Consider the following 72,089-nt stretch of genomic DNA (forward strand, 5'->3'; position numbering starts at 1 on the left):
GTCCTCTCCGCTAGGATCTTCTAGAGAAATCTCAAATTCAACATATCCCAAATGAAACTCATGATCTTCCTTCACAGAGCTGGTTTGCCTGCAGAATCTCCTCTCTTTAAGTGGGACCACACTTTATCCATCATGCAAGCTGGGAAGCTTGGAAGCAACTTGTGGTCTGCCTCTCATTGTCCTTATCCAGTCAAACACAAGACCATTCAATATTAAGTTTGAAATAGTTGTTGAATCAGTTCAACTAACTCCTCAACAGTTGCCTCAAACACCTGGCTTTTCTGTACTTCAATTTCTTTTTTTTAAGTTTGTTTATTTATTGTGAGACAGAGGGGGGGGGGAGAGAGAGAGAGAGAGAGAGAGAGCAAGGGAGGGGCAGAGAGAGAGAGAGAGAGAGAGAATCTGAATACACACTGTCAGTGCAGAGCCCAATGCAGGGCTCGATCTCATGAACCATGAGATCATGACCTGAACTGAAACAAAGAGCTGGGAGCTCAACAGACTGAGCCACCTAGGTGCCGCGGTGCTTCAATTTCTGCTAAAGCCTTTTTGCTCTCCTTGTCAGCAGAGTTACCTCCCTAGCATCTGTTCCCCATCCTGGGGACAGTATGGCACCATGCTGCTGCACAGCCTGCCATGGCTTACCAATTGTCCATGGTATGAAACTCCAAGTCCTGATAGGGTTTATGATCTCACTGTCCACAGTCTTTAGCCATACCTCCTGCCATTCTCAGCTCTCACTCTCTATTCTCCAGCCATAAGGAGTCAGGTTCACTCCTCTGAACAGTATGTACCTGTCTCCGGGCACAGAGAAGTCTCTATTTAAAGCTTCTACCTACCCCTGCATGCAAATAGAGGACAATGTCCTGATTTTAATATTTGATCTGCCCCTGTCCTTCCAGACTGTGCTAGTTGACACTTCATTACATAGTCTAGTATAAGAGAAGGAAGTATAGTTTACAGAATATAAACCTGGGTGGGCTTTGGTGACAGACTGCTTAGATTCAAATCCTGTCTCTATCACATGCTAGGGGAATGGTCATTAATTCATAGAATCATGATGAGGATTAGTATATTACCTACAACAAGTAATTAGTATAATGCCTGATCCTTGGTTAGTATTCAATAATTTTTCATTAATGCCATGGATTTGTCAGACAAAGTCAAGAGAGTAACAGTGTAATAGGTATCCTTTGGTATTATGACTTGAAAATAAATGTATTATTTTGGGCTTGGCTTACTGTCTGGATCTATAGAAGCTCACCTATATTTATTAATATAGCAAGTCCCCCAGTTTCTCTCCTCTGACCCCCAAGAGTGCAGCCAAGAAAGACAAAAAGAGAGATATAGGGATGAATAATCCCAGAATTTTATAAAATACCAGCAGGTTCTTTGGTTCGGTTTTAAGTTTTTAAAATATTAGAAGTCTATCACTAAAAATGCTCCCTGATATTTGCTCATTGACATTTGAAACATGTGATCTGGCTACTCCTCCAAATTTGGCCTATTGGGGAAAATGATGAGAACATCATCAGGAAAATTCTGTTATTGGCATCATAGTCATGTGCAGATATGAGAGGTAATCGGGAGTTACATAGTCACACTGAGGGAATCTTTTCTTTCCTTGGGGGAATTTGCCTGTTTGTCGATTTCTTCCATGGGGACATTAATAGGTTGTAAGCAAGACACTATGGGGTCGGAGGGGACCTGTCAGAGCTTTTGATGGTTAATCAGGGCTGGCTTAACAGATTGGCAACTAGAGGCCAACCACAAAGCCTGTTTCTCCTGCAGGAAACTTGCTGAATTCTAGAATGGCTAGTAGTCTGTGAGCTAAATTGGAAAAACAGAACAAAATCCTGGCAGGGGGGAAGCCTGCAACAAACCATAATGAGTTTCTTCCTCAGAGCATCTTCACTGCAACTATATGGATGGGAAGCTAGAAAGCTAAGGTCCATATCCTACATTAAAAATAAAATTATTGGGGCTCCTGGGTGGCTCAGTCGGTTGAGCGTCCAACTTCAGCTCAGGTCACGATCTTGCGGTCCGTGAGTCCGAGACCCGCGTTGGGCTCTGTGCTGATGGCTCAGAGCCTGGAGGCTACTTCCAATTCTGTGTCTCCCTCTCTCTCTGCCCCTCCCCCGTTCATGCTCTGTCTCTCTCTGTCTCAAAAATAAATAAACGTTAAAAAAAAATTTTAAAGTAAAATAAAATTATTAGGCATGCAAAAAAGGTAGGAAAATGTAGCAAAAATTATGATTTTTAAAATAAAAGCTGATGGTGGTACAACAATGTGAATGCACTTAAGTATGCCTTTCAAATGGCAGCTTAAAAGTTGTTAAAATGGGGGGCACCTGGGTGGTTCAGTCAGTCAAGCATCCGACATTCGACTTTGGCTCAGGTCATGATGTCACAGTTCGTGAGTTTGAGCCCCACATCGGGCTTTGTGCTGACAGCTCAGAGCCTGGAGCTTGCTTCTGATTCTGTGTCTCTGTCTCTCTCTGCCCCTCCCCTGCTTGCACTCTGTGTATGTGTGTGTGTCTCTCTCTCAAAAATAAATAAACGTTAAAAAAAATTAATGGTAAATTTTATGTTATACATATTTTGCCATAATGCAAATAAATAAATAAAATAAAAGCTGAACTGCAGCTGTTCAGATTTTGGAGTCAGCAGACAAGAACATTAGAATATCTATGATTAGTTATGTTCAAGAAATCAAAGTAAAAGGTACACAGAAAAAAGAAAATAAGTAAAATTTTAACTGTGAATTGGAATGTATAAAGAGAATCAAATGTGCATTCTGAATTAAAAATGCAGTGTCAGAATCAAAGAACTCGTGATATAGGTTTAACAGCAGACAAGATACAGCAGATGACAGGATTATTAAAGGTCACTAAATAATATCCAAACTAGGGGCGCCTGGGTGGCACAGTCGGTTAAGCGTCCGACTTCAGCCAGGTCACGATCTCGCGGTCCGTGAGTTCGAGCCCCGCGTCAGGCTCTGGGCTGATGGCTCGGAGCCTGGAGCCTGTTTCCGATTCTGTGTCTCCCTCTCTCTCTGCCCCTCCCCCGTTCATGCTCTGTCTCTCTCTGTCCCAAAAATAAATTTTAAAAAATGTTAAAAAAAAAAATAAATAAATAAATAAATAATATCCAAACTAAAGCACAGTAATATATATTAAAAAATATATAAGGTGAGTAATAGTTAAAAAGTTTAATGTATCCATAATTGAAATGGCAGAGAGGAAACTGAAAGACAATATTTGAAAATATTTGAAGGGATAATGGTCAAGATTTTCCAAAACTGCTAAAAATATCAGTTCACAAACTTAAGAAGCCCAGATTCCCCTTCCCTCAATTATATGCAGACATATCATAACCAAAATCCTAAAAAATCTAAGACAAAAGGAAAATCTTAAAAGCAGCCAGGAGACAAAAACACACATTTCCCTCAATAAAGGAACAATAAGATGGAAACAGACAATCTTTTCAGTAAGGAGAGCAGAGTCAGTTGAATAGTCACAGTAATGTAAAAGAAAGATCTCCTTATCCATGAAAAAGCAACCTGAATAAGTCTTTTGGATTTTATGATAAGCAGGGAAAAATCCAGACATGAAAGAGTTCATAACAGGTAATTCAATTTATATGAAATTCAAGAAAAGACAAAACTAATCAATGGTGTTAGAAGTCAGCAGTGGTTACCTAAGTGCAGCAGGATGTCTGTTGACTGGAAGGAGTAAGATAAATCACTGGGAATGTTGGAAATGTTCTGTTTCACCACCTGAGAGGTGGTTTCACACACACACACACACACACACACACACACATGTATGTATGCGTGTATATATATATATATATATATATATATATATAACTGATCCATCAAATTGCACACTTAAAATGTGTATATGTTTCATCTCAATAAAAAAACAGAAATTCTATATATTTGTCTTTTATCTTGCTGATACCCTCCTTGCAGTATTTTTTTTATGTAGAGAATGAGGGCCAAATTCATGCACACAAAGGTAAAGGGCAGAATGAACTGACAACCTAGACACTGAAAAGCACAAACATGCACATTTGCATGCGTATCCTCAGAATTTCAGTTTTACAAACCACTACCATGCTGTCTCTCAATTCCAGACCATCATTTATGCTGTTTTCTCTGCCTGAAATGTGCTTTCTTCTCCCTTGACCTGCTTACTCATCCTCTATGTCTATTTGCTTGCTCTGGAAAATCTTTCCAGAACCCTATGTCTGAATTAGGAGACTCCCTTTAAAAATTTTATAATTGAAGGATAATTGACATACAGTGCTATATTAGTTTCAGGTGTACAACATATTGATATTCAGTTGTACAACTCAGTACATTACTCAGTACTCACCATGACAAGTGTAGTCACCATGTCACCATACATTATTACCATATTATTGACTATATTTCCTAAGCTGTACTTTTCATCTCTGTGACTTACTTACTTTATAACTGGATATTTGTACACCTTAATCCCCTTCCTTTTGAGTTCAGAGCCTCTCTCTGTGCTCCCATGGGCTCTTTTCTCACTATTATACATCCCTGGCACTCCATAGTGCAGTTCCCTTCTTGTTTGTCCCCCCAGGTGATCTGTAAGTTCCTGAAGAGGAAGCTGAGTTACTGAAGGTTGTATCTCTGATACTTGACACAGTGCCTGGTAGGTATTCACTAATCATTTGTTGAATGACTGAATGGATACAGAACAAACTGGACCTGTTAATCATCCATGCAGAGACCATGCCTGGTACCTGATTCCAATAGGATAGCTCAATGGAATTCGAGACAATGCAGAGCACTTGTTCACGCCTACTCCTCATGTCTATGAGTTTCTGACTTCTTGGGTGTTACTGAGCACACCTCCAGCACACAAAATATCACCTTATGGATGTAAAGAAAGGGAATGGGGACCTGGGTTACATCTCAGCTCTAAAAGGCCTTAAATAGGTATCCTAACTATCTAAATTGGATTTACAAACCCAAATGCAGAAAGGAGCTAGGCAGAGAGTATAAATGGATATGGCCAATTATTGTTCACAATTATTTGCTGCTCTTCCTGTGTTTTATATAACTTCACCATTGCCATATGACTTTCAGGACCTCCCTTTAGAGGAAGTATACTTCCTTGCCCCACTGAGGTCAGCTTGGCCTGTGATTCACTTTGGCCAATAAAATGTGAGCAAAAATGGCATGTACCAAGTCTGAGCAGAAGCGTTAAAAGCCATTGCTCCATTTGACCATTTTTCTTGTCCCTCTGCACCAAGAACAGCATATTCGAAATGGGGTTGCTCCTTCAGTCTGGATCCTGGAAGCCCTAGTCCTTCCACAGACAAAATGTAATGGGAGCGGGAAATGAGCCGATGCTGCTGAAGACACTGAGGCCTTGAGGTTTTTCCAGATTATCAGGTAGTCTAAGCTGACTGCTGCAAGCATCAGGTGAAGGACTTGGCTAACTCAAGAAAGCCTATCTGTCCTAAGGGACAGCCAATCCTCTCTCGGCTCCGGTGGATCCTCACCGGGCAGGGATGCAAGCTCACTCTTGGCAAATCTTCCCGACGTTTAAGAGGGGCCAGATTTTTAATTAAATCCTCTCCTAATAAATGCCTAATATGAACAATACATACCTTCTCTTCATTCTAAAAGAAGAAAGAAAAAATAATAAATCCCCTCCTGATTTTAATTAAAATATAACACCTTCTAAATATTGACAACTAAATCAGTATGTTTGGAAAGACAGCGCCAAATCAGATTAAGGAATACATTTGCAATCTCTTCTCTACCCCTCAATTTTCTCATGTGTAGAATAAGAATAATACAGGTATCCCTTGCTTTTTGAAATTTTCTTGTGCCACTTTGCTTTCACGAAAGACCTACCTACATAAGAGCCTGTTTTCAGTAACGAAAGAAATCCGAAGAGGATTCTCGCTTTTAGGGAAAAAGACAAAAAGTGAAAATAGCATCCAGTGTTTGTCGGACAGCTGACAGCAGTGGAGGCAGCCTGAGCAGGGAGAGCAAGGAGAGCGGCCCAGCCCAGCTCCTTCCGCTGGAACTCCTCTCAGCATCTCCCACACACAGCCACCCCAGCCTTGAACTGCACCCGTGAGCACCTGTGCTTTATCTCGATTTATTTTGTGCATCCGTTAACAAGATGTGTCCTAAGGTATTAGAAAAGCCTAAGGGAGGTTTTTGGAGGGGCGCGGTTCTGGAAACGCTCAGGTATGTTTCCATGTAGATAGTAACTGCTTCTTTGCTTAATGCCATTTTCGCCTATGAAAAGTTTCATGAGAACGCTCTACTTTCCGATGGCAGGGAAAACCTGTATCTGTTCTGCCTCCCTAATTGGGTGATTTTGAACATCGGATTGGTCTAAATTTGTATTTGTTTTAATTTTGCAATGGTAAGATAACAAAAGAAGGTCGAGGAAAGAAGTGAAACCACTCTGGCAAAGCAGAGTGGTTTAAGTTTCCTCAAGCCAACAGGCTCCTAAGGAGGCCCGCAGTTGAAGCCACTCTGTCTCAATTTTCCTGTCCCTCCCCTCCTCTTCAGTTCTCCATGAAGAACATAAAAAGTAGAATTCTCCACAGGCAGATCAGACTAGCATGAAATCATTGTGAATCAGGACAGTGTGATCCTGAAATAGTTGGGACATAAGTTATTGGCAAAAAGGGATAATCCCCCATGGTGAATGAAACAAGTTCGAGCTAAGTTGATAGATCCAGATTGACTTTCCTACTTTGCCAAATTATACTTCATCCTTCGTCTGGGCCAGTGACACTCAAGAAAAAAATAGCCTAAAGACATCCAGTAGCAAGAAATTGAGATACGGTTTCTATGTGTGATTAAATGTCTTAAAAGTATTTGTTTTTTTACTTTAGGCATAGACTCAAAATTCTCAAAAGATATGTAAATTTGTCTGACCCTTTTGCATGATGTATCTTACAAGTAGGGTTTCATGGTGATTCTGAATATGTGTTTCAGTAAGAATGTTAAGAAGATTGTGGAAATGCGTGCAAGGGAGAAGTATTAATCTGATGTATATTTTTTCCGTTGCATCTCGAGATCTCACATTTTTCCTTCCATTACATAGACATGCCACTAGAGGTCACTGTACAGTCTTCCGCGCACCCTGCGTGTAGGTAATGCTGGGTCTGACCTCCAGTTTCTACACTGAGACCCTTACAGGTTTTGCCTGTCTTTAATCAAACTAGCTAGTGTCAACATATCTGCCTGAAGGAAGCTACAAACCCATACTTGACCCAAGGTCAATTCCCACTCCCCACATTATTAAGAGCTAACTAGTCCAAGTGACGGAGAGCAAAGCACCCATTTCTTTCCTGTGGCTTCATGTTCATGTAGGTGACTACCTATGTCATCTGGTGTCCAGCACTGATGACAATTTACTGACTGCCCTTCAGCCTCTGTAGGGTATTCTGCCAGATGCTGAAGGTAGAACAAGGGAGATAAGACTTACAAATATAATGAAAAGGACCATGCAGGAAAACAAATGAACTAGCCTAAGTGCTATAGGAGTTCTGAGAGTGGTTAATGAAGTGATCCGCTAGGAAAGCAGGAGGTCACATGAAGAAAAGTGTTCTCAACGGCCAAACAGTCCAGGTGGAAGAAGGTATGAAGGCTGGATTTTAGACTGATTTTCCTTTTCTCCTTCTGCCTTAGAAAGAGACTTCCATGCTGGGAGTAGCCTGAAACTAAGATATAATTTAGGAGACAGATGATAGACAGATAGATAGATGGATAGATAGATAATAGATAGATGATAGATCCACCTCTGTTCCTCAAGATTGCCTGAAAGAAATTTCTTTTCTCTGCAGTGCAATATTTATTTATTGATTGATTTGACAAATCTTTATTGTCAACTGTGCCCCAAGCACTCAGTGGTAAATAAGATAGTCACAGGAAGGGCATGCACACTTAGAATTCATAGTCCAGTGAGGACACAAAGATGACTGCAGTGCAATATGTTAAGTCCTATGATAAGAGAAGAGCAGAGTGCAATATGGGTACAGAACCGGGGCCCCTGATGCAGACAGGAAGTTAGGGAAACCTTCCCGGAGGAAGTACTCTGAAATTGAGATCCTAAGCATAATAGAAGTAGATCATGTAAGAAGACAGTAAGTGTGTTCCAAACAGAGGTAATAAGCACAGAAGAAAAAAAAAAAGAATCAAACAGGATTTTATTTTTGTATATGCAGTTTTGGATCTTGCCATTTTCCACTTACTTTTTTTATCCTGAGTCTCCATATCAACTGTTTTTGAAAATATTATTTGATTTTATTTTTTGAAAACATGATTTTAATAGCTGCATAGTAATCCATTGTGAGGATAGTGACTAATTTATTTACCTATTTTCTTTTTTTTAAATGTTTATTCATTTTTGAGAGATAGAGCATGAGTGTGGGACAGGCAGAGAGAGAGAGAGAGAGAGACAGAATCTGAAGCAGGCTCCAGGCTCTGAGCTGTCAGCACAGAGCCAGATGCAGTGCTCAAACCCATGAACTGTGATATCATGACCTGAGCAGAAGTTGGACGCTCAACCGACTGAGCCCCTTGTTTACCTATTTTCAAAGGGCAATAGCATTTTTAAGGCTCATGATAATTGTTCTCTCCTTAAAAATATGAAATCATGTGACATAATCTTTATTGATCATAATAATATCCAAAATAAATCTCCTTTATTTGAGTATCTGTTGAAAACAATTTCTGCAACCCAATCTGATATCCAGCCATAGCAAATACTAAATTAAGCAAGTTATTCATTTACTGAATATTGGTTACATTTAATGATTTGTGAATTTTGCTGTAATTGTTTTTGCATGAATTGGCACAGGCTTCAGAGGGGCTTCAGTATTCTGGGGCTTTCACATTCTTGAGCTGTCTCTCAGAGACCCTTCTGTGTCCCTCAGTCTTAGTTCCCCCTCAGGTCTGCATCTCAGTGCCTTCTCTATCCCCTCAGAACCCCTCTCTGGGATGTTAGCTAACATTTATCTCCATATTTTCCCCAGTAAATGATTATTTTTTTTGTCTGTGGCGCCATATCCTGAGGCTGCAAACCACTAGTTTCCTAAATAGTTTCTTAACCACATTTTGGGTAAAAATGTACATATAATTTATTTGACAAATTGCTGACATAGCAAATTGATTTTCTGGGTCAAACAGGAAAGATATTCACGGCTCTCACAGGAAGGAGATCACCTTCTTTGAGCTGTTTCAGATTTAACTCATATGATTGTTTTTTTATGCCTCCCTTTAAAATGAATATGCCTCAGCCTTCCATAACCCACATTTTAACCTGCTTTACAACAAGATTTTTGGGTTGTCTATTTTTGGTTTTGAGCGTTTGCATTTATTGCCTTGGCATTCACTCACGCTTACTTAGTGAGGCATATTTTGGAGAGAGATGATTCACTGACCACAGCCATGTGGGCACTAGCTGTTGAATTGAAATGCTGTTTTGAATTCAAATTTTCCTGTGTTTCATGTACTTTCATATCTCTGTGTGGCTTGTTGTGAGTTGGAGAGTTCTTTCAAACCCCAGAGCACTCAGTGGTAAGGCAACCTCTCAAATACATTTATTTCACGTGTAAGAAGTCATTGTCGTCCTGGCCCAGGAGAACACCTACATGAAAACCGAGAAGGTCTCTAGCTCCATGATAGCTACCCCAGCCTTGCTCAGGGCCCCAGTCTCAGGCCATCAAGGTCCAATTCCTCTTCGTTCAAACGGGCAGCTTCTGGAGACCACTGCCTTGCAATGCCCACTTAATTTATGCGAAGTAGACTTAACATGTAACAGCCAGTTCCCTGAAGTGAAGATTTTACTTAACACTTTAATCGGTGAAGCCGCTATCCATGTATCTTTATTGACAGATGTTTCACAAATTTGCATAATTTAAAATGCCTCCCAGGCCTATCAACTGATGCCTCAGAAAGGTGTGTCGGAAAGATAACAGAGTCCCAGCTGGGGCCACAGACTGCACTCCAGATGTCTTTGGTGGTTTTCTGGTACTGACTTTTGAGAGCCAGCTCATGATCTCAGGATGTATGAAAAAACAATAATACTAACTGTATTACTACTCTCAGGTAAGTACATTTCTTTTTGTAGCATGATGCTGTTATAGTAGATATCAGATTCTAGGTTAAAATGTAAACTACCTGATTTTAGTTCTATCTTACTTAAATGAATAAATAAATGAGTAGTATCTCAGAGCCCAGTCTGGTGGATGGATTTCTATTGGGACTCAGCTGGTAAGGTGGAGGGAATTGGGTTAAGGAGTTCTGTAATTGTGGCTGGATCACAATTTTCCAGTAGCATGCTTCAGTTCAAAGCCTCGCCACAGTGAAAAGAATTGTACCAAATATAATGAGAAATGTCTCTGTGTGAATAAATTTATTGCCTTATTTGTGCTTAATGAGGTTAACTTCTAAATTAAACGGTCATTAGTGAAAGTGATGGTGGATATGTGATCCTCAGTTTTCAAAACATTTTGTGAAAAATTATAGTCTCCTTCACCCGCCAAAAAAGTACAAGCTACAAGCATGAAGTCTGCATCCGTGGGGGAGCTGTTTCCCACTCTTTGGTCTTTTACTGAGGTATGATGGAGGAAGAAGAAAAAGCAGCTTATTGGCTTAAGTGTTAGGTGGTTTGGGGAGAAATCAAAATCAATTCATTAAGATAAAGAAATAATGTGAAGTATTACTAAGTTGTATTAAATCAGCAATATCTGGGGCCTTTTTCTGAGAATGTGATGGTTAATGTCTTCTCAAATGCATTGTCTATGTGTTGGAAATACATAGATAAGGAACAGGCAGTTACTTGAAATGTATGGAGCCCTCAGACATGGCTCTAACTCAAATTGGAGCACATACTAAGGATCTACTGGACACTCTCTAGGAGATAGAGAAGGGAGCCAGCATTTTCTAAGATCTATTAGCCAATAAAAAAGTGTAATGGTTAAAGCATAGGGATGAGGAAGAGACAGCACTAAGCTCAAACCTGGTTTGACATCTGAAAGGCTGGGGGACATTAAGGCAAATTATCCTCTTTTCACCTCCCTGTCTTCATCTGTAAAATGCCTACAGTGTTGGTACCTGCCTCCTACTAATGAAATAATAAATTTCAATAGTAAATTAATAAATATTAGTAAATAAATAATATGATAGTAATTACTGACTAGGGAACAAATCTGGGTGTGTGAGGATGATTTCTGAGAAGTCAGGGAAAATGGGACAATTACAGGAAAACAGGAGACTAACAAAATTACTCTCTTTTTAAGTAGCAAAATATGAAAACATTTAGCTTGAAGAAAAGAAAACAAGCAGAAGGGATGTAGTATATTATTTAAATATATTCCAATACTTCTAGAGCTATTACACAGAAAAGAAAAGAGGTACTGTGCTGTTCAGAGGGCAAAGAAGGCCTACTCAATCGAACTAGATACATTACCCAGTTTTTTGTGGCGGGGGGTGGGGGATATTTGGAAAGGGTTCCTGGAGAAGAAATAAATGCTTCATGTCTACAACTGCTCAAGTGGATAGTGTACTAAGGTCTTCAATGACAGTTCATGAGAGGTCATCAAGGCCATGCGACCCCAAAGGCCCCCCCGCAGCCTTCATTGCAAATGCTGCCATCATCTTTGCGTTTTCTGAAACCATCCAAAGACATTCTCTGGAATAATGGAATAATGGAAAGGTGTTTGAGCACCCCCTTACTCATTAGTTTAAGTAGAGAACCTGGAAAGTGGTTTAAACGTCTTTGGCTAGGGGAAAAAATAAAGAAAATATGATATTTCTTTCCCTGGAGATCTTGAGGGTAAAGCCACTATTCCTAATTCTAAATTTATCAGATGACATTCTCCAAATGGAGAGTAAGTTCTCTTGAAATTATTTGATTCCCAATCCCTGAATTCATTTACTCATTTGTTCGTTTGGCGCTTGTGTGTCAGGTGCTGGACACGGAGGCCACGCCAGTAGGAGCAGTGAGCTCCTGTGGAGCACACAGTCAGGGCAGTGAGAGGGAGCACCAGCCCTAAACTGAATAAGTAAATCACTAACATAAGAACCATGATAAAGAACACCAATAAAATTAAGCCGGGAAAGGCGATAAACATAATGCAGAAGGCTGATTTACAAAAGGGTAGCAGGAAATTTTTCTTGGAGTAAGTGACATTTATGAAGGGAGGTGAATGACTGGAAAAAGCTGACCTCACGAAAGCTGGGGGAAGGACAAAGGCAACATTTCTGACACTGGACAAGAGTGTGTTCAATGCTTTTATTTGAAAATCAGATTCGGACACTAAGAAGGAATTTGAGAATGCACTATTGTAACACTTCAACCAGGAAATTCATAAACCAGGACCCTCTAAAGTAAACCCTCAGTTCCTGGTTTTACTTTAAAATTTGTGCAAAATTTGCATTCTAGGCCATAATTTACTGATTTAATTGGAAGATCCCAAGGAACAGGTGTTATCACAGGTTTTATTCGTTAGTGTATCTCCAGAATCTCGCACAGCTCTTGACATGTCGTAGGATATCGGGTGAATCAGCAAGGAAGCAAGTAAAGGGAGGGAGAAAAAGGGGAAGGGAGGGAGGAGAAGGAAGGAGAGAATATTTGTTTTTATTTGTTTAGGCAAAATGAGAGCTCCATGTAGGTAGACCATGATACCCTGGACATCTTATTCCATATGTCAGCAGGTACATCAGTTTGAAAAGCACATGCTTAGAAGGAGTAAGTAAAGAAACAGGCATCTCCATTTTCTCAGCGATCCAAAAAGAGAGCCTTTCTGTCCATGTAAATGTTGTAGGGAAGAGTTCTGAGCTGGGTTTCAGGGACTACTTGAATTTCTTACTAGTAAAACCTGTGTCTTTATTTATGCATCCCACACATTGCTAGGCACATAGTAAGCACTCAATAAATAATAGTTGCAGAAATAAGAAATGACCAGAATTTTGCAGCAGACTAGTTTCACTGTGGAAAATCAATTCATCCTCATGGGCATCAGTTTCCTTGTCCCTATTGAATAAAACACAGAATAGATAGTATCTAAAATCCCTTCCATCGCTTAACTTCTATGAGTTCCCAAAGGTCAGCCTGAGATGACCTGTAGCCTTGTTCCCAAACCTATAAATCTCATGATCTTGGGGTAAAATTGGGTTTTTAGACAGAAATGGACACCTCACTATGAATGCCTGGGGAAGGATCCCTCAAAGAAGGGAAAAAAGAGACAGTACCTCAAGACTGACACCCACTAATTTTAAATTGGTAAACCAGATTTAGCATTCCTGTGATGGACTTCTTTTTACTTTGGTTTCTAGAAGATTATTGAAAACATCTATGAACCTTTCGGGGAAGCACATTTTAAGTAATTTCCTCAACTTGTCTTTATAGGCTATAGTTCCTCTCAACTAGCTACTGAAAGTGTCTCAGTGACTCACGAATCACCAGTAAGGGCCACGACTGTTCAATCACCACGTAAGTTACCAACAAAAGCAGATGGGTAATAGATTTCCAGCCATTATCATCATTTCTGCATATTTAATTAGGAAAAGGTAAAAAAAAACATAATTAGGAAAAGGTAAAAAAAATGTAAAAGGTAAACTGAACAAATAATCTTTGCTTTCTAAGAGGCCTCTGTCATTAAGCAATGCTGACAAATATGAACAGGAAAACCAAGATACTGGCAGATGCATTTCATTGTGGTTACTCAAATAAACTTGGTTAGAATGTCTGCTGACTCTTATTTCAGGAATCTGATAGAGAAAAAAGCAAGAATTGTCGGTAAACAGAGGAGATACACCATCATTACTAATTTTCCCATTTTCAGTTTTTAATAGGGCTTGTTTCTGTTATGATACACAACTTGTCCACATCTGTTACAATACACAGCTCATACATATCTGTTATGACACACAACTCTATTGTGATACACAACTCCAAGCCGCCAACAGCCATACTCCAGCAGCTAAGAGTATCAGAAAAGTGTCAGATGCATAGAACCTTGGGACACTGTTCACTAAGAGACTTCTGTAACATCATGGGAGCCAGGCCCATGTCTGTCTCAGAAAATCAAATGACTCTAAAACCATTGTAGGCCCCAAATCATAAAATACCATACATTCTTCTCTCTGTCCCCAGGCATCATACCAACTGCCAGAGCAAAGGTGCTGGAGGAGATTCCTGACATCATCTCAGCTAAAGCTTCATCTCCTCTGATATTTTGGAATCAGACTCAAATTTAGCAATTTGCTTTGAAGATACAAGCAAAAGGCCTGGGTTTCTTTCCAAGAAACCGACATAACTGACAGAAGTGTTAAACTTAAGCAATTATCCAGTGATAGAGACAATGAACTGTCACCTTTACAAAAACCATATATAAAGAGGGAACAAGGGTCATGGCATATATTTAGCTTTTCATGTATTCATTCAAGAAAAATGAGAAAAGTATTAGTTCAAACTGAACACTTTCTGTATATCAGGCACTATGCTAAGCCCTCTATTATTTTAAGCCCTCTATTATTTTAAGCCTCAGTTATTTTATTCTGACAATAACTCTGTGGAATAGGTATTATTCCCATCGTGCAGATGAAAAAAAGAGGTTCAGAACGTTTTAAAAACTTGCCTGAGGAGCAAGTGAGCAGTCAGTGAGCAGGAAAGCTGGATACAAATCCAGGAGGTTTGACCATAGAACCCTCAGCCTTACCCAACATATTCTACTTCCTTCCTCAAGAGAGGAGAGCATCATTCCTGATCTGCTATCCAGAAATAAGTACTGTTGATATTTTGGTACAAATATTCCAGATGTTTTTTTCTAGGCATGTTTATAAATATGTACTTCAAAAATTACTGTAGGGGCTCCTGGGTGGCTCAGTTAGTTAAGCAACTGACTTCGGCTGAGGTCATGATCTCACGGTTCATGGGTTTGAGCCCCGCGTCAGGCTCTTTGCTGACCGCTCAGAGCCTGGAGCCTGCTTCAGATTCTGTGTCTCCCTCTCTCTCTGTTCCTCCCCTGCTAGCTCTCTGTCTCTTTCTGTCTCTCAAAAATAAATAAACGTTAAAAATTTTTTTTTAATTACTGTATATAATATTCTGAAACCTGACTTTTCCTCACTTAAAAAGCATCTATTCCATATTAATGGGTACACTTACAAAACATTTTAACGGCCCCACAATATTACATCTGATGCCTAACTATGGTTTGTTTAACCTATGCCATGTTTCAAATAGTTAGGTTGTTTCTACTTTACAGTCTGTTTTTGTTTGTTTGTTTCAAGTTTTTATTTAAACTGTAATTAGGGGGCGCCTGGGTGGCGCAGTCGGTTAAGCGTCCGACTTCAGCCAGGTCACGATCTCGCGGTCCGTGAGTTCGAGCCCCGCGTCAGGCTCTGGGCTGATGGCTCGGAGCCTGGAGCCTGTTTCCGATTCTGTGTCTCCCTCTCTCTCTGCCCCTCCCCCGTTCATGCTCTGTCTCTCTCTGTCCCAAAAGTAAATAAAAAATGTTGAAAAAAAATTAAAAAAAAAAATAAACTGTAATTAGTTAACATATAGGGTAATATTGGTTTCAGGAGTAGAATTTAGTGATTCATCACTTACATACAACACCCAGTGCTCATCACAAGTGCCTTCCTTAATACCTAAACAACACTATGATGGACATCCTTGTAGATTCATCTTTCTGTGTCAGAATATGTACTTTTTAAAGATTTTGATGAATATTGCTAAATTTGCTTCCCCAAAAGTTATGCCAAAGTATATACCCATCAGTAAATTTTGAAAGCATCTTGTCTCAGTACCTTCTTCCCAAATTGTGTCCCAGAAATCTGTATCTGAAATTAAGGTTAAGTGAAAAATATGGTGTATTTATGTTTTGACTTTTATTTCCTTGATTGCTAATGAAAACAAACCATTTCTGTGTGTGTGTGTGTGTGTGTGTGTGTGTGTGTGTGTGTTTAACAGCTTTACCAAGTTATAATTTGCATGCAGTGAAATTCACTAATTTCAAGTGTAGGACTCAGGACTGAAGATTAGAATGGGACAAGTGAGGTACTCACCTCAGGACCAAATTTAAGGGGGCACCAAAACCTTAGTCATCAAGATAAATACTTTCATAAAGTATTTTTTTTTTTTTAATTTTTTTTTCAACATTTTTTATTTATTTTTGGGACAGAGAGAGACAGAGCATGAACGGGGGAGGGGCAGAGAGAGAGGGAGACACAGAATCGGAAGCAGGCTCCAGGCTCCGAGCCATCAGCCCAGAGCCTGACGCGGGGCTCGAACTCACGGACCGCGAGATCGTGACCTGGCTGAAGTCGGACGCTTAACCGACTGCGCCACCCAGGCGCCCCCATAAAGTATTTTTTAAAAACTCAAAATTAATTCAAAAAATCAATCATGAATAACATGTCAGAATTTTAAACATAGCTGGGATCCATCAGAGTCAGGTCTGAGGTGAGGTGAATGAGGTGAGGCAAACCAGTGCCAGGTCAGATCTTGGCTTCCAGTGGGCAGTTACTGAGAAGAAACATCTTAATCCACTCAGCAACTGAGCAACTGAGTTGCAGCTAGCAATCCATCTTTTTGAAAGCTCACTTTCTGTACCCCCCCACCCACACGCACTTCTAGGGAATAGCACTTTGGAGGCCCCAACTTAAAAATCTCATGGCGTTTATTTTAAAAAGTTTTTTTTAGAATAAGAGGTACCTGGCTGGCTCAGTTGGTAGAGCATATGGGTCTTGATCTCAGGGTCGTGAGTTTTGAGTGCCATGTTGGGTATGGAGAGTACTTGAATAAATAAACTTAAAATTTTTTTACACGTGTTGAGTTTGTCATGACTCCCACTCCTCCTCAGTGGGCCCTGAATCCCTAGTTCTGTGAGACCATTAAAATCTCTCACAAGTTTCAGGGCCTCTCAGGTCTCACTTGAAAATAGACAAATGTCTTCAGGGGAAAGCCAATGGCAAGCTCACCTCTCTGTACTTCCTCTCCACCTTCAGAGCCTGCTGTCTTGGTAGGCTCTGATGCCCTCTCTAGATGTGTTAAATTTGCTCAGCTTTTCTACTTGTTGTGGACAGGAGGCTTGATCTGCAAGAAGCTAGTTTGCCTTGCCTGGAAGCTAGAAGTTTTAGTTTATTCCTCCAGATGAGTTTCAGAATCATTTGGGAAAGTTATCCCTTGTGCAACATAAAAATATTCCCAGGGTTATTTGGCTAGAATGGAATGAATGATAGAATTAAACGAATAAATTGGCTCAGAGCAAATAAAACATTTTGTAATAGTAAATCTTTGAATTGGGAATATATCATGTTTTTTCACTGGGCCCTATCTCATGTCCTCTGAAGAGTTTGAAAAAAATTCGGAAAAAAATTCTGAAAAAAACTTTAGATAAATTTTATGTATTTCCTTTTGAAGAGATATTTTACATGTCCTTTTATTGTTTTAACTAAAATATATTTCATTACATTTTCAAATTGTTTATCAATGGCCTAAGATGAATTTATCACTTTGTATACGTTCATTTTATAAGTGACATGGCTAACCTTATTTGGTTAAAATAGTTGACTCTCTTCAATTTCCAAAATTAAGAATCATATTCCTTATAAAAGTGAAATTTTGTTTCTTCTTCACTTGAAATAAATGTTCATAGCTGCTTTTCTTATGATATTGCATTTGTTAGAACTTCTAAATGTTATTTATGTTAGTTAATGCTGTATAATGGTCGTGATAGTCATCCTTGTCTTGAGACTGTCTATAATATGAATGTCTCACCATTAATTATGATGTCTGCGGCTTTCAGCAAATAATCCTTATGTTAAGAAATTTCTTGCTAGCGTTAAACAAAGAGCTTTAATCAAGAAAAGGAAAAGATCTTAAATTCTATAAAATGGCTTTTATGCATCATTGTTGAAACTTTGAAAGTTGACTTCCATAGCTTAATGGTAAAATAATAAATTTCCTGACAGTTGTCACAAGAAAGAAAGTATCTGTTATACCTAACATAACAGAAATACTTTTTAAACTTTTGTTTGGTTTTCTTTAAGAATGTCTGTTCATCTTATTAGTTTCTATTTATTTCACAGTATTTTTATTCTTCAATATGTTGAATGATGAATTATATCAATGGATATTATCACATTGCCCTATACCTCACATCCTAGTATTAATCACTTGGCTATTGTAAAGTATTCTTTTAATATCGTGCTGAATTTAATATTTGTCTTAGGATCATTTTACCTACATTTGTCATATATAATTTTTTTTGAAATACCTTTGTGAGTACACATGCATTTGCTATCAAAAAGTGAAAGAATTTTTGCCCATTTTATTTAAAAATAATTCATTAATCACTATGTACAAGTTTTAAGTGAGAGATATTTTGAAGGAGAATCATCTCTTCCAATTATAGTAGAGGATTTAAAAAAATTTTTTTTTAATCTTTATTTTTTAGAGAGACAGAGACAGAGTATGAGCAGGGGAGGGTGCCAGAGAGAGAGGGAGACACAGAACCTGAAGCAGGCTCCAGGCTCTGAGCTGTCAGCACAGAGCCTGACGTGGGGATCAAAGTCACAAACTGCAAGATCATGACCTGAGCCGAAGTCAGATGCTTAACCGACTGAGCCACCCAGGTGCCTCTCTATTTGGGGATTTTTGTTAAGAGTTTCTTTGTATACAAATTATTATATGTAAGCACCAGAAAAGAAGGTGCCATATTTATTTTTAGTGTACAAAATTCTATGTATAGCTAATCAACTTTGGTACATCCATCTCTAGATGGGTATAGTATAGATTAGGCTCTGTATACAGTTACATTCCAAAGATTAATAGCCAGCATTCATAGAGCATTTACCTACTGCCAAGCACTACTCTAAGCCAGGTACATATATGTAATTTTTTGTGTGTGGAGACATACATGTAATAAAATTCACCATTTTAACCATTTTTAAATGTGCAACGCAGTGGTGGTATTTAATACATTCACAATGCTGTACTCCTGTAGTTGTTATCTAGTTTCAGAACGTTTTCATAAGCTTAAAAGGAAGTACCAAATGCATTAAACTCTTATTCCCCACCCCCCACCCCCACCAGCCTTGGCAACAGCTAATTTGCTTTCTGTTTCTGTTTCCCTGTTCTGAATATTTCATATACATGTAATCGTAAATACATGGTCTTTATGTCTGGCTTCATTCACTTAGCATGTAGCAAGTGTTAGTATTTTATTCTATTTTATGAATGAATAATATTCTATTGCATGGATGTACCACATCTTATTTTTTCATTCATCGGTTGATAGACTGGTCTTGTGTACATTTTTGGCTTTTGGAAATAGTGTTGTTATAAAAATTCTTGTACAAGTTTTTTTTTTAACACCTGTTTTCAATTCTCTTTTGAGTGTATCTAGGGGTAGAAATTCTGAGTCATATGGTATGTTATGTATAACTTATTGAGAAAATGCCATACTTTTTCCACAGAAGCTTCACTATTTTACAGCCCCTCCAGGAGTGTATGAGATTCCAATATCTCCACATCTTCAGCAACACTTGTTATTTTCTAGTAGGTGTGAAGTCATATTTCATTGTGGTTTTGATTTCCATTTCCTTAGTGACTAATGGTGTTGAGCATCTTTTTATGTGGTTGTTGGCCATTTGTGTATCTTCTTTGGAGAAATGTCTACTCAAGTTCTTTGCCCATTTTTAAATTGGGTTGTTTGTGGTTTTGTTACATTATAACAGTTCTTTATATACTCTGTATACAAGACCCTTATCAGATAGATGATTTGTAAATATTTTCTCCCATCCTGTGGATCATGTTTTTACTCTCTTGAGAACATCCTTTGATAACACAAAAAGTTTATAATTTTGATGAAGTCCAATTTATCTATTTTTTAAAATTTTGTTGCATGTGACTTAGGTGTCCTATATTGCAAAAGAAAACCACTGCAAATCCAAGAACATAAAGATTTACTCCCATGTTTCCTTCTAAGGGTTTTATAATTTTAACTCATATTTATGTCTTTGGTCCTTTTTTTGATCTGATATTTTTAGATGATGTGAGATAAGAATCCAACTTCATTCTTTTGCATTAGGATACTAGTTGTCTCGCACAATTTGTTGAAGAGACTGTTCTTTCACTATTTAATGGTCTTGGAACCCTTGTTGAAAATTGATTGATAAAAATGTGGGTTTATTTCTAGACTCCCAATTCTATTCCTTTGATTCTTTGAGCAGCAGCACATTGTTTTTTTGTTTTGTTTTGTTTTGTTTTGTTTTGTTGTGGGATTTTTGTTGTTGTTGTTGTTGTTTTGTTTTTTTTGTTTGTTTGTTTGTGTTTTTTTGGTCCTCAGAGTTTATTTTTTATTTATTTATTTTTTAATTTTATTTTTTATTTTTTAAAATTTACATCCAAATTAGTTAGCATACAGTGCAGCAATAATTTCAGGAGTAGATTCCTTGATGCCCCTTACCCATTTAGCCCATCCCCCCTCCCACAACCCCTCCAGGAACCCTCAGTTTGTTCTCCATATTTATGAGTCTCTTCTGTTTTGTCCCCCTCCCTGTTTTTATTTTTGTTTCCCTTCCCTTATGTTCATTTGTTTTGTCTCTTAAAGTCATCATATGAGCGAAGTCGTATGATTTTTGTCTTTCTCTGAGTGACTAATTTCACTTGCATAATACTCTCCAGTTCCATCCATGTGGTTGCAAATGGCAAGATTTCATTCTTTTTGATTGCCGAGTAATACTCCATTGTATATATATATACCACATCTTCTTTATCCATTCATCCATCGATGGACATTTGGGCTCTTTCCATACTTTGGCTACTGTTGATAGTGCTGCTATAAACATGGGGGTGCATGTGTCCCTTTGAAACAGCACACCTGTATCCCGTGGATAAATGCCTAGTAGTGCAATTGCTGGGTCGTAGGGTAGTTCTATTTTTAGTTTTTTGAGGAACCTCCATACTGTTTTCCAGAGTGGCTTCACCAGCTTGCATTCCCACCAACAATGCAAAAGAGATTCTCTTTCTCTGCATCCTCGCCAACATCTGTTGTTGCCTGAGTTGCTAATGTTAGCCATTCTGAAGGGTGTGAGGTGGTATCTCATGGTGGTTTTGATTTGCATTTCCCTGATGATGAGTGACATTGAGCATTTTTTCATATGTCAGTTGGCCATCTGGATGTCTTCTTTGGAGAAGTGTCTATTCATGTCTTTTGCCCATTTCTTCACTGGATTCTTTGTTTTTTTGGTGTTGAGTTTGATAAGTTCTTTATAGATTTTGGATACTAACCCTTTATCTGATATGTCATTTGCAAATATCTTCTCCCATTCTGTCAGTTGCCTTTAGTGTTGCTGATTGTTTCCTTCGTTGTGCAGAAGCTTTTTATTTTGATGAGGTCCCAGTAGTTCATTTTTACTTTTGTTTCCCTTGCCTCCAGAGGTGTGTTGAGTAAGAAGTTTAGCAGCACACTGTTTAGATTACTGTTGCTTTGTAATAAGTTTTGAAATTTTGAAGTGTAAGTCCTCCACCTTTGTTCTTTTTCAAGATTAATTTGGTTATTTGTGGTTCTAGAAATTCCATAGGAATTTTAAGAACAGCTTTTCTATTTGTGCAAAAATTTACACATATTTTAACTCATTTTACTAAGTCAGTAACTTATAAGGTAAGCAACAATTATTATCCCCATTTTACAAAAGATGAAACAAGGGTACCGAGAAATTACCCAACCTGCCCAAGGCCTCAACTAGTAGGGAAATTAGTTTGAACCCACAAAGGCTGGCTCTAGAATCTATGCACTTAATCAATACATTAAACTACCTCGTTTGTCATATGGGCTTGTTTCTGGCTTGGCTCTTCTGACTTGCAACATTGTCAGTGTTCTGCTTATGCTTTCACTAAAGTGGAGCCTATAATGAAAGCTGATGGTCTGTCTTCTGCTGCTGCACTTAATGAACACTAATTGGGGGACTATGATGTTAGCCTTTTGCTCCTTTTAATCTGGGCTAGGTACCTTTTAATCTAAGGATCATACCTTTGATGATTACCACTTATTTCTCAGTCATGATTGCACTTAAAAATCAAATGAAAGAAAATAATCCTAAAGTACGAAAAGTGAGTATAGTCCATCTATTAAAGCCAACTGGAAAGATGAACCATGGCAGTGAAATTGCATCTTGCTAGGAGAGACACTGCACAAATATACCTCTTGGTGTCCTCTGAGCTATTCTGTCACGTACAGATCTCAAAGCCATCTTGTCAGGCAATTCAGCAACGTCACTTCAAAATGAGTCTATAGGAATGTAGGGACACACCGTAAAGTTTATTCTCATTGATTTATTACTCCAGAAAAGTCAACATCAATCACTTGTGATTGCAAGTCAGATATTTTTCAGGTCCTGTCAGTATTTCGTTTTGTTTTGTTTTTGTTTCATTGATCTATCACTGTTAAAATTGTTCCACAACCATTGTAATTCTGTCAGTTTCTTCTTTTGCTTTATATTTCTTGTTGCTCTGTTTTGGGGATATAATGGCCCATATTTACCTAAGAATCATTGTGTAATAGATCCTTTAACAGTATAAATTAATCCTCCATGTCTTTGTAAGTGTCTTTGCCTTTAATTCTACTTTGTCTAATCTTAAATTTTTGATTCCTGTTTTTATTTTTATTTGTCTAACATACCTTCGCACTTTTTTTTTTACACATTTTGCATTCTTTAGTTTTGTTTGTGCTCCTTGTGATCTAGCATACATTTGTTGGGGCCTTTTTTCCTATTTTGACTCAATCTAAAAGTCTTTGTATTTTAATATGGAAATTTAATTTATGTACATTTATGGGCTCACAAGTGACATGTAGTATCTTTTGTTGCCTTTATTCCACACTTTTCTTTTTTTAATGATTTATTTCTGATGTTTTGACATACACACTATGGTCAGTTTGCTTTTATCCTCCTCCTGTTTTGAATGTATATAACCTATTTGTAATTATCCCAGTGGTTAACTTTATGTTCTTAAGAATTCTCTCTCAGAACTCTTAAATCAGTTTAATGATGCAGTACACTTAGAAACTGTAACTGCTTTTAGGGACCCTATAAAAGCTGGATAAGATTGTTCTAGGGTGGAGCCAACTCGGCAACAGCTCATGGGTGCCTTGAATGGATTTCAGTTGTGTCATGGGATGTCGATTCCCTCAGCCCTTCCGGAAGCCAGGTCTTCAGGTAGGGTACAGCAAGGTATATCAACGTTAGGACACATTCACATGTGATTAGGACGTAGTGAATGTATACTGTAAGTCATTGTGCACAAGTATATAAACATATATGAAACAAAATTCCACAAAATAATAAGTGTCCTTATTATGTGTGATGCAGTCTCTTCTATTTTGTACAATTTACTATTTTAATGCCAGTAATGACACAGTGAACTGATTTCAAGGCCCATTAATGAAGGAATTCACTATCTTGACTACATGTTGGAATTATCTGAGGGACTGTCTCTATAAGATACTGACAACTGAGTTCCATAGCCAGAGATTCTAAATACAATAATGCAGGAGCCAGCAAACTACAGCCTGGGAGCCAAACCCAGACCACCACTGGTCTTGGATAGCTTGCAAGTTAACAATGCCTTTTACTTTTTTAAATGCTTTAAAAAATCAAAAGAATAATAATACTTTGTGACATGTGAATATTATGTAAAATTAAAATGTTAGTGTCTATCGGGGTGCCTGGGTGGCTCAGTCTGTTAAGCGAACGACTTCAGGTCAGGTCATGATCTCATGGTCCATAGGTTCGAGCCCCATGTCGAGTTCTGTGCTGACAGCTCAGAGCCTGGAGCCTGCTTCGGATTCTGCGTCTCCCCGTTTCTCTGCCCTTCCCCTGCTCATGCTCTGTCTCTCTCTGCCTCTCAATAATAAATGAAAGTTAAAAAAAATTAATAAAATCTATAAAATCAATAAAATGTTAGTGTCTATCAATAATTATTGGAACAAAGCCATACTTATTTATTTATGCTTTGGCTTACACGTTGCCTATAGCTACTTTTGCACTGTAATGACAAGAGCTGTAACAGAGACCAACATGTGGCCCACAAAACCTCAGATATTTATTCTTTGTCCCTTTACAGAAAGTCTGCCAACTCCTGCACAAGGGATTTCATTCTGCAACTTGAAAAGTCAGTTTGAGACTGAAGATTTCCTAGCTAAGTTCTCGCAGAGCTCCTTGGAGCTGCCTCTAGCTGGCAGTGGGCACAGGGTGCGAGGCTCCAGGCTTACTGCCCACCTTCCCAGTACAGCCATTCCACCTGTCGTCTGCTTCACACACTCAGGAGCTTACCCTTGCAAACTGCATGTAGTTAAATCAACTGCAGGGGAAGAGGGGCTTTTCTAAGACAAAACCACAAGAAGTACCATCATGTAATATGGAAAATTGTGAATGTTAGTATTTCTCAAGCAAATCAGGCTACTATCCAATTGTCTTCTGAATTTGTTCAAGCTCTAGATAAGGGTGCCATAAGAACCTCAGAAAATTTAAGAGTAGCTCTCAAAGCCCTGGAAAATGAAGCTTCTACATGTGGATTTAGTCTGGAACGATGGCTCTCGCCACTGGCAGCACACTGGAATCTCATGCCTGTGCACCACAGATTGTTCTAATATGCAGTCAGGATTGAGAATGTTGATCTAGTTTCTATTGTTGCTATTTGTCATTGTTCAACCAGTGGCAGAAAGTATCAGTGGTGTGAGAACCTTGGGATAAGATTTTCTTTCTTTTTTTATTTTTCATTTTGCCAAGCAAGTGCACCATTGGGGGAGGGGCAGAAGGAAAGTGGCTCCCAAGCAGGCCCCACACCCGATGCAGGGCTTCATCTCACAATCGTTGAGATCATGACCTGAGTCAAAATCAAGAGTCGGATGCTTAACTGACTGAGCCACCCAGGCGCCCCTTCACTTTTAATTAGAATTTTTCTCATCCAGCCTAACTCCTTAAGTTCAAACCTAATGTATGCAGGAAGTTCAGCTGCCAAAATGCCAATATTTTAAATAAAGCTGGCACACCTAAAGTACGTGATCCTCTTTTGTTCTGAGGATTTGGGATAGGCATAGTAAGTGGATTGAAAGATGCTTGGCTCAAAAAAAGGGAGGTTTCAGCTAACAAATTGTTACTAACCAGAAACATCTGTCTTTCCATAACATGGCTGTGACACTACATGTCACCCTGCCCTTCTGTGTTAGAGGTACCCCCCTCCCACCTCAGGTTACACACAAGGTGAGTTATTATTTTTGTATCTTTTCACTTAGCCCTACTTTGCCATAAGTGAAGACTTGTTTGAGAGTAGTTACATAATTTGTTGAGAATTTAATCTCTCAAAGGAACTTACTTGGGGCTCTCATTCTTTTTATTCTGCGTAGATCATAGTAGACCTTTGGAGACAGCTCTGCAGTCAAATAGATCTGAATTTAAAACCCAGCTCTGCCATTTATCAACTGAATCTCTTAGGCAAGTTAGGCAATGTTTCTGATCTTTGTTTTTCTCCTCTACAAATAATGGTTAATGTATAATAATATGCTCTCAGGTTTTGAAGGTGGCAAGAGAGGATACCCAGCATGTAATGAATACATAATGTGTTAAATATGAATATTATTATCTCAGCCATATAAATTTCCATGATTCTGGAGTAGTGACATTCTTTACAGGATATCTGTTCCATTACTCTCATATTAGAAGCAAGAAACTGAGGCTCAGATAAGTTTAGTGACTTACTCAGATCCTCAGCCAGTGAGTGGCAAAGCTTGGACTGGACTGGAACTCTGACCTCTTTTCTCACTGGGACAATGTAGATGAACATCCCTTGCTTTCTTTCTGTCAGGGCTGAAGAACGTACAGTGGCCGAGATTATAGGCTGATTTATCTCTCTAACCCTGCTGCCTCAACAATGATTTGAACCAACGAGAATGGCCAGCAGCTGGGTAGTACAGAACCAGGCTATAAAGTTCAAGGTTCCTGAGGGAAGCTGTTGTCATTCTAGTCCACAGCAGCTTCAAGTCAGACTCAATGAGGAGCTATTATTCTGTCAAGTTAAGGAAAGGCAGAAGTGTGACTACCTCGCTTCAAGGGAACTGCCAGAGCATGTCACTCTATAGACGAACGGAAGCTGGGTCATTGCGTTTGACACCTCACCTGCTAAATGCACCAGTTAACAGGCTGTTCCCTTCCTTAAGAGCTAGGGATCAGAAAGTTCAAACAGAATATTGAGAGCTATTCAAAACACTAGGCTCAAATATTATCACAACAACCACTCTGTTCTTTAGCAGGCTCATTTTTTCTGAATTGTAACTGGCTATTTTGGCTTACTAAAACCCTTCCAAAAAAGAAAAATGAATGACAACTTGACCCAGATTGAGTTTGTCAATCCTTTTGTTCAAGAGCAAAATTGAGTATATTATTGCTTAACAGCCAAAGCTTTCTCCAAACATTTTTTTTTTGGGGGGGGTGGGGCAGGCAAGATCCCTATTTATACATTCATTCTGTATAAAATAATAGGGCCTGGCAGAAAAGACACTGGGTTGGAAGTCAGCAGATGTGAGTTTTTGTCACTATTTTACCACAGATTAGCTATGTAAAACTTCCACAAATAAATGTATCAACCAACATTCATGGTCATCCAGTGCCAAACAAACAAACAAACAAACCTATAGCACTTAGAAAATTTAGTTTTCTGAGTTGGAAACTATTTAAGGCACTTCATATGCAGGATGTGTCCTTGTAAGAGTTTGCTCTCTTAAGATAAGACTTCTATCAACTGTAAGTCAGGAGGGAACCAAACCCAAACCAACAGCTGTAAGAGCTGACTTTATCACATCATGACAGGAGCTCGGCTACTGGAAGTTTTGGCATAAAGCAAACTCGTAGGCTATTTGTCCAATATTGCACTTTATTTTTATTCCTTCTAATAACATTTCATGTTAGAATGTCAACTATTTGGGAGAGCCGTGTGATTTGGTGGATAGAGCACAGAGGATGGTGTTAGGAGACTGGACCTCTATTCCCCATTGTATCCCTAAATGTGTCCTGGGCCCACAAGTTGCCCCTCCTTCTTGGTACCCTGGGAATAGTGACAGGGACCTTCTCATGTTCCCTGCCTCAATATACAGATGTCTCAGTCTGTTTTAGTGCACAACTGTGAGGGCAGAGCTGTGAGGGTAAGAAAGAAAGGAGGTGAATGTTCTGGAACAATTCAGATATTGTAAGTGTGAGATGATGCAGTCATGAAAATTTGGAATCTTTAATATTCTGGGTGGTATATTAATTCATTCATTACACCCTTCCAGAACCTAAAATTATGTGATTCAGTTCCAGTCTCTGTAATGTACTTTGTACAAAGTGCCATAGCAAATGCCATTTCAGTATTTGGGGACTGAAACAAAATTTTAAATGAGGAATTTGAGGCCTTGCTGAAGCTACCCTTGTGTTTTATTTTGCACTAATTTTCTACTTAAACTTTAAATTCTTGTCAATCTGAGAAGTTTGCCAGCCTTTGCCTGCCACCTGTCTCCTGGTCTCCACACAAATGCACACTGCAATGTCCTTGTCTTCACATTTTAGCTCATGCTATTTCTTTACCTTCATTCCTCCCTTTCCACATTTCTACCTAAAGTTCTTCCCATCCTTCCAGTTTCGACCAGCGAGTCATTGTAAGTAAGCATGGGGTAAGGACTGCAGAGTATACTTTTTAGAGGAACTAAGGAAATGTGTAATGTTGGGTAGCCAAATGCTGACACACCTTCCATAATACCTCATATATATATTGAGTATATATATCTATATCTATATCTATATACTATATATATATTCAATATATATATTCTATATATATCGAATATGTATATTCAATATATATATTCAATATATATATTCAATATATATATTCAATATATATATTCAATATATATATATTCTATATATATATTCAATATATATATTCTATATATATATTCAATATATATATATTCTCTATATATATTCAATATATATATATATTCTCTATATATATTCAATATATATAGAATATATAATAATATAATAATATTCTATATATATATTCAATATATATATATTCTATATATATTCAATATATATTCAATATATATATTGAATATATATTGAATATATATAGAATATATATATATTCAATATATATATTCTATATATATTGAATATATATATACTCTATATATATTCTATATATATATTCAATATATATATTCTACATATATATTCAATATATATATATATTCTACATATATATATTCAATATATATATTCTACATATATATATTCTATATATATTCTATATATTTGTTCTATATATATTCTATATATATATTCAATATATATATATTCTATATATATTAAATATATATTCTATATATATTCAATATATATATATTCTATATATATACACATATATATGGCAGTGGGATTTTTCAGGAATAGTCTGGCTGTGCTCTTCCTAGGAAAAGTGAACAGATTTAAAAAATGACCCTCGTGTCAAAATTACTAGAACAGTAATGGTTGTAGCAAGAGGCTATAGCAAGAGGACACTGAGGGCTAAGAGATGTAATGTAATTAGTACAATAAATTGGTGTGAAAAAGTCAAAATGAATAATACATGACTATTTTAAAACTCCTTCGCCCTAGGATCCCAGAATTTAATTGTCTTTTGTGTGTGTGTGTACAATGCACCCTAATGTTCACCAGCTAATATGCTAATACATCCAAGAAATCTTGCTGACAAGATTTTGACCAGTCACAGATCTGGAAATGGAAACATTATTGGAACCAGCAGAATTAGGTCTTGGTTCTATTCTTTCCCAGCTGTGTTAAACTGAGCTTATCATTTAATTTTTATGATATCAAATTTCTTATGTGTAAAGTAAAGAAGTTGGATTGTTGTTCCAAGAAACCTTGTAATATAAAATGTAAAAGTACCTTCTGAGTTAAAAAGGACAGTATTTAAATTGACCTTTCATTAGCGAATGATGCAATCAGATTTGTTGAAAGCCAATTTATTTACAGAAATCTGGGGGCCCAGAGCACAAGAGAAAAAGAGAGAGAGAGAGAGAGAGGCCTTTCTCATAAGCCCATCCCTAAGAGGTTTAGGCAAACCACATCTGTTGTTCAATGGTTGCAGATTTGCTTGGATGCTTTCTACCTAATCAATCTAACTGAAGATTCTATTGTAAAAAGCCCTGTGTATCCCCTTATTCACAGAAATTTTGCTGCTTTGCATAACCGCATGTGTCCTCAGATGTCCATTAGCTGATTAGGGCCAAGGAACGTGGGAGAGCGAGATAGACTGGAGAGCTATTGCTGTCAAATATAAACATCAAAATACTCCCAATGGTTGTTACGGGTATATATTATGGATTTTGGTTTCCTTACCTTGAATTTTGAAAGTAGCTTAAGCACCTGGGAATGTACAAAGAGATACTTCTTTTGTTTCTCCTAGGTGACATTTTTCAACCAGGGGCTAGTGTATTTAATTTGAAGTGTTTGATAAAATTATTCAATTTGTCCCATGTGAATCTATCTTTTAACTAAGTACTAGAAAATATAAAAATTTATGTGAGTGAGTAGAGCTATTTTTCTTTCAAGCTGACATTTTTTTTTTGCAAACTATGTATTTTAGCAACAGATATCTGAGTCCTCTTCATACTGCTGAGCAAGCACAAGTATTAACTACTATTGAAATATTTACAAGATTATCTGTTTTTCTTTCTGAAAATGGAAGGAAAACCATGACAAAGATCATTTTATAGATCAGCTCCAGATATTTGATTATTGAGCAAAAGAAGTTTAAAAGCATTTTTTATTAAGTTGCTCTTAAGACATTTGTTTATTTATTTACTGTAAGTATTTACTTACTGTGTTGGTGACTTTAGGTGACTGTGGTAAGAAATTGCATCAAAACAACTAAATCTGGAGAATTAAAGCAGGTATTTCTAAGAACATAACTGGAAAATTTTAGCCTCATATCAATTTGTCCACCATTCAGGTTTTGTAAGGGTGCAAGTAAAACACAACATTCACAATTGGGACTTGAATAAAGTATATGCAATTTTTGGAAATTGCCTCAAGGACTTTGTTCCTCTAAACAATGTGTTGCCTTTGATGTTAGATATTCCTGAGCTCTGACTACAACTTGGAGCTTTGGACTTCAGCTTCTACTTCTTCGGAACAAAATTTCCACTAAACTCTCCTTTCCTCTGAGAAATAGCTGTTGGAAAAGAAAAAAAGTCTATTTGCTAGAGAATTAAAATGGTTTTGATAAAGTTCAAGACTTATTTTGACGAGGTCTCTTTCCCTAAGCATCTTCTCATTACAATATCAAAAATTTTTTAAAAGTTACATGTACTTTGCTTATACATTTAAAATACTTTTTTCTCCTCCTCTAACTTTGTTTAAAATTCAGAGCACTAATGTACCAGTTTTAAGAAATGTTAGATACTATTGTTGGGTCTTTGCCATATTTTTTTACAAGTTGCTATAATTTTCTCCTCCTTTAAGCCTTTAGACTACAGGCCTTCTCCACCAAAAGCAATGTAAAGTAGTGATAAGGAAGCTCTGTGAGGAGGTGTGGCTGGGTTCCCAGGGGACTGCTTATCTTGGCCACTACTGAACACAAGGTGGGATACTCTTAAGATGAGTTCTGGGCATGCTTTTTTCCCACATCATCCAGCCTGCTATTGACAGTGGTCTTCCCCAAATGAAAATTTGGTTCAAACCCTTTATGGTCTTTCCACTGCTTTAAGGATATAGTCCAAATTCCCTACCACAGCCCACACCACATCGCACTTCACTACCTCTTCAGCTGTTTCCCTTGTTTGCTGCATTGGTCTCTTCACATCTTGTGCTGCAGTTGCATAGATACTTGCATTTCCCTTAATAGTATCAAATTCCAACACACTGCTGACACTACTGACTCTATACCTAAATAGCCACACAGTCGAAATCCTAGAGTTCTCTCAAGAGGAGAACACCTCATGGAGGTGTTCCTTTCCACCTTCTGCTCCTTCCCAGAGAATTGACCATAGTCTCCTTTGCGCCCCCACTTCCCCGCCACCCTAAGACACCTTATTATACATGGGTTAAATCTTTGGGTTTCTTTACTAAACTGGAATTTCCTTGCTGTGAAGACCGTGAATTATTCGTTTGTTGGTTTGTTTGTTGTGTTCTTTGTAAACATGCTAAAACACTTTTGTAAATTAATGTATAAATGAATGAATACCCAAGGTTCCCTGTAACCATGAAGGCCCTGGTAAGACAGATTTGGATTACAAATAGTCAATCATAAGGTTTCACTGGGACTCTACCACACCATGCCAAACCCTGGAGAGTTGGTAGAGTTTGTGGTCTAGGTAGGGAAAATAAGAAAGGACCTCCAAAAGGAAATGGTATTAAACTGAGACCTGAAAAGCAGATAGCTAGGCAAGATGAGGCTGGGAAGGGATATTTCTGGCAAAGGGAAGAGGAAGCACAAAGGTGTGGGCATCGAAAGAGTACAGGACATTTCAGGAACCAAGAGGCGTCTTAGTGTGGCTTGCGCCTGAAGAGAGAAGGTTGGGGGCAAGCAATGAGGTGTGGAGAAAAGGGAGGGTGGCTGGATCACACAAGGCCTTATAGGTGTGCATAAAGAGGAGGGGGTCCGCGGCCCTTAGACTGAGCACACCTCCCTCACTGGCCCCAGACTCCTGCAGTCCCTGATGTCCTCTGGAAGACTTAGGAAGCCTGGAGGAGGGGCGTATTTGTGCTCACAGTGAAAACTCCTCACTGGCTTCAGTTAAAGTTTTTAGCATTTTAACACTTTTAACCCTTAAAAATTTGGGTGTGGTTTGTTTTCTTTCTCACTTTTAGATTTTTTTTCTTGGGCTTAAAATACGTGAATGTTATTGAAATGTTTAAAGTATTTTGTTGGTCTTCTGTGAATGCGTGTTTTTCAAAGATTCTTGCACTCATTCTGTACCTGCCACTTTGAGTAGGGCTTATTTACTTCCTTGTTATGTTCATTTTAGATGCAATCTGGAAACTCACCTAGTTGTTTCTCTATAAGAAATTGGCCAAAAACTGTATAACTATTAGTATTTCACTGAATACCTATTATGTACAAAGCACTCTTCTAATGCTGAGGGAATTCAAAATGAGCTAGCCCAGGGAACTAGCAGCCCTGGAAACAAGTTTTACATCTCAAAAGAATCTATTTGGTATCCTAAAGCAATTATAAATTAATGCCCTACATGTAAATAATTATACTGAACTGAAGGGTATAAAGGAGATGTAACATTAACTAAGAGCTATAGATAAGTTCGTTCATTAGTTATCCTTTTTTATAATTTTTACACACTTTCATTGATTCTCAATAAAAATATTTCTTTCCATAATTTTGATCTTAATATTTGCTGGAACTTCAAATACCATCACCAGGTTATTGTTTAAAAATGTTTTTTTCTTATATTATCTTTTAAATCATCACACCTGAGTGTTGAAGATTAACTTAGAGGTGTATTTCATTTATCATATGTAGTGAATCTGTACAGCAGTTTTTTTAAATACATGTGATGAATCAGGTGGTTGGACCAAGTTGAAGAACATGGTGAAAATAGGATTTATAAAAGAGGGGAAAACATTGCAGAAAACAGTTTGGGGATAATGTTTCCTCCCTGCACAATTTGGGGGTAAGGATTAGCTGGCAGCTGGTAGGAAGAGGCAGGTCTTGGTACTCTGACCTTGAGTAGACTGACCAGAAATGTCAGACATTTTCAATTCTTTGTAGATTCCCCAGGAAACCTTGAGCATTTAGCTGAAGCGCCAAAGTGACACTCTCTCTGGGGAATGTCTGGAGGCACTTTTCCACTCACTCTTCATTGTGGTTGGGCCCCATTTCTTTCACTAGAATGTTTCAAAGGTATAAGCAGAGATACATCTACAGAGTTTAGTTCACTGATATTTATCTAAGAATGATTTATAACTCTCATAAGCATAAATAACAGAAATGCTCAAAGTCAGTGATTGATGACTGAACAATGGTACATTCATACAATGGAATTCTATACAGCCATTAAAAATCTTGTCATAGAAGAATAATCTGTGGCATATGGTGCATGTCTGTGGTATAATATTTTAAACACTATGTACATATTTATACATACTTAAAACACAACGATCCTATATTTAGATGCAGTAGCTAAAAGTTCAAATGGCTATATACCAAAATGTTTAAAGTGCCCATCTCTGGGTGGTTTGATAATGGATGATTTTTATATTGTTCTTGTTTTCCTCACATTTCCCAACTTTTCTTCATTGAACCTAGATTATTTTTGCAATAAAAAATCCTAATTAATTTATCAAACTTGATAAAACAATTCATAATTTTACATTTATAAAGTTTAAAAGTATAATTGTTTAATGTTAAAAAACAATTTATAATGCATTTCATGAGATTTTAAAAGGATAGATGAGAATATATTTGCGTGCTTATGTTTATTCTAAAGAATAACCATGGCCTAGAATTTATTACATCACTTGGTTATCCACATCCTTAGCCAGTCACCTCAGACTGGAGCCAGCATTTCCTACAATTCTATTACAACTCTGAAATGCTACTTTTGAAAGAGAAAAAAGAATTGACTCACCCTCTATCAACAAGAAGAAAACTGAATTCGGTCATGCCTTTGTTTTAATTTTTACCAGGAAAGTAGAACTGGACCAAGGAGGTGGAGACAGGGAGGCATGAGGCAGAACTTTCGTCCTATGTAATCATCACGATTCTCCCCCTTTCAACAATTTTTCAAAGTTATGGAAAATACTGTGCAAAAACAGCTTCCAGTCTTTCCCCCCTTTATAAGAATAATAACAATAATAACCAACATGTATTTAAAGCTCATTATGTGCCAAGTACTCGTTAATGCGTGTACACACACACACACACACACACACACACTAAACTAATTTAGTCCTTATAATATTTTGAGGCAGGTTTTATCATTTCACACATGAGGAAATAAAGATACATTTTCCTCAGCTGTAAAGCCCTGATGTAGAAATTCCAGAGCTGCCACTGGGAGAGACATGGAATAAATTTTTATTTTACGATATGTTTTGGAGTCCACTCAGTTACCTTATTTCTGATCTTTTTCTTAACTTCTGTTTTATACAGATGTGGTTACCACAGAGGCCTTACCGTTCAGCATTCATGGTAAGAAAATAAGACAAGAATTTTTAGTTACTATACACCAGTATCTCTCAGATGGGGAACAAAGTTTGTTCATTAATTTTTTTTAATTCAGGTGTAATTAACATATAGTAGGATATTAGTTTCAGGTCTGAAACTAATCACAAGAAGTGATTACTGATCACAAGAAGTGTACTCTTATCCCTTCACCTATTTCACTGCTTGTGGAAATGCAACCTGGTGTTGCCACTGTGAAAAACGGCATAGAGCTTCCTCAAAAAAATAGAAATCAAAATACCACATGATCCAGCAATTCCACTACTGAATATTTACCCAAAGAAAATCAAAACACTAATTTGAAAATATATGTGCACCCCTATGCTTATTGCAGCATTAATTACAACATCCAAGAAATGGAAGCAACCAGTGTCCATCCATAGGTGAATGGATAAAGAAGATGTAGTATACACACACAATGAAATATTACTCAGCCGTAAAAAAGAGTGAAATCTTGACATTTACAACAACATGAGTGGATTTAGAAGATATAAGGCTAAGTGAAATAAGTCAGCCAGAGAAAAACAAGTACCATATAATTTTACTCATAGGTGGAATTTAAGAAACAAACAAAAACAAAGAAGAGACAACGAAAAAACAGGCTTTGTTCATATTTTAAAATAGTTACTTTGGAGTCATTGTTCTGACACAACTCTATCTAATTAGACTTGTCACTGTGGCAAAACTGTGACAAACACTGAGAAACAGAAGCTAAGTAGATGCAATCCCTATTCCAGAGGAGTTCTCACTTCTGGAATACCTCCCAGAAATACTACTGTGGGATAAAAAAAATTAAAACAATCTATCAGAGTGAATAAATGCTGAATGCGACCACAAAATGGTGCACACAGGTAAAAGGGATCTCACGGTGCAGTGGTGAGGATGGTCTGTGGTCAAACCAAGCAGTGTTCAGCTGTCCCAGCTGTTGACCCTGAGTGAATTTCCCTAAGGGGTTTCTGTCCCCTGAATTTTAAAATAGGCCCATAACATTCATCTTACAGTATTTCTCTAAAGATCAAATAAGAAAATGTAGGCAAAATTGCTTCATCCCAAGCCTGACATAGCATAATTGCCTAGTAAATGAGAACTCTTATGCCAGGCTGAGTGCTGAGAAAAGGGTAGTCAGGTGGCATTCACTATGTCTGGTTATTTTTTTCTTTTCTTTTCTTTCTTTTCTATTTTCTTTTTTCTTTCCCTTTCTTTCCTTCTCTCCTCTCCTCTCCTCTCCTCTCCTCTCCTCTCCTCTCCTCTCCCCTCCCCTTCCCTTCCCTTCCCTTCCATTCTGTTCTCTTTTTTGCAGGCCCCACTCTCAGCACGGAACCTGACCCAGGGCTCGATCTCACGATCAAGAGTTGGATGTTTAACTGACTGAGCCACCCAGACACCCCTCCAGTTATTTTTCTAGGAAAAAGAAGATGACTTCACAAGAGCTGGCTGAATGCAGAAAGGGAAAGTGTCTTTTGCAGGTGGGATTTAGGCAAGATACTCTAGATTTTTTTTTAAGGCTCAGAAAAAACTTAAGAGTGGCCGCAGGATCATTAGCTAATCGAAACATTGAGAAAATAACACTGAGATAAATGGAAGCAGCAGATTTTAAGAACAGAGACCAGGAGAGGAAAATTAGGCTAAGTGCTTGGAACTAATTATTAGGCTTCTGCATTCAGTGAGACAATCTAATTTTCAAAGTGACTTCAATGTGAAGCCAACATGATGGTGTCAAACCGGAAAGCATTTAAAGGTCAAATATAGACACCCAGTGCTATATGCCCTGAATCCTAAAAATAATGGCTAGCATGGTGGGGGATTGTAAGTGTTCCCATGCATTATCTAATTTTATCTTTGCAGACATCCAGAATTTTATCTTTGCAGAATCCAGAGAGACAGGTGTTATGATCTTCCTTTGCCCAAGAAATTATTAAAGCACAAAGAAATTAAGTAACTTGTCCAAGATCACACAACTAGTAAAAGAGATTCTTATGACTGAAACCCCATTTGTTTTGCTCCAGAGCTCATACACCAACCACAACTACCAACTATCATGAAGAAAGAGAAGACAAGCCCCAAATAACCTTTAAACATACCTTCTAAGGAATGATCAAATATAACCAAGTCCCTGAGTATGTGACACAATAAGGTGTAATGTTATTTGTAACAACTAAATTCAAGAAAATTGTAAGGCTGTAGTAGTCATATGGCTTCATGATTTAAAGTGGCATTGGAGACAGCAGAGAAAGAAATGTTAAGATGTGGACTGATCAGGTTAACTCTGGTGGTGCATTAAGGCAACATCACTAGAAACTTCTGCAGATAGGGAATCCGGTGCAACCGTTGATAAAAGCTCAAATGAGACACAGTAAGGATTTGGATCCAGATGGTGACTGTGGTATAAATCTGGAAAACTCATAGCAACATGACCTCTCTTGGGGATGAGCTACAGTTCATGTGGGGCAATGGCTCACTGTGTCTCCTTTTTCCTCACCATTTTTACATATTTTTGAAAATGCACTGCTCTTGATATAAGTCGATAAGTGCTTGAAAGTAGATACTGAAATTACTACTGTTAATACCGACACATTACTTCATAAATTTTACTAGCTAACTGCTTCAGATTGAATAGTAGCAGGGCCCCTGGGTGGCTCAGTCGGTTAAGCGTTGGACTTCAGCTCAGGTCACAATCTGGCAGTTCGTGAATTCGAGCCCTGGATCAGGCTCTGTGCTGACAGCTCAGAGCCTGGAGTCTGCTTCAGATTCTGTGTCTCCCTCTATCTCTGCCCCTCCTCTGCTCTCTCTCTCTCTCTCTCTCTCAAAAATAGTAAACATTAAAAACAATTTTAAAAAATTTAACAGTGGTTGCAAAACACAGTTAATAAAAAGAAACCCACTCAACAATCTAATTCCAATATGGAATTGTAAAGACACACTCTATGTATTCTGACTTTATTTTGAAATTTTCTTTTTTTAGGAGACGGACTACTTGAACACATTTTTTCTGCGGGAGGTATGTTAACAGTTGGTGTAGAATATAATAATTTCATCTTAAACTATTGATTTAAGATCAACTAGACACACTACTAGTTGCGATTGCCTAAGAAAATAAAAAGCATCAATTTTTTAAAATAAATGTTTATTCATTTTTGAGAAAAAGAACATGAGGAGGGGAGGGGCAGAGAGAGAGGAGGACAGAGGATCCAAAGCAGGCTCCATGCTGAAAGCAGCAAGCCCAATGCAGGGCTCAAATTCATGAACCATGCTATCATGACCTAAGCTGAAGTCAGACACTCAACCAACTGAGCCACCCAGGTGCCCCAAAAAGCATCGATTTTTAAATCAGAAGAGCATATGTTGTTAACTCTCATCATGCAAAACTGTAAAGGCAAACAACATATGCTCTTTTTAAAATTAAAATATGCATTTCTTATTTTCCTAAACATTTTGGAACTAGCAATACATAATCTGATATTAATTTTCCTTTTAATTTAGATATTTTAGCCTTCTAACCAACCATGGGTACTTGAGCAAAGTCTCATAAGAGCTTATAAAACAATTGAACTTCCTTGTTTCCTACTTGTAAAGCAAGCAAGGAGCTTAAAATCATCTGATTAATTGGCACCACATCAAGAATAAACATAGACCATTTATATCTCAATCCTGATTTATTTTGGGGCCTACGCTACCACTTTGGGGTTATCTTCCCAACCCTCTATGACTGGAGGACCATCACCCCCACTTCTTAGGTGCTGCTGTGGACCTGGCTTTAGTTGATTCATGTGCTCCTTTACTATTCTGTATTTCTCAGCCTCCCTTCACACTTGGCCTGTATCCATACTTCGCACAAGAAAAATGGATAGTAGAACCGAATCCCTATTCATGAATTAAAGCTAAATAGGCAGGAAGCTGGACAACACCAGGGACAGGAAAAAACACTTTTACCTTTTTTTCAATCAATAATAAGTCTTTTAAGTATAAATTAGCCAAATAGATATGCCATTTTACTTCTATGTCTTGCCTTCAGTTCTATTTACCTCATTTGAAAGCAGTTTAAATATGAATGAATACGCAAGAAACTGTAACTTCAATTGTGTTTCATTCTCAACAAGTAAAAGATTTGAAAAATATTTTTAGTATATTTACAATGTCATATAGTTTGTCTATTACATTAGAAATATACTAATCAGTGTGCACATGATATATTATATTAGCATATAGTATAGTTTAGACATTGTTTTCTCTCATAACTTTGAAACTGTGAAAGAGTTTGTGGGTTTTTTCCATATCAAGGTAGAATGTCCACATAGCTCTTATCCATAATTATGCCTGTGAGGTCCTGTAGAACAATGGAGGTGAGTTGGAACTCTTGAGTCTTGGTTGTCATTAGATGTGTGACCTTGGACAAAGACTTTAGCACTCAAAGTTCCAGTCTGCCACATGGTTACTGTGGAAACCTAATTTTCTAAAATATAAAATATACTTATAAGTATATTAATAAATTTTCTGTAAAAACACAAAGTAATACTACCATGATTTTACCTGCTTTATTTTTCAGTTGCTTTGTGGTAGCTTATTGCATATTTCTGCAATTTTCTGCTCTCTTTTTCTCCCATAGAGATAACAGGGATTGTGTATGCAGTAATGGTTGGTATCATCGGAACTATCCTCTCAATTGCCTTCTGTATTAAACAACTAACAAAGGTGAGATTCAGTTTTTAATTTTGCTATAAGTGCGCTTCCTCTGAGTGCAATTCAAGTCAAAGAGACACAAAATTTCATTCCATCTCTTTCAACTGGACACTTTTTTTTTTTTTTTGCATTTTTCCTATAGAGGAAGCTGAAATGTAAAACTATCCTCCATTTCCCAATGAAAAATTTTATAAAGTTTTGTCTCACTTGATTTAATATACTTTGATGCGTAGAGATGAAACAGTCAAATTTCTAATTGTAGTATATACTTTAACTTGTGTGTGCAAAATATGTAAAATAACATGATATATTTACATATGTTTAACACTTTTGCTGGTTTTCATTGTCATATTTCTTTTTTTTTTTTAAGGTGAGAGGCATTGTCATATTTCTTTATACAAATTTTTCAAACTCCATCTATGTGTTTTCCAGCATGAGTGACTTTCTTTTCTTCATCACAAAAGCTAACTTTATGTCCATATGATACAGCATTCCAAAGCACATAACCTTTACTATAACTTTCTATTTAAGATGTTAAAAAATTTTTTTTTAATGTTTATTTACCTTTGAGACAGAGAAAGACAGAGTGTGAGCAGGGAAGTGGTAGAGAGAGAGGGAGACACAAAATCCGAAGCAGGCTCCAGGCTCTGAGCTGTCAGCACAGAGCCTGACTCGGGGCTTGAATTCACGAGCCGTGAGATCATGACCTGAGCAGAAGTCAGCTGCCCAAAGGACTGAGCCACCCAGGGGCCCCTTCTATTTAAGATGTTTAAGATACATTTGTGTGTGTCTATGCTGCTATAATTAGAACTGTGATCCTAGATCATTAAAGACCTAGTCACAAAAGAATGGTACCGTTAAGTTCTCATTCATCCTCTGCTCTTGATCTCTCTTTGTGATCTCCACACCATAACCACTATATATATTTTTTAAAAAGGCTTATTTAGAAGGGTTACAACATTGCTATGACAGGGGTGTAACAAGACTGATAGTAAATTCACATTAAGTTCCTTTGCCTTTTTCTTTTTTTCTTTTTTTTCTAATGTTTATTTATTTATTTATTTTCTCTGCGAGAGTGAGAGAGCCAAAGTGTGAGCAGGAGAAGGGCAGAGAGAAGAGCAGGAGACACAGAATCTGAAGCTCCAGGCTCTGAGCTGTCAGCATAGAGCCAGACGCAGGGCTCGAACCCACAAACGGCAAGCTCATGACCTGAGCCAAGTTGGACACTTAACTGACTGGGCCACCCAGGCACCCCTGCCTTTTTCTTTTTTAACGACTTCTATTAGGTGACTTCTGTAATGATCCAAACCTATGATGGATTATAAACACTCTATGTAAATGTATCTTGTCTAAATAATACTTCTTAATAAAAGTAATTGAGAGTGCCTGTTGTAATGTGAGAAATTTTGTAGAGACTTGAATGCAAGATGACTCCTCTTGTCTGCAGGATAAATATTGGGAGAAAATCATCTCCTTGTATTTGCGCATATATGGCAAAATGAGTTGTCTTCTCTCTTGGCTGGAGATCTAAAACCTAAAAACAATCAATAAAATACTTAGTTGGCAAAATTCAGAGAAAATATTCTATTTGTATATAGAAAAATTGGATCATGTCCAATATGCTAAGAGACCTTACTTCTTTTTTGTTTTTAATCTGAGAGAGAGAGAGAATGAGAATCTCAAGCAAGCTCCACACTCTGTGCAGAGCCCGATGCAGGGCTGGATCCCACGACCCTGGGATCATGACCTGGGACAAAATTAAGAGTCTGACCCTCAACCAACTAAGCCACCCAGGGGCTCCCTTACCTCTTTTTTTTTTTTTTTTTTAATGTCCATTTTAGCTTTTCATTACAGCATGGAAATATGAGAGTCAATGTTTGGGGTAATAATTCACCTATGGAAACATCAAATACTATTTAGAAAGACAAATACAAATTGAAATCAAAGTTTGTAGATATCTGTGAAACCATAAATTCTTCCAAAAGTAACCTCTACAAAGCACATATTAATCAAAAGGAAACAAATTTCAGCCCCAAAAAATATTAAAAAAAATTTTTTTAATGTTTATTTATTTTTGAGAGAGAAAGAGAAGCGCAAGCAGAGGAGGGGCAGAGAGAGAGGGAAACACAGAATCCAAAGCAGGCTCCAGGCTCTGAGCTGTCAGCACAGAGCCCGACACAGAGCCCTACATGAGGCTCGAACTCATGGACGTCGAGTTCATGACCTGAGCCAAAGTCAGGAGCTTAACCGATTGAGCTACCCAGGAGCCCCACCCCCCAAAATATTTTTAACTTGAGGCATTTTCTTTATAAGGTCTTAACTTTAGAAAATTGTGACATTAATATTTATCTGGTTTTTATTCATAGAAAACTCCATCTCCCCTGCAAACTGCACAACCAGAGGGGGCAGATCCTGAAAGTTCTATAGAAACAAGAAATCCAGGTTGGTGCTAATATTCTTAATGCCTTTTGCGTTTTGGTGAGGGAAAAAAAAAATTAGTTACTTCTGATTTGGGAAAGGTATGCCCAAGTAAGATTCATTCGTATTCTATTTTATCGATGCTACTTCTGTAAGATTTTTTTATGTGAACATTTGTCTTCAGCATAATGAAATTATCCCTTAGGCACAAAGTATCTTTAAAAAAAAAAAAAAAAGGTAAAACAGGGGCACCTGGGTGGCTCGGTTGGCTAAGCGTCTGACTTTTGATTTCAGCTCAGGTCGTAATCTCACGGTTGCTCAGGTGGAGCCCCGAGTTGGGCTCTGCACTGCTGGTGGGAAGCCTGTTTGGGATTCTCTCTCTCTCCCTCTCTCTTTGATCCTCCCCCACTTCCGCTTGTGCTCTCTCTCTCTCTCTCTTTCTCAAAATAAATAAATAACATTTTAAAAAACAAGATAAAACAAATACTGTAACTAAAAGCAAAATTTAAGATCTTTTGTATACTTTTCATTTTCCAAACTGCAAAGTTATATCTAGGAGGCCCTATAGAGGATACAATTTAATAACCCCTGATCTGCAGCCAGACGTGGGTTTGAATCCATACTCCCAACACTTACTAACTACGTAACCATGAAGAAGCTACTAATATGGAGATAATGGTAGTTAATGTGGAGATAATGTAATAATGACATAATGATAATGTCGACCTCCTGGAATTTTATGAGGATTAAATGAGCTATAACAAGTAAAGCATTGAGAACAGTTCTTGGCCATAGTAAATGCTCATGCCTGTTAGCTCTAATAAGTAATGTAGGCTCCATGACCAAATGACCTCCTCTACACAACTGGCTAGTCACGTGGCCCCCTGTTTTTCCACTTGCAGGTGCTATGTAGATACACAACATGTGGAAAACTGCAGGTCAATTTTTTTCACAAAGAACAGTATTTTTTTTTTTTTAAGAGAGAGATATCACCTGAGCAGGAGAGAGGGGCAGAGGGAGAGAGAATCTTTAGCAGGTTCCATGTTCAGCCCAGAGCCCCGTGCAGGGCTTGACCCCAAGACCCTGAGATCACGACCTGAGCCGAAATCAAGAGTCAAATGCTAAATTGACTGAGCCACCCAGGTACCCCTACATAGAACAGTATTAACTCACACAGTGGTTTTTTAAAAGAGCATTCATTGCCAACTTTAAAAAGTGGGAGATTTGTACATTTTAAAACATCCAAATATTAATGCTCCCTTACAGAAAAAAATATAAACTGTAACAATGCTGGAGTGTCTATACCAGCATGAGAGCAATTAATTCATAAGAGTCGAGGAGTGCTTGCAGCCTGAGCTATTGGTTTAAATACCAAGCCAATTTCATTTATTTTATTCATTATGGCCTCTTGTACAACCTCTATAATTAAGTGCATAGTTCCTATTAAATGTTGCCTGAAGCATAAACCCAAGTGATGTCTATTTTGGGAGATGTCCACCAAGAACAAATCTCTGTGAAATGGGCTTTAAGACTCAAGCAAAGAGGACCTGACTCTGCCTTCTGCAAAACTGACTGGGGTTTTTCCATAATTATAAAAAATTATGACAGAACTGAAGACCTGTAAATTTTTGGATTCTAGTTTTAACCTGGGACCAAGCACCTATCTTCAAAGGCCTTGCTAGGTTTCCTAGACTTTGGAGTGAGGAAAGGAAGTTTTAAAGATTCGCTCCAGCTACATAACCTATAAGCAGGACTTGCCTTGTCAGGTTATCTTGTGGATTGCTATTAAAGCTTAACCATGGTTGTCACGTAATCACTTAGTCCCAGGAAGGTCATGCTATGTAGAGTAAATGGCATATACAGGAGGCACCTAGGTGGCTCAGTCGGTTAAGCATCCAACTTCAGCTCAGGTCATGATCTCACACATGGTTCATGAGTTCAAGTCCTGCATCAGGCTCTGTGCTGTCAGTTCAGAGCCTGGAGCCTGCTTCAGATTCTGTGTCTCCTTCTCTCTCTCTCTGTCTCCCCCGTTTGTGCTCTGTCTCTCTCTCCTTCAAAAGTAAATAAATAAACATTAAAAAAAATTTAAATGGCATATACAAAGTTCTCAGCTAAAAGGATTAATAAAACCCAATCTGCCTATACTTAAAGTTTTCAGTCATGTGCCAGATTTACTTAATTTACTTAGGCTACCTTGTTATAAGACTTGCAGGTGGAACTAACATGTGTATTTTTTTTAAATTTTTTTTTAATGTTTTTTATTTATTTTTGGGACAGAGAGAGACAGAGCATGAACGGGGGAGGGGCAGAGAGAGAGGGAGACACAGAATCGGAAACAGGCTCCAGGCTCCGAGCCATCAGCCCAGAGCCTGACACGGGGCTCGAACTCACGGACCGCGAGATCGTGACCTGGCTGAAGTCGGACGCTTAACCGACTGCGCCACCCAGGCGCCCCAACATGTGTATATTTTAATCTACATTGTGCATGGTTTCAAAAAAATGTTTCGATGCTATTTCTAAAATGGAGCAATTACCACCCAAAGCCTAATTTTGTTTGTTACTCTATTGCTATATGCTTTTAACTACTGATGTATTTTGGTGACCAATTTAGTGTTTAGCATTTCCTCTGCCATTTCTTCCTATACAATATTGAGTCTCTCTGTACAATAGTCTGCAAAAGTTTGGGACAATTTAATCCACCAAAGCACATTAAAATACCATTGTTAGTTTAAGTGTAACAAATATTTACCAAATGCTTACTGTGGGCTAGGCACCACACTTAATTAGATTTACCAGTGAATGTCTCTACCCTTTAGAAGCTGAGAATCTAGTGAAAGGTGGTCATTGCAGTGAACAAATGTTAAGGTATTAGGGGCAATACCATCTAAAGAGACTGGAGCAGGTAGCAGAGGCTTCTGGAGACAGAATCATCTGGGGCCCATCTTAAAAGAGAGATGAACTTGGGGCGCCTGGGTGGCTCAGTCGGTTGAGCATCCAACTTCAGCTCAGGTCACGATCTCACCGTCCGTGAGTTCGAGCCCCGCGTCAGGCTCTGGGCTGATGGCTCGGAGCCTGGAGCCTGCTTCCGATTCTGTGTCTCCCTCTCTCTCTGCCCCTCCCCCATTCATGCTCTGTCTCTCTCTGTCTCAAAAATAAATGAACATTAAAAAAAATTTTTTTTTAAATAAAAAAATAGAAAAAAAAAAAAAAAAGAGAGATGAACATTACCCAGGGCAAGATAAGGCAGTTCCAGGCTGAAGGACAATATGACAAAAAGGCATGGAAGAAGACAGAATATGCTGTACACAAGGAATTATGTGCGTTTCTATATTAGCAAGATTAATGCTTTGGTTCTCAATTCATGTCTCAAATATATGGAAAGACAGTGAAAAGAACCAGTGGCAAGTCAGATGAGCCAAATTTCAGGCTTCTTTTATTTCCCCCTATTTGTGCAAATGAGGTTATTAAATGTGTCTTAGTAAGTCAGTGAAATGGGTTATAAAATCTGATCCATCTCACAGGAAACATTGGGAAACACACACAATTATTAAAAAATGTTTTAGTCCTGTTTTCATAGAATCCTGCTACAAAGAAATGTACAAGTCAAAGGCAGTAAGAGACAGTAGAGTGACAATGCCTTCTTAACAAGAGCTAGAAATGTTAGAGTGCAAAGTATGAACTGCTTTACCCCCCTTGAATTTGCACATTGTTTATGCCTGATGGGGAAGGAGAATAAGTGAGCCGGAGTTCGCTGTCCATGGTGGTGGGCGCATGTGACTCCATCAGCTCATTTTTCACGGGAAAATGTTTGGGATACACGGTTCCCATTATACCCAAATAGAAGAAAACTGTGGAAAACACTCTGTTTTAATAAGAGCAAAACTCTTCTCATCCATTTAACACACTCTCCAGCAGTAACATAAATCCAACTTTCTAGCCAAGAAAGGTGGAGGGTCAGATTTGATGAAGGAGACCAATCCAGCACCCTTTTCCCATGTGGTAGTATCAGAGAGAAATTTAGCAATGAGTTGTTGTACAGACTTCTTCTTGTTTATGTCCAAAGAAAAAAGTTATTCTCAAGAGAGATTATAGACTAGGGAGGTTGCTTTAGATTCAAAGACATATATGTTAATTCAATTCACTTATCATTTGCTGCCTTCCCACTGTACTCGGCTCCTACACAAGTTCTGTGTTAGTTTCTCATCTCTGTAGAAATTAGGAGCAGAGTAATTACGTTTGTGCCTTATCTAAGGCTTTTGGAATAGATTTTCTAAAAAATTCTGTCTTTCTCTACATATTATTCTAATAGTGCTAATCTGAAAGAAAATTCCTTTCATTCCCTAATAATTATGTTCAAGAACAGCTCTGTGAGAATGTAGAATTCTAAAGTATATTTTATGTATTCATTTCCGATTGTGCTTAAATATAACTATGTCCCATAATACTGCTTTTTTCCCCTCTATAATCCTTCTACAGAGGAGTAATTCATGAGAATCTGCTCATCAAGCCAGATTTTGGAAGAAGTCAAAGACACGAGACTTCAGTCAAGTGAAAAATGAATGTGTGAATTACACACTCCAATATAGCGTATACCTTCCTAAGCTGTACGTACTTCAGGATGAAAATTTCATTGTTATGAGTCCAGTGACTCAGTGATGGAAAATGTCTGTATTCATTAGTTGTCTATTTCAAAATGTAGAACAAATATTTTCTTTCATGCTTGCTTTTGTGTGTTAGCATTATTTTTATAATTAATTGATTTGGAATTCTGATCCCCAAACTTTGGTTGGCTTCATCCGCAGTTATTTACAAGTGATTTATTCTATTTTATTATACTTTAATGATCGTGCTGTCGAATGAAAGGCTTGTCACATCTAGACGAAATCTAAGTTCTCATTCCAAACTTCTGCATCTTGTCATTTTTTTACATATATTAAGGGACCTGAAATCCTAATATTTCCCTCATTGCAAGATAGGGGATTACACTGATGATGATGATGATGATATTTTAGTCACATGAGTAAACCTTGTGTTTGGAGATGCCTTCCATACACACATGCATAAAAACATGAGTTATATGTAACATAGATATAGATGTATAAAATGACATTCACATTCCTTCTCTCATAATAAAACAACACAAAAAGTTTCTCCCATGTTAAAAGGAAGCTGCATGTGTGTAAATGACCTATTTAAAAGAGTTTGTCTGACAGTCGAGCATTAACTCTTTCAGGGCACTGACAGATGCTTTGTGTTCCACTGGAAGAGTTATTTATGTAAGAGGTCACAGTGTCCTGACAAAGAAAGGAATTAATGACTTTACCTTGCAGAGTTAATAACCCTATAAATTCAGTAAGATGTGCCAATTTGACAAGCAGGTGAATATTTTAATAATTTGTACTGTGTTCTCAATTGAATTCTTTAATCCATCCAGTCCTACATTCTCTTCTTAATAAAGCTTTGGAAATTAGCTTAAATAATCCAAAGGAAATTTCTAGACATGAGACTAAGGCTTTGTAACTACACAGCTCTCACTCATTTATAGTAAAATTTAAAAAGCAATATAAAAACAAAGAAGTGCCCTCCTGTGATATTCTATTTCCAAATTGCTACAAATCCATACGGCTTTTCATTGTGATAGTTAAGTAAATAATATTATGTACACATTTGGGCTTAGCAGCTTACATTTTTTTAAATAAATTACAAAATCTAAATCTTAACATACACATTTTTTCTGAGTGTTACTTTGTTAAATTGATCATTCAGCTGAAAAGAAGAATAGGATATTTCTGTTAGTGTGTATTTTTTTAAGGTAGTTTTAACAGTATTATTGGGTTAATTTAATCAAATGAATGACTCAAGCACCAAGGCAATTTTTTTTATTCATTTTTTTGCACGAAGGCAATTTTAAATGTACTTTTTTCAATAAAAATAAAATGTTGAACCAAGAGAGAACAGACTCAGTTTGTTGCTAACGCAATTTACGAATCAAAGACAAGAGACTAGAGTGACTGTACCATCTCAGCAAGAGCAAGAGAATTCGGAGAATAATGAAAGTATGAATTGCTTTAAACTCCTGGAACTTTTCCAGTTAATTTCTCTGTACTTTGATCTGTGGACTTTTCACACTTCAATTTAATGTTTGTAGGAAGAAATTACCTTTACTCTCTTCATGTTGTTATAATTAAACCATCCTATAATGATAGTAAAGAAATCTTACCTTGGAAGCCAACATGAATGGTTTATATTGAATTTCTTAAAATTGAGACTAGAATCAGGGGTGGGAGTGATGCTGATTAGAAAATTCTATCCTCCAGGCCTGGGTGTTTGCCCATGTAGGTGTGAGCAGAGGGGCCATGCGAAGGGAAAAGAATGGAGAAAGGTGAGACACTTGCGAAGAACATGGGGAGCCGAGGAATGCTGTGGTGTAAGGGCTATTTTAGTGATATTCATATACAGTAGTGGAGCAAGAGCCTTCTGGTTTATTCTAAGAATTTGTCTTATCAAATGTAGCACATTTCTCATAAGAAACTCCTAACAGCCACATGTCATCCAAGCAAAAATCAATACAAAATTCTACCCAAAATCATGCATGAACCTGTTCTTGTGTCAACAGGTATCTATCTAAGCTTATGCCATCAGCTCTGTTCAGCTAGAATATGTGCACTGGCAACTAACTGGTAACCCACTTTCAGTCTCTAGAGTGAAACATGTGGTCTGAATTCTCACAGCACCTGTGCATCTTGCATTGCATTTACTATGATCTAAATTCTATCCCCTACTTAACTGACATCCCTTGGGAGCAGGGACTTTAATTCATTTTTGTAACTCCTGTGAGGCCTGAAAAAATGTGCTCTTATTCCATGATGCTTTTCTTAATATTTAAAATGACATTATTCATAGCAATAGAAAGGCTTAGTCTGGCATGGTATGGAAAGAGAATCAATTTTGGATCCAGAGTTTGAACCCTTGCTTGTTTATTCACATAACTTCAGTTTCCTTACCTGTAATGGGAGGATGAGAATAACCACCTTGAGGGGCACCTGGGTGGCTCGGTCAGTTGGGCGTCTGACTTTGGCTCAGGTCACAATCTCATGGTTCATGGGTTCGAGTCCTGCATTGGGCTCTGTGCTGACAGCTCAGAGCCTGGATCCTGCTTCGGATTCTGTGTCTCCCTCGCTCTCTGCCCCTCCCTGCTTGCACTCTCTCTCAAAAATAAACATAAAAAAAAGAAAAGAATAACTACCTTGCAAAAATGCCTTGACATTTGTGTGAAATGAGGTATGTAGGGTGTGTTCAGCACCAAGGAGGTGCTCAATAAAAAGGCAGCTCTGATTAACATCACCTGTGACAAAGTCTTCCTTACTTGCTACCCACAAAGCATCATAGAGTTCTAGAGACAATCCGCTTTAAATGCCCTGTGGAAATATGTACCTTTTAAAGTCTGTTCCTATGTTTCTTTTTGCCATCTCAGTTTTTTTGTTGTGAAAAACAGGAAAGGTAGTATTTCTTATCTTTTGTCACTGGAATGTTACAATATGTGTTTTCACTGATTAGATGTATAAAACGAAATCAGTTGCCTTTTACGATTTCAGTTCTCCTAAATAGCTTTGAAGTGTTACTTGGGATTAAATTGAAAAAGTAGGTTTGTTTTGAAGACAATAGAGTTAGAAAAACTGGATCTCAATGATAAAAGGAAGTAGCGATCAACTAATTTTCCTCATGTTTTAGATATCCGTCACACTCACTCACCGTAGGTTTTGTAATTGGAAAAAAAGCCTTCCCCTCTTATAATTCTGACTTGCTTTCTTTCCTTTCTTAGAGAATTAGATGGAAAGCATATGGAGATTCAGAGTGTTATGAAAAATATTCTTACCATTTGTACTTAATAGCTAATAATGGAACCACCCTACAAGTTAAGTGTTGCATAACTCTTAAGTGCCAGTTACAGTGCATACAATTTACCAGGAAAAAAATTTCCTCAAAGTAAGAAGTCACTATTTTTTAGATATTAAATGACTATTAAACTGACAGAAGCATAGCCATTCTTTTCAGAATTACTCATTCTATTGACTTTTAAACCCAGAAAGTTTTGATCATTTTGACATATTCTCTTTGAAAAGAGAATTCTCTTTTCTAATTCCAGGTGCTTTCTAGATCCATAAACCTTCCTAAACTGTCTCTTCTCCTTAAATGACATGGTTGTGATTATAACAATGATTTGTTTCACTTTCCTGCCTGCATAAATGTGAACATTGGCATTATATATCTTAGACTGTAATGTCTTAGCAGAAACAAGATTGATTTTTTTTTCTTTTTTCTTACCACAGCACCGTAGTACAATTATGCATTCAATAAATATTTTATCATTGGAGTTTATTTTCAGGACACCTGGGTGGCTCAGTGGGTTAAGTGTCCAACTTCAGCTCAGGTCATGATCTCATAGTTTGTGGGTTCGAGCCCCATATCAGGCTCTGTGCTGACAGCTCAGAGCCTAGAGCCTGCTTCAGATTGTGTGACTCTCTCTTTCTCTGCCCCTCCCCCACTCACGTTCTGTCTTTCAAAAATTAATAAACGTTAAATAAATAAATAAAATTTATTTGAAGCACAAACTTCATGGATAATGATACCTTAACATAACATTTATTTAGCATTTGCCATATGTCAAACTGCTTGAAATGCTTAATGTGATCTTCACAAAACCACAAAACCTAAGACCTAAGACAGGTATTAGTTTATTCTTGAAAAGGTAGATGACAGTATGTTTTCCCCTAAAAAAAAACAAAACAGGTACATAAACTAATAAGTTCGGAAAAAATGTTCAGCGATACTTAATAGTTTCTTTTTCCTTGTTGTTAAGCGGCGCTAGTGAAACCAACATTGCAGGATCCTGGTGAATATCTCTAAGCCAGAGTTCTATTTTAAACCTGAACACCATGGGGCGCCTGGGTGGCGCAGTCGGTTAAGCGTCCGACTTCAGCCAGGTCACGATCTCGCGGTCCGTGAGTTCGAGCCCCGCGTCAGGCTCTGGGCTGATGGCTCGGAGCCTGGAGCCTGTTTCCGATTCTGTGGCTCCCTCTCTCTCTGCCCCTCCCCCGTTCATGCTCTGTCTCTCTCTGTCCCAAAAATAAATAAAAAACGTTGAAAAAAAAAATTAAAAAAAAATAAAAATAAAAAATAAACCTGAACACCAGCGATACCTTGGTATTGCACCATGGTTCATATCTCATGAAACATATTTTTGGGTGTGCTCAAAACGTGCTGTGACTCTGCAAAACTCGTCCTTGAAACTTGAAGGATAACTGTTTCAAAGAAAGTGAAAAACAGAAAAATTCATCAATAAAATAACTTGGCCTGTACACTTTAAAAGGAACGTGATCCCATTTTTGTAACATGCTATAGTCTTAAAAACTATTTTTTTTTCCTATTCAGACATCTATCAGTTTGGCGCAATGTTAGGAGTACATATGTATATGATAATTCATGAGCTCAACAAATTTTACATCATTTAAATCCTTGTTTGAAAGAATCAGGCTACTTCTCCCTCTTAGAAACCCAAGGAAGCCATAGCAGAGTATCATCCCAACAACAGAAGACAGAAAATCGTGCATCTGTTTCCCACCCCTCCCAATAAGTCAGCTAGTGAATAGTGTTTATTTCCGGATTATCTGCTAGCCACCCCATGCAGCAGTGGAACAGGGACCATGGTTCCCACAGGGGCCTTATAAAGAAAACCCAAAAAGAAAGCAAAAGAAGCCATCACGTCTCTTACTGAACCATTTGAACAAAACGCATAGGAGTTATGTTGTCCGTTTCCCCTGACATATAACAGTTCCTTTTCACTTCTAAAGCAAAACTCAACCCTCTAAGAAATGATAACTGTGTAGTATTAAAAACAACAACAACAACCTTTAATTATTTGCTTTGATCTCCTTACCTCAGGGTTATCACAAAGCTTCCAATATATGGGAGCTCCAAGTTCCCAGCTTTCTTCCCTTATTCTTATTTAATACAGCTGTATAGTATTGCCTCCAGTATCATGTGTTTTACTCTTCTCTTACCTCCAGTGTGTACCAGCAGAGTTTCCAGGGCAATACAGAGGATCTTCACATCTAACTCCTTCACCGTGCTCAGAATAGAGCCCACCACAATGATACATTATTACATAGGTGTCTGGTAACTTCTTGAAATCAAAACTGGGACAGACCAAGAGTTCATGTTTTTTTTTTGTCCTCAAGTATTCTGAAGACATACTTGGAAATGAGAACAGTACTGTGTTTCCTGGTAGTTTCTTCAAGTGACTGATACTGATTTTGGATTTTTAAGAAGGGCTTTTCCCACAATTCCTCCACAAATTGAAAAATGGACTTGAATCCTACCTCTTTCATCTGGCTGCTGACCAGATAGCCCTCTTCTCTGTATCCTCAGGGCCTGATGTGATGGTAATTCCAAGCCTACTCAGGTTGCCATCCATTTGAGTTTGAGTATTGTCACTGTCTGAAATTACTGCTACATTATCTCACCCACCAGATTGCCTGTGGCTTTAATTAGAGCAGTTTAAGCCCCAAAATATAATGATGCTAACACATAAAAAAGTTTGTCTTTTGTTCGGGTAAAGATACAGAAATATTCCAAGTCAGTGGGGAATAGAGATTATCCTTCACATAGTCGTTCATGAATCTAAGCTGATGGCATCTTTGCCATCGTCAACACATGGTTTCCAAAGTTTCCCTGGACATCATTATTCCAGAAGAGGGAAACGGTATGTAGAAGCGTATGTGGGAGGTTTCATCCGTCCTTCCCATGAATCAAGAACCAAAAGGACAGGGATGGGGAATGGCCATTTCTCAACTCACATTCCATTAACTAGTATTCAGTCACGTTGCCACACTTAACTGCAAGGGGATCTGGGAAAAGTCAAGCCCTGGGTCCAGGAATAAAGGTAGAATGGATTTTATTGGACATCTGGCTGTCCCTTCCACAACCCAGGCCTCTGGTCATGACATACTCATGTATACCCTTATTCCCACACATGTATCACACTCTTCTCTTTTTCCCTCTGTTATTGCATGTACAGCAAAGCCCAGGATGTCTTAAGATGTACAGTCTTCTCATCAGGTTGCAATGTACTTTCTCATGGCCAGACAGTCAATAAACTAAGAAGACAAGTTTTCTGCCTACTGCTATACCTAATACACAATGGTGGAACTAAGATATCTGCAAAAAAGAGAGATGAATTGGCAACACATTATCAGTCAGTTGTCCATAGCAATGAGAGAATCTGATGGGCAACACTGTGAAGACTCCTGCCCAGGATATGGAAAGATCCGTTATTCTCTATGGCAATGCACTTACATTTGGTTTTGTACCTGGTAAGTTCTTCCTGGTCATTAAATTCCATGGTCATATTTGAACTGAGTGTTGAACAGTGTGCCCTGTGTACAGCTTGTGAGTATACAAATTTTGTAACACGTTTTCTAATGATGCTAGGGTTGTTTGGCTAGAGAAACAGGCAAAAGCTTTTTCAAGCCAGGCTGACACTTAACTCTGGCAACACAAATTCCCTAGAAAATTAAGTGACTTCTAGTCAGTTTGCTTTCAGTCAGCTCCATTTGCCTGTAACTACACCCAAAGTTATTTCTGAGACAAAATTCTACATCTTTTCCTTTCTTTGTGGACTGGAATTAATCCTTGCGTCTAACTCAATGACAGCTCCTTTGAGGCATCTTAAATAATGGGCTATGATGAAAAGCAATATTCTTGATGTGATCTCAGCCCTAGGGCTGAGTTCTTTTGGTTAATGAGAAGCATTGATGTCTTTTCCCTCTAAGTCTTTGACAGTCTTATCTGTCCTAGTGTTTTAAGCTCAGAAGTGTTTGCTTTTCCCAACACTCTGAGAGTCTTAATTTCTTCTTGAAAATCAGGCAATTCTTTCCTAACTAAACTCATTTTTTGTTATAATATTGTTAAAAGCAATAACAATTAACAAACACTAAAACCTGGGCTCTAACCACTCTCCTAAACTATAGATGCAGAAGGCACACAGTATCCCTTCCAAATTATTGTAAACAATGCTTACCAGATTACTTACTTCAGCATAGCATGAATAGTCTGCTTTGGGGAAGTAATATCTAAATCTTTGTCTCCTGACACCCAAATACTAAGCCGATGTCATATATTTCAGGCTTTTGTTGTGGTAGAATCTCTATTTCTGTATTAGATAGGCTAAGTGCTATAACAAGGTGAAAATTTTAGGGTTCAGCACAATTAAATTTTGTCATTTTGGTCACATAACTGTCCAGTGTGAATCTGGGAAGGGAAGGGAAGAGATTTCTGTTCCATAAAGTCATTCAGGGATCTAGGCTCATAGTTCCTCTTGGTCTGCAAAGTCATCTTCCCAATCACCTAGTGGCAGGGAAAAAGAAGGGAAGGACACTCATTTCAGGTTTTCTGGGCCAGACTGGCAGGTGGTATAAGTGGTAACCTTCACTCACATGCCATTGGCCAGACTTAGTTGCATAACCACAACTAAAGGTCATGGAAGCTAAGACTTGTTGTTTTAGCCACTATCTTCAGTAATATGTTAAACAGTAGCAGTGATAGTTGGCATCCTTCTCACTCTTTTTCTTAAAGGGAATATGCTGAACTGAAGTTTCTCCATGAAGAATAATATAAGTTTTTTGTCTACAACCGTTATAGTTTAAGAAAGCTCCGTCCTAATTGCTAGGGGATATTTTTTTCATCAGCAACAGTTATTGAATCCTATCAAATGCTTTTTTTCTTCAGCTATTGAGAATTTGTAAATTTAAATATTTCTTACTCTTGTAATTATTGCTTGAATAGAACTGCACCTGATTTCAAGCCCAGGTTTTTCCACTACAAAAGGGTTTGGCAGCCACTCTTAAGAAGCTTCTGTGCAACATGGAAATAAAATTATGCATAGGAATGATGGTAATAAAAGAGAAATCATGAGGCACATCTTGCCTCCAGAGAAACAACACAAGTGTTCCAGGAATTGAGATGAGAGAGAAAGATCATGTTCAGCTGTAGGTTTCAAGAAAGACTGAAAGGGTTAGACACCAGACTCAGAGAAATATGAAGCATATATAAGAAGCATATGTAAGCCCAAAGTCAAGTTTGGGAGAGCAGGCTGGGGGTGGATCACAAGTTATACCCTATGAATCCTAATACAAATACCACTTCTCTAGGTCATGTAAAAGCAGACTTTTCATTCAAGATGGTACAATGGACATGTGACTATATATTTTCTCTTTTCTAAGACATCATCTAACAATAATAGTAAGGTATAAGAAGCAAAATGGAAAGAACAGAAGAAATAATAATAACAACAGATGAATATTTCAGTAAAGATCTGGAAAATGGAAAAGAAATTAAAGGGTTAACTGATAAATTAGAAAGGAAGAGGAAACATGATTTGTGTATTAGAATTTTTCCAAAAAACAGTAAGCTACCTGGGGAATAACAAGACCACCTGTGTGAGTGTTGGTTTCTAGGGCCTAAAATGAGCAGTGGGGAGAGGCTGGAACAAAGAATTGTTACAGAATAGCATAGTGGTTAAAAACACAGTTCTTATGGCCATGACACATGGGTTTGAATCCAAGTTCTACCAGTACTAGTTGTGAGGTCTTGAAAATGCTATTTAACCTCTCTGTGCCCCATTACTCTTATTTGCAAAATAGGGTGATAATAACAGAAGTACCTTCTCAATGGGCTGTAGTGAGGAGTGAATGAGTTTATATATATATATATATATATATATATATATATATATATAACATTTAGAATAGTGATCAATTAATATCAACTGTTATGATTTTTATTATAATCCCATGAAAAGACATTTGACTTTTAAAAATGTACATGTATTACCTTGATGATTTATTATTTTCAAAATTTTAAGCCCATCCCAGGAGGATAAATATGAAGGTATGAACAAAGCCAAGAGCAGAGAATGTGCAGAAGCATGAGGAAGACATCAGGCTGTATTCTCACTGTGTGGCTGTCTGGGCACAAATGAAATAACATGTAAGGGATGGGAAAGGAATGCAATAGAAAAACTGAGACTTTCAAGTACCCCAGGTGCCTGCTGATAAAGCTGCACTGTGATTAAAAACAAGCAGGGGTGCCTGGGTGGCTCAGTCGGTTGAGCAGCTGACTTCAGTTCAGGTTATGATCTCACACACTGTGAGTTCGAGCCCTGTGTTGGGCTCTGTGCAGACAGCTCAGAGCCTGGAGCTTGCTTCGGATTCTGTCTCCCTCTCTCTTTCTGGCCCTCCCCCACTCATGCTCTGTCTTTCTCTCTCTCTCTGTCAAAAATAAATAAACATTAAAAAAAATTTTTTTTAATAAATAAAAGAAGCAAAAGGCCAAGTTTATTATTCTGTGAGCAGCTTGAGGGCAGGGAATGAGTTTAATTCAAGTCTTCGCCTCCAAGGCATGGTTTTTGTTAGGCTTCCATTGGTATAAAGTGATCTCAATTATAGTTCACCTGCCTGGAGTTTAACAATAAAGAGAGTGACAAGCATAGGGTAGAAACATGCAGAGGAAGGCCAGACATCCAGATGATCTCTGGAGAGTACCTGTCATCTCAAGGACAGGGCAGATCCTGGGGCAGAAATGTCTGACAGACTGCATGAGCCCCTCAGGCGTATGACATAAAGTTTAAACCAAAGTTTAAACCAAAGGGTCTAATGTCACAACATGTAGTCCTCCCCCCGCCATCACTCACACCAGATGCACCATGACAGCCTTGCCCTAGGAGTGAAGGTAAGGGATGTCTGAGGTTTCATGTCTCCTGTCCTAAGAGACAGGGTATGGCACGGCCCTGGCCACATGTCACATGCCTTCCCTCGATAGACTATAAGAAGACTGTCGCACATCTGTGTTGCTCAGCAGCATCGTTTGCCTAAATGCATACCATGAACTCCCAAAGTGACAATTTAGAATGTATAAGTTCTAGTGTATTTTGGAAATCTCAGAACATTACTTAACAGTCACACTATACTGGGTCTGTTAGATTTAATGACAAGGAATGTGGTTTGTTACATGTTTAAAAGATTACCAACCTGGGGGGGTGCCTGGGTGTCTCAGTTGGTTAAACACCCGCCCCTTGACTTTGGCTCAGGTTATGACCTCATAGTTTGTGGGTTCAAGCCTCATGTCAGGCTCTGCATTGACAGTGAGGAACCTGCTTGGGTTTCTCTCTCTCTCCTCTCTCTCTCTGTCCCTCTCCTGCTTGCTCTCTTTCAAAATAAATAAACTTTAAAAATGTTTAAAAATAAAAAAAAAGATTACAAAGGGGTCCAATAGTAAGAGCTCATTGTGTGTGTGTGTGTGTGTGTGTGTGTATACAGGTGCACACACGAGTACATGCATGTGTGTGGTTAGAAATGGTATTATAGCTAATTTTAGGGTGTTTTTTTTTACATTTGCCTAGCTTTCAAATTTTCTATAATAAGCTGTATTACGTCTTTAAAGAAAAACTGCAATAGAAATCACTAACTTTTTTGAAGTTAAAAAAAAAAATCATGACCACACAGTTGCTAACTCACACTTCTCTAATGGATAAACTATATTAGTCTACATGGGGTTTTACTTACAAATAATAAAAACAGTCCTCTAGATCTATGAGTTCCTAGACTGTGTTGCTTGCCTGTCTAATATGTTCTAGTGACTGCTTAATTGTGGTTTACAGAGAATTGTGACTTCAGTTCAAATTAGAGACAAGAATTTCAGTCCTTCAGGGGGTATCCAAAATGTTCTTCAGTATAGATGGGTTTGGGAATGGAATTTGAGATGATCAGCACGTGCTGAGTGTTTTCTATTTATTTGAGCTTGGCCTTGAACTTATATGACCCTAAGAGTCATTCCTAGATTTGATCTTATGCTCAGGCCAGTCATTTCGCAATAAAGAACATACAATTTCTCAAACCTCCCTCTTTCCAAGTTTTATGACTAGAGTTCAGCCTGAGTTCACATTATCAGTTGATGAACATCACTCAGTGGAGCTTATTAACTGGGATTGTTGTCTTATTTTGGGTCTCTTCCAGATGTTTTTGCCAAATGCTATCAGTGCATCATATATTAAAACATGTTATTTCGCCTCTACTTATGTTACTCACAGGATGTCCTTGACCCTTCTCATGGACTCTTCTCTCCTGAGGGTAGTGTTATTTGTAATGAAATGTGCTCTGAGGAAAGCTAATAAAATAATTTTTAGACCATTTATCAACCGAAGTTGAGTAATTATTTCAAATATTGCCAACCATGTGAAAATAATTTCCATTCTCCGATGAAACATAATATCTTTAAATCAAAAGCAATCCGTTTAATGTAAGTCTTACTTACCCTAAATCAATGCAATTCTTTCTAGGCCTACTAAAGCACAAAAGTGCTGAATATTATAATTTTCTCAGATCAAAGTAACTCCATCCCTAAGTATTTTGAAATTTAGAAAAGGGAGCACTGAAAAGTGACCAACATCATTTATTCTTACTACAAAGAATAGATGAGATTGTCTGGAACACAGTGACAGCCCACATTTTATCTCCCTAACTCTATTCTTATTTCCTACAACTCCCTCTACCACAAAGCAATCCGAGTAATTTTTCTAAAACTTAAAAAATTAAAATATAAACTACTTCCCAGGACACCTGGGTGGCTCAGTTGGTTGAGCGTCCAGCTTTGGCTAAGGTCATGGTCTCATGGTTCGTGAGATCGAGCCCTGCGTTGGGCTCTGTGCTGACAGCTCAGAGCCTGGAGCCTGTTTCAGATTCTGTGTCTCCCTCTCTCTCTCTGCTCTTCCCCTGCTCATGCTCTGTCTCTCTCTCTCTCTCTCTCTCTCTCTCTCAAAAATAAATAAATAAACATTAAAAAAAATTTTTTTTTAACCCATAAACTATTTCCCTTATTTAAAAATCTCCATTAGGCCTCCCATTGTACCAGAGCAAAACCCTTACTCTTCAGCATGCTCTTCAAGGATCTCATCATCCTTAGGCCAGATCTTATCTCTCCCTCCCCTACCCTCTTCAACCCTTTCCTTATTCATAGGCCCCAGCCACTGACCGTTTCTCCTGAAACTCCAACACGCTATGCTTCTTCCTTTCTTGTTCTACCTTTTTCTCCTTTTTGTCTCATATCTTTGCTTGGTTGCCTCCTGCATATCATTTCTGTCTCACACATTCAAAGGTTATTGATGGTTTTACTTTTTGTCTGCTTTGTTTACCACTATATCCCCAAAGCTGGGAATAGTGAGTGGGCAGAAAAACAATGACATTTTGTTGAATGAAATAGGTCTCTCCTGCCTACCCAAAGTAAAGCAGCTGCCTCTCTCCTTCCTCCATTATATTCTATCTCACTTTTTTCCTTTATTTTCTTCATAGCACTCAGTTCCTAGGACTATCCTCTTTATTTGTATAACTGGTTATTGGTAAGTCTCGATTCACCTGGGTAAAAAAACATTCAATCTTTTTTTTTTAATTTTTTAATGTTTATTTTTGAGAGATAGAGAGTGAAAGAGAGAATGGGGTAGGTGCAAAGAGAGAGGGAGACACAGAATCCAAAGCAGGCTCCAGGCTCTGAGCTGTCAGCACAGAACCCAACATGGGGCTCAAGCTCATGGGCAGAGATCGTGGTCTGAGTTGAAGTCAGACGCTTAACTGACTGAGCCACCCAGGTGCCCCAAAACATTCAATCTTTTATTCACTTATGCTATATGGAATATACATTTCCTATTACTTCCAGACATCTTGGAAACTTAATAAACTTTCTGGTCTCTTTTGTTATTAAAGCTATTTCAATTTCAAAATGTGAAGTACAAAATTCATTGTACTTAACTGTTCCAGGTTGTGGTTCTCTGCCTGATGGTTGTAGCTGCTAATCTGGCTTACACAAACTGGCCACCAGTGGACTCTGGGTCAAAGTACAAAGTTGGATCTCTCAAAGGCATGGGGAATCTCAGAGGATTTTGACATCACATGAGGATTATACCAGCTCTACCTCTTCCATTCTGGCTCAACTCCCATCCCCAACTTCTTGTCCCAAGGCTCTTACTGTTAATGTCACTTTGCTTAGGGGGCAGTCCTTTTATGCCAGATGCCAGTGACATAATTCTTTGGCCACTTTCCACTAGATCTGTTGGATATTCTGGCATCTGTACACACCAAATGGATGGAGTTCAGCTGCTCAAGCGTTGCCCTTCTCTAAGCCCTGTTGTTCCATTCAGGTGTCTCTCCCCTACTCATATAGAAATAGGGCCATATTGGCAAAATGCTGCCCACATAGCCTTCCAACAGTAAGCAAAATGTCAGTCTCTCCTATTTTCTTGCAGACGTCCTCAAACTTTATAAGCTTTTCTTTCAGAGTCCCTTTCCCTTCCCCACTTAGATTCTGGGAATAGAAAGCACCCTTCTTTCCTCCTCCATATGTTCCCTACCAGATCACTGACCAGGAATCCCTGATGAGTTTCTTCCCTCCACATTGCTCACTTTCTATGAACCTGGCCAGTAGAAAGTCGTTCTGTAAAGTCTAAGAAACTCCTGTGAGGTGGCTGGGCCCCAGAAGTGAGCAGCAGTTCAGTGGTTCTCTTTAGAATCAGGTGGTACTCAGTCTTTCTCGTCATGGATACCAATTATGAGAGAATGGGAATATCTCACAACATCTTATAACATTGGCTTCCTTGTTTGTCATAAGCCACTTACAGCCCCACAGGCACCAGGATTTAAGTTTCTTGAGAGCAACGACTGTAGGGGTCCCTATATACCTAGACTAGTGAGTAGAAGAGAAACGTCACTCAATAAATAGGTGGTGGAATGACTGACAGGAAAGTTTCAAACCTTTCCCTAGGATGTATAAAATTTGTTAGAGCAATTAGCAGATCACATCCCCTAAAAATATTTAACATATTCAATGTTGCTTTTCAAAATGAACTTTTTCGGAACTCATCCTACCTCTGATCAATACACTTCTATTCAAACTTGCAGCCACACTGATAAAAGATGCCAGCTCAGTCCTTGATACATGTTTTACGTAAATCTCTTTTATGCTCAAAGTCCATCTTTAGCAATGAAAACCTCTCACACAACTGATTTCTTACAGAAATGCGTGTTTTCTGCATTGGTGGTTTGATCTTTGTATACCCTTATGGATTTAACCCATTCTACAACTTAAAAGGTGAACAAAACATGGTTTCCCTTTGCAAACAAACTTACCTCCCCTATCTTTACCAGCTTGGTTGTGAACACACCATTCTTCCCCTATTCAAAGAAAGCTTCATTTTGACTTTGTTTTAGTTACCCACCCTTCCCCATCATGTACGCTGGTTTCATCATGGTTTAGTGTAATGACTTGCTCTTTGTATCTTCATTCCCTGTGCTTAACCACACCAAGTCACTCTTTATGCTGTGTTTTCAAATAGCCTGTTTCAATTGTCTCCCCAAGTCAATTGCTTTCAAATCAGGGACTGATTCACCTGTCACCACTATACCCATATCACCTCACATGGTAACGGGCATACATTGGGCACTTATAGATACTCACTGTGTAATTGAATGAACAAATGGATTGGTTTATTAAAAATCTAGTGAAATCTTATGAAACATTTACGTTTTACATCAGCTTCTAAAATTAAAGCTTGCAATTACAGAGTGAAAAATGATATTGGTTTTGTTTTTGTTATTATTATTACTGAGAGTAGCATTATTATTTCTACTGTGAGTAGAAAAGCAGTAGATGGGCATAGAAATTACATGAAAAAAAATCTAAAAATGAAGGTCAAAATTCTCTTCCCTAGGAATCCTCCTCCCCTAGATGTCTACTTGGTTTCTCCTTCATATCCTTCAAATGTACTCTCAAAAAAGTTTTAAGAGAAGCTCCCCTGATTATCTTTTAAAATAAGCAATCCCTTGCTCCCCACCCCCCACCATGCACACCTTCTGATGGATACAGTGCTACTGGTTGATTACTGCTATTAGCTGTCTCTGGGAATTGCCTTGCACAGAAGAAAGTCACCTCACAAGGTCACACTCCCTTCCCCAGGGACAGCTTGCAACCACTCTTTGGTCATTGCAGGAGCATAAAGACCTGGGCTCCTTTGCCACAATTCAACACTATTCTGAAGGCCCTTCCCGGCTTCCCAGATCCCAGGGTGTTAGTGGAGGCCTAGTTGTGTCTACTTTGTAGCCCAAGTTCTCCCCCCAACCAATCCTACCTCCTCCCGTTCTCTGACAAGTGTTGATCCTTTCAGTAAACTTTCTGCATTTAATCTCCATCCCAGTTTCTGCTTCCTGGACAACCTCCCTTCTTCCACTTTATTTTTCTTCATGGCACTTCTTACACTTCCTGCTCTATCCTATATTCATTACTGACCTATTAGATACTCATTTTCCACTGTATTATGGACCACAACACCCCCCCCCCATTAAATTGTAAGCTCCATTTCAGCAGGTGCTTTGTTTTATTTGCTACTGTGACCACAAAACTTGGAATACTGTAAGCAATAGATTTCAGTGGTAAATATTGAATGAATGAAAATTGGAATTTGCAAAACTATACCCTGGTTAGATAGCCATTGCTCAAAAGGGTTCTTAAACCTCAAATTTCACCATCTACCAGAAATCCAAAATACCTACAGTGGTATACATTAATTAAGATCAGAGCAGAAATTAAGAATATGAAAAGGGCATGCCCTAGCCTAATTAAGACTCCAACATTGAAAGTTAACATTTCCAGGGGCTCCTGAAAGTTAACATTACTGGGTGGCTCAGTAGTTGGTTAAGCATCCGACTTCAGCTCAGGTCATGATCTCATGGTTCATGAGTTTGAGACCCTCATAAGGCTCTGTGCTGACAGCTTCGAGCCTAGAGCCTGCTTTGGATTCTGTGTGTCCCTCTCTCTCTTCCCTTCCCCTGCTCGCACGCTGTGTGTGTGTGTGTCTCTCTCTCAAAAATAAATAAGCCTTAAAAAATTTTTTAAATTAATATTTCCAGCACTACTTCTGTTATATTTCTATAATTTGGGTAACTTTGGTTGTAATAGCCATCTTCAGAATAATGATAGCTAGAATTTGCATAGAGTGCTGTGAGTCATAAAGCACTGCATATATTATTTTCATTTGGTTTGATACTGACAAAAATCATGCAAAGGACACAGAATTGTGAAGTCAGCTTTACTGATGAGAAGATGATGTCTCTGAGAGTTTAAAGGACTTTTTCAGTGACACAGCTGGTACCTGAGTCAACTCTGGGTTTGCTGACTCCAAAGCCACTGTCCTTTTTCTCAGGACACTATCCCAAGAACTCCCCACAGAGTCCTCTACAAAGCTAAAGTTGTTCGGTAACACCTATAAGAACAACAAAATATGAACAACTCAGTCACCCATTTAAAAGATATCCTGTGTGCAGCTTATTTAAAGTTAGTGTTGATAGTATATTTATGGAAGCAACATTTTGTGGAAATTCTGAGTGATTTGTTTTGTTTCATTTTTTACATCTGTATCTGTGAATTAATGCCATAGATCTTCTGGACAAAAGACACATCCTACTTACTAATTCTTATACCTCTAAACATTTATTTGCAATTCTTTGTCCTTCTTTGGAAGAAGATATGTAGAGATGACCCTTGAACAGCACAGGTTTGAACTGTGTGAGTCCACTTATATGTGGACTTTTTTTAGAGTACCCTACTATAAATGTATTTTTTTCCTCCTTATCATTTTCTTAATAATGTTTTCTTTTCTTCAGCTTACTTTATTGTAAGAATACAGTATATAATATATATGACACACAAAATATGTGTTAATTGTTTATGTTACCAGTAAGGCTAATAGTCAACAGTAGGCTATTATTAGTAGTTAAGTTTTTGGGGAGTCAAAAATTATATGCAGATTTTCCACTGCATGGCAGGGTCAGTGCCCCAACCCTCATGTTGCTCAAGGATCAAGTGTATTTCACCCATCTATAAAATTGACTTGCTTTTGGTTGTTAGTAACTTTCATTCTCTTTTACATATTTTGAAGACAGAAATATAAAAAAAATCATACTGGGCACCTGGCTGGATCAGTTGGTAGAGCATCTGACTCTGGATCTTGGTGTTTCAGTTCAAGTTGCCCATTGGGTGTAGAGATTACTTTAAAAAGATGAAATCTTTTTTAAAAATTCATATAAACAAAAGCAAAGAAAATTACATATAGCATCTCCACAAAGAGATCACATTATCACACTAATATTTTTTATATATCCTTCTAATACTATACATATATGATGCTATATGATATATATACATGTAATACTTATTATTTTACTAATTTATTTTCCCTAAATCTTTTTCTGATGATACATAAATGTTGTCTTCTCATTTGAATATCTAGAAATCAATTAGGATTTAAAAATCATTTTAAATTTGTAGATAAGTTCTTACCAACACTGATACACACAATTAATATGATTGCCCACAGCAAATAAGTCAATAATGACCTAAAACTTCCACCTTAAAAATAAAAGGGAAACATCTATGTAGAAAATCCAAAATAATGGACCAAAATATTCCTGGAACTAATAAGCAATTATATCAAGGATGCAGGATACAAGTGTAATATACAAAAGTCAATTGCCTTCCTGTATACCAGCAATGAGCAAGTAGAACTTGAAATTAAAAACACAATACCATTGGGGCGCCTGGGTGGCGCAGTCGGTTAAGCGTCCGACTTCAGCCAGGTCACGATCTCGCGGTCCGTGAGTTCGAGCCCCGCGTCAGGCTCTGGGCTGATGGCTCGGAGCCTGGAGCCTGTTTCCGATTCTGTGTCTCCCTCTCTCTCTGCCGCTCCCCCGTTCATGCTCTGTCTCTCTCTGTCCCAAAAATAAATAAAAAACGTTGAAAAAAAAAATTTTAAAAAAAAAAACAAAAAAAACACAATACCATTTACATTAGCACCTAAGGAAATTAAATACTTAGGTGTAATTCTAACAAAATAAGTATAAGATCTATATAAGAAAAACTATTAAACTCTGATGAATGAAATGTAAGAACTAAGTAAATGGAGAGATATGCCACATTTATGAATAAGAAGACACTATATTGTTAAGATGACAGTTCCTCCCAACTTGATCTAAAGATTAACTGTAATCCTAATAAAACTTCAGCAAGTTATTTTGTGGATAATGACAAACTGATTCTAAAGTTTGTATGGAGAGGCAAAGACCAAGAACAGCTGACACAATATTTCAGGAGAAGAAAAGGTTGGAGGACTGACAGTACCAGATCTCAGGACTTACTATAAAACTATAGTAGCCAATCCAGTGTAGTATTGGTGAAAGAATAGACACATAGGTCAATGGTGCAGAATAAGTGGCCTAGAAATAGACCCACATAAATATAGTCAACTGATCTTTGGCAAAAGAGCAACGGGAGTATGATGGAAAAAAAAGATAGTCTTTTTAACAAATGGTGCTCAAACAACTGGACATACTACATGCAAAACAAAATCTGGACACAGAACTTAAACCTGTCACAAAAATTAACTCAAAATAAATCATAGACATAAATGTAAAATGCAAATCAATAAAACCCTTAGAAAACCTAAATGAACTTGGGTATGGTGGTGACTTCATAGATAAAACACCATAGGCATAAACCATGAAAAAAATTATTGATAAGCTGGGCTTCACTAAAATTAAAAATTTTTGCTCTGGAGGAGCTGTTCAGGGGCACCACCAGGAGCTGCCACATCCAAGACCGGGAGCCGCTGCCATCAGGGCCATGGTGTCAGCAATCAACACTGTAGACGCCTCTTACTAGGACATGATTCACGATGCCCAAATGGATCACTATGGCACCTGCCTGGCAACCTGTTCATCAGACAGGTCCATCAGAATCTTCAGTGTGCACAGTGGAGGGCAGATCCTCATTGGTGACCTCAGGGGTCATGAGGATCCTGTGTGGAAAGTGGCCTGGGACCACTCTCTGTATGTCAACATCCTGGCATGCTGCTCCTTTGACCAAAAAATCCTTATTGAGAAAGAGGAGAATGGCATCTGGGAGAAGACGGACGGACAAGCATACAGGATACGACTTCTCAGTAAATTCTGTGTGCTGAGCCCTTCCATGACTATGGCCTGTATCAACTCAGATGGGGCCATATCCCTGCTGTCGTACACAGGAGATGACCAGTGGGAAGTGAAAAAGATCAACAACGCTCACATTATTGGCCTCAATGCAGTCAGTTGACCCCCTCCTTTTGAACCTGGAAGCCTCATAGTCCAGCTATCGGCGCAGAAGCCCAACTGCATTAAGAAGTTTGCATCAAGTGGCTGTGACAACCTCATCAAGCTGTGGAAGGAAGAGGAGACCAGCCAACAGAAGAAACAGAAGCTACAAGTGCACAGTGACTGGGTTCGAGATGTGGCCTGGGCCCTCTCCATTAGCCTGCTCACCAGCACCAGCACCAGCAGCTCCCAGGATGGTCATATGTTCATTTGGACCCATGACGATGCCTCAGGCAATATGTGGTTGCTCAAACTGCTGCATAAGTTCAATGATGTGTGGCATGTGAGCTGGTCCATCACGGCCAACATCCTGCCTTTCTCAGGCAGAAATAATAAGGAGGCCCTGTGGAAGGAGTCCATCAATGGGCAGTGGGTGTGCACCAGTGATGTCAACAAGGCCCAGGATTCTGTGCCTGCTTCCATCACAGCGGACGAGCAGAATGAGTAGTGACAAGACAGGTGAGGCCTACTGCTGTCTCCAGGACTTCTTCTTCTGGACCAACTGACCAAACAGCCCAGAGAAATAGCTCCAACAAGATTACTTTCCCAGAAGCAGCTACAAATGCAGCCAGATTGATTATGTGATTTAACACAGTTTGAAATGGTTTGTAATTTACTGTCCTGCAGAAAGAGTTCATGTGATGAGGAAAAAGCTACAATGACCTTCAAATCTACTATTTTAAAATATGTTTTGCCATTTTTACGTACCTTTTAGGTTCAGACATTATTGGGGGAGAAGGGGTTGTTTCCAAAATAGTTAAATCAACTCATATTGCTCATAAAAAAAAAAAAATCTGCTCTGAAAAAGACAATGTCGAGAGAATGAGAAGACACTTCACAGACTGGGAAAAAAAGTATTTGCAAAAGATGCATCTGATAAAGGACGATATTCAAAATGTACAAAGAACCCTTAAAGTCAACAGTAAGAGTACAAACAACCCAACTAAAAAATGGGCCAGAGACCTTACCAGACACTTCATCGAAGTATATATATTTTATAGATAAAATATATATATATTTTAGAATGGCAAAATCCAGAAAACTGACAACACCACATGCTGGCAAGGATGTAGAGCTGGTAGAAATGCAAAAAAGATACAACCATTTTGGGAGAGTTTGGCAGTTTCTTATAGAACATTAAACACATATATATTCTGACCCTCTGATCCAGTAATCACACTGCTTGGTAGTTATCCAAAGGTGTTGAAAACTTATATCCACACAAAAAACCTACACATGGACGTTTACAGCAGCTTTGTTTACACTTTCCAATACATAGAAGCAACCAATATGTCTTTCACTAGGTGAATGGATAAAAAACTGTGGTATATCCACACAACGGAATATTATTTGGTGCTAAAAACGAATACACTATCAATCCATGAAAAAACATAGAGGAAACTTAAATGCATATTACAAAATGAAAGAAGCCCATCTGAAAAGTCTACATACTATATGATTCCAACTACATGACATTCTGGAAAAAGCAAAAATATGGAGGCAGTAAAAAGATCAGTGGTTACCAGGGTTGAGTGAGGAGAGATGAATAAATAGGTGGAGCACAGAGGATTTCTAGGGTATAAAAATACTCTGTATGATACTATATAATGATAGCTACATGTCATTATACATTTGTCCAAACCCATGACTGTCCAACACCAACAGTGAACCCTGATGTAAACCCTGGACTTCAGGTGATTATGATACATCAATGTAGGTTCATCAATTGTAACAAAGGTACCACTCTGTTGGAAGATGTTGATAAGGGACAAGGCTATGCATTGCGGGGGCAGAGGAAATCTCTATACTTTCCTTTTAATTATTCTGTGAACCTAAAAGTGCTTTAAAAAAAATCTTAAGTCTATTTTATTTTATTTTTTTTTTAATTTTTTTTTCAACGTTTTTTATTTATTTTTGGGACAGAGAGAGACATAGCATGAACGGGGGAGGGGCAGAGAGAGAGGGAGACACAGAATCGGAAATAGGCTCCAGGCTCTGAGCCATCAGCCCAGAGCCTGACGCGGGGCTCGAACTCACGGACCGCGAGATCGTGACCTGGCTGAAGTCGGACGCTTAACCGACTGCGCCACCCAGGCGCCCCATTTTTTTTATTTTTTTTTTTTAAATTTTTTTTTTTTAAGTCTATTTTAAATACTGAGAACACACTGAGGACTGATGGGGGATGGGGGAGAGGGAAAGTGGGTGATGGGCATTGAGGAGGGCACCTGTTGGGATGAGCACTGGGTGTTATATGGAAACCAATTTGACAATAAATTATATATAAAAAATTTTTTTAAATCTTAAGTCTAAATAAACAAATGGAAAAGAAAATATGCCTTTAATTTTTTTGTATACCTTATTTCTGTCAACCAGTAAACCAGCAAGCATACAAGAGACTATCCAAGGCTTGTGTTGGCCTATCTCAGTCTGCTCAGGCTGCCATAACAAAATGTCACAGACTACATGATTTAAACAACAGAAATTTATTTTTTTCACAGTTTTGGAGGCTGGAAAGTTCAAGATCAATTTCCAACAGTGTTTAGCTCCTGGGGAGAACTCACTTCCTGACTTATAGATAATTGCCTTCTTTCTGTGTCCCCATATGGTAAAAACAGAAAGCAACCTCTATGGTATCTCTTCTTATAAGAATACTAATCCTATCACATCAAGGTCACACTCTTATGATCTCATTTAACCTTAATTACTTCCATTTCTAAATACAGTCACATAAAGAGTTATAGCTTCCACATATAAATTTGTTATGGACATTCAGTCCATAACATGGCCCAAGCCTAAAATGAAGAATGTATTTAAATAATACACTCTCAAAGAAAGATTTTGGAAGCAACTGAATATGACAGCTCTTGGTGTCCCAAATCCTCTCCGGGCAAGGCACACCACTATCTGGATAGTAGCCAAGGTGTCATATAAGTCTACACATTGCTACTGTCAGTAGGTCATTTTACTTAAGTCTCTGTTCCCCTATGTGAAACTAAGAATAATATTTACCTTGAAGGACTAGGGTAAGGATTAAGCAAAATTGTGAATATGACTGCCAACTATAGCATTTCCATATAAACTCAATAAACGTTAGTAGAAATAAAGGAATAACAAACTGTTTCAGCTCACCTCAAGGATTATTCAGCAGCTTAGATTAGCTAAGGTCCATCAAGGTATGCTCCCAGAGTGCTAACCCAGCACCAAGGAAAGATCTGGGTTTACTCCACAAGCTGTAAACATATATATTAAATACCTGCTTACCCTCTGCCAGGTTCTGTATCAGGCTCAAGGTTTTCTATAGCATATTAGCCTAGGTAATATACATTCCTAAGTAGAAATGATCAGATTTAAGGTGTTTAATTAACTATAGCTAACCTATAATTAGATAAGCACATCAGAGGGCAGTGCCTACTGGTCACAGTCTTTGAGGGCCTTGGAGTTACAAGTCACTTTTTCTTTAATTTTTTTTTTTCAACGTTTTTTATTTTTATTTTTGGGACAGAGAGAGACAGAGCATGAACGGGGGAGGGGCAGAGAGAGAGGGAGACACAGAATCGGAAACAGGCTCCAGGCTCCGAGCCATCAGCCCAGAGCCTGACGCGGGGCTCGAACTCACGGACCGCGAGATCGTGACCTGGCTGAAGTCGGACGCTTAACCGACTGCGCCACCCAGGCGCCCCACAAGTCACTTTTTCTAAGAAGTGAGTCACTCTCTTTGATGATTATTAAACCCAATGCAATGACTACACCTCCTGAGCACATCTCAATATTAGAGCTCATTGGCTTTCTGAGTCCTCTGGCTTGTTGCTCATCCCCAGGGAAGATACCCTATGGTAACCATGAGGAGACTTGAAATACCCCTTTATCATACCAATAGCAGTGTCACAAAAAATTGCAGTTTTCCATGGAGCACTGCTACTGCCAGTAACAGACCCTGAGTTAGATCCACCCCTCATGTTACTTTCTTTGTGTCTCACAATTCCATGAAGCCAGTATATTTATTATTCCCATTCTACCAATGGTGGGGGGGGGGGGCAGTGGGGGAGAGGCTTCAAAAGGGACTTGGCCTGAAAGAGGGGACCTAGACCGGCTGACTCCATTTTGTTCTGTGTCCTCCATCTTGAGTGACTATGTCCCCGACATGGCCCCTTTCCAGGAAAACCACAGAAAGAAATTCCCACTCAAACCTCAGACCATGCCTCCTCCCCTTGAGTAACTTCCCACTCACCTGTTCAAACTTCCCGTTCAAGCCACGCCTGGCAACCTGCACGACGGGACTCTGACCCTTCCCCAGCCAATCGGCTAAGGCCACGACCATTACCCCACCAACTGCCCCTAGATCCCTATAAAACCTTTGTGCTTTTGAAACTCGTTCTCTCTCCCGCATCTCACCGCTGCGTCGGTGCAGGTAGGGGATTGAGCTCCAGCTAGCTCGAATAAAGGCTCTTTGCTTTTGCATCAGACTCAGCTTCCCTGGTGGTCTTTGGGGATCACGAATTCTGGGCATAACAGGCCAAATAAAAATATAAGGGGCTGCGTAAAGTTTCAACCTGCAATCTAACTCCAAAATCCATGCGTGAGTCTATTACAGGCTGGTTGATGAGGGGCAAACTAAAATCAAGGAAGACTGGCAATTTAGAATTCTAAATTGCTGGCAAAGGCATTTCTCATTTCACTTTCAGTAAAGGCTTACAGCTAATATGACACATACAATCCAACTTCGTATCAGGACCCTGACAAGAAAGACACAAAATGACTATTAGAGGCCAAGTGTGCAAGAAAATGAGAATAATCAACTTTTCAGAGCTATTTATTTTCACCCAGAGATAGAAAATGATATTAAACTCTTATTTATATCCGGTAAGGAATCATACCTATTGTCGAACTCTGCACCTGATTATTACCATGGCACTGAGCAATACACTTCGGTGTAAACAAAATAATTCTGAGCTTGATTAAAAAAAAATTTTTTTTTTAAAAACTACCTATGAAGGGGAAATCATAATTCTCCTTTGGTCTCTTTTTTCCTGATGGGTGAGCATTTTTCCATTTTTCGAAGACATCGAAGTAAGTTCTACAAGGCTTAACTTGCTCACGTGACTTTTGGTATATCTTTTAGCGCTGCCAAAGGGATGTTGGACAAAACATATCTCCTTCACTGTGGTATGGGTCAAACTTGAAACGCCAGGCTTGAAAAAGAAGGCAGAATTTTGCTTTGTATACTGAAAACAGTCCATATTTTTCTCTCAGGAATGTAAAAACTTTGGAGGTGAAAAATAATTGAGAGAAAGGAGTAAAGGAAAAATACTTTTTTTGATCGTATGTAAACATCTAAGAGCAAATTCTCTCCTGAAATCTCAGTAATACAAGTAAATTAGTATGCTAGTAGCAAGCTCTTCCTCTCTAATACAGAGTCTATTTACTGCTCATTCGTTTCCATAAAGCTCCCCCAAGGTGGTAGAACATGAAGAAAATTGTTTGGAAAAATAGATAACTTTAGAAGTGCTTTTCAAATATCCCTCTGCCACCAAAATTTTAAATGGATCTGTTTACCTACCCTGGCCAAAGCCAAAGTGATGAATATCACCATTCTCCCTTCTAGTGATTGTCACAGACTTCTACAGCTTTTATTTTTTACCCAAGAAGTCATAATTCATCTGCCTGAAAGAAATATATTCAGCTATCTCAAAGGCACACCTTCCAAAAAATGATCCTAAAGTTGATTTTTTTAAGATAAAGTTTATTGATTTTTTTTCCTACTAGAACGTGTTCTTCTGGACACATCCTATGCCAATTTACTTGAATTGCTGATATTTCAGGATAGGATTTGTTTTTAGATGTTGACATATAATCAACAAAAGCATTTTTCCTTTACCCTTTTTTCTCAGATGTTTATTTTTCACCTTTAAAACTTTTTCATTCCCAAGAGAAAAACATGGACAATTTTTAGTACACAGCAAAATTCTGTCGATCTTTATATCCTTTATTTTTTTTTAATTTTTTAAAGTTTATTTATTTATTTTGAGAGAGACAGAGACAATGTGAGTAAGAAAGGGGCAGAGAGACAGGGAGAGAGAGAGAGAATCTGAAGCAGGCTCCACACCATCAGCGCACAGCCCTATGTGAGGCTCAAACTCCTGAAACCTTGAGATCATGACCTGAGTCAAAAACTGAGAGTTGGGCACTTAACCGACTGAGGCACCCAGGAGCCTCATATCTTCATATCCTTTAGATCTTGGGTTGATACATACATAAAACAATAGATTTGTTCACGTATTTTAAGAAAATGTATAGCCTGAAAGAAACAAAGCAAAGAGAGGATATAGGAATAAACAGGATGGAGTGAATTTTATGCATAAGTATAGATGTCATCTAAAGGAATAGATGTTTCAAAACCCATGTCCTTGCC

The 72,089-nt window shown here is 38.2% G+C and overlaps 1 protein-coding gene and 1 pseudogene across 5 annotated transcripts; both read left to right on the top strand.

The window, feature by feature from the left end:
- The first annotated feature begins 9,837 nt into the window (after positions 1-9,837).
- On the top strand, positions 9,838-51,982 carry GYPA (glycophorin A (MNS blood group)). Of its 5 annotated transcripts, none has more exons than XM_058721273.1 (7): positions 9,860-10,123; positions 13,428-13,511; positions 34,236-34,274; positions 37,270-37,305; positions 38,911-38,996; positions 41,351-41,426; positions 51,470-51,972. In XM_058721273.1, exons 1-7 carry the CDS (start codon positions 10,081-10,083, stop codon positions 51,580-51,582), a joined length of 477 nt encoding a protein of 158 aa, XP_058577256.1. In that variant the 5' UTR covers positions 9,860-10,080; the 3' UTR covers positions 51,583-51,972. The 5 variants fall into 5 exon arrangements, with proteins under 5 accessions (XP_058577257.1, XP_058577258.1, XP_058577256.1 ...); XM_058721276.1 differs by lacking the exon at positions 51,470-51,972 and adding an exon at positions 45,879-47,634 and having other exon boundaries at positions 9,898-10,123; XM_058721277.1 differs by lacking the exon at positions 9,860-10,123 and adding an exon at positions 35,608-35,773 and having other exon boundaries at positions 13,468-13,511; positions 51,470-51,982.
- A 13,189-nt stretch (positions 51,983-65,171) lies between these two features.
- On the top strand, positions 65,172-66,128 carry LOC131506125 (protein SEC13 homolog; annotated as a pseudogene).
- The last annotated feature ends 5,961 nt before the right edge of the window (positions 66,129-72,089 follow it).

This window comes from Neofelis nebulosa, chromosome 3 (genome assembly GCF_028018385.1).
Source record: "Neofelis nebulosa isolate mNeoNeb1 chromosome 3, mNeoNeb1.pri, whole genome shotgun sequence".
Classification (NCBI taxonomy): Eukaryota; Metazoa; Chordata; class Mammalia; order Carnivora; family Felidae; genus Neofelis; species Neofelis nebulosa.

What these genes read in the sequence shown, in the direction of transcription:
- GYPA (XM_058721273.1), top strand. Translation starts at nt 10,081, where the DNA reads ATGTATGAAAAAACAATAATACTAACTGTATTACTACTCTCAG. An exon ending in ACACATTTTTTCTGCGGGAG is followed by an intron (nt 37,306 to 38,910) that starts GTATGTTAACAG and finishes TTTCTCCCATAG; the next exon opens with AGATAACAGGGATTGTGTAT. An exon ending in GTATTAAACAACTAACAAAG is followed by an intron (nt 38,997 to 41,350) that starts GTGAGATTCAGT and finishes TTTTATTCATAG; the next exon opens with AAAACTCCATCTCCCCTGCA.